Genomic DNA, 52,550 nt, shown 5'->3' on the forward strand with positions numbered 1-52,550 from the left:
GCCCTGTGTTAAATTTCATTAACATCGGTTGAGTACTTCGCGTGGAATCTTGACAGCCGACTTTGAAAACACAGTTTTGAGAAAAACGCGTTTAAAGTTTTATGTGACTAAAAAGCTAGCCTCTAACGCGCAACTTTTCAAGGCTGTATTTCCAAAATTATTACTTGAATCAATTTGAAAATTTAGTACAATATTCTAGAGATATTGTAGAATTAAATAAGATAATAAATTTGTAGTCGTTCCTTTTGTTGCCTTTAAAGAATTATGTAGCGCAAAATTAAGAGAGCCTACTCTTTGTGAAAGCTTGATGTCTAAAGATTTTACGATTTTTTTGTCTTTCGCAAATAGAACAATGTTGCCATCTTTAATATACGAGATCGAGGTAAGATCTTTGTTAAAAAGTTGCTTAGCTCTGTGGAGTCAAACACTGTCTACCATATAAAATCGTATATCAAAAACCTGACCGTATCTTTTACCTCCCGCTTGTATTTAATCTGATAATTATGAGTTTGATATACGCTAAGCGTCTAATTATCGTAAAATAATAACTTGTAATTTAATTTATCGCCTCATAAGAGTCGTAACTCATTTACATATATACATAAATATGTATGTATAAGTAAACAAATAATTGCTGCTTATCATCACTAGCGTGGAGAAAAAACAAGCTAACTAAGTAGAATACGCAATGACATAATTGTGCCAGTGTCACAGACTACTACTATATTTTATATGCATTTAAATAATAAAAAAAGTGTTGTATAAAATACAGCTTAGCAGCCGCCTATCAAATGTGTATGTATGTGCATATATTTGAATGTCATGACGTGAATAATTATACGAGTATGTGGGCAGTTTTATTCACATTTCTAGTTTTATTCTCGTTTCTGTTTCTTATCGAAAATTCTTCAACCGAAGTCTAGCCAGCGTAGTCACTGTGTTTGGATACAAATCGGAAGTTGCCATTGTGAAGTATTTACTCATTGAATTTTTATTTAAAGAGAAATATTTCATATTTTCCTAGTGCACTTCCTCACCCATACTGTTTACTTTTTTAACTAATTTAGAACTGATGGAAGGTTAAGTATTGCTAACCAAGCTTTTCTAAACATTACAGCAAGTACACAGAACCTCCTTTGGTATCAAAAGATCAACTTCAATACGGAAAAAGCTTCTAGCGTTACTTGAAGGTCTCTTAAGCCTCTTAAGTCTTATGGGGATAACAAATTTCGAATTGGAGACATTAAAGCAACTCAAAATGCAAACAGCTTGTGTTATAACATGCTCGTTAGAACTCCATTTGCTAGTAGATTCTGGTGAAACTAACGTTGATTGAATTTACCGCCTTCATCATGTATTTCGCTGTTGCCTCACTTCAGCTAGTAGTAGAAATGGTTTTTCCAGAAATTTCATATAAACTGGGCGTCAGTTATAAAATCTCCTTTCTCATTTTCAGAGGAACTTTAGGGTTTTCTGTAAATTACCGTAATTTTTAGAATAGTTTTTGGCGTTCCTTCAGTCTGTGTGTGTATCTCTTTAGACACAATTCGTCAATTAAAATATACTTCTTCTCATATTTAGAGTAACGCAGACCAGCATTAGGACTTTCTGTAAATTGTCGTACTTTATAGATGGGTTTATATATGGGTTGTTGAACTTTCTCTGTCTGTCGGTGTTCACTCTTAGTGTCTTTCTTTCGACAAGTTTGAAACTATTTTTTCAGCTCGGGTAGTATGTAGCACAACAGGTTTGTTTAGAGAGTGCTTAGATAGACGGCTAGTGAAATAAACTGGTTGTTCGTTTTGCATTAACAATTATGTAGGTCGGATTACTAGACGTACAAAACAGCGATTAGTTCAAATTTAATATTTGTATATCGTAACTGTAATAATGCTGTCTTCGATTCGCAATTTTTCTGTTCATTATCTCTTCGCGGTGAGCAACAACAAAGTTATTGAGTTTAATTTACACAGGAGAGCATGCGGATGTCTGATTATCCGCTATCTTCAATGCAGCCAAGTTTTGTTCTGCATTCGTTAGATCAGTTTTACTATTGTGAATGGTTCAAATGACATTTGAAAATCCAATTCGTTTCTTTAATTTTAAAAACTAAATACTTGAAATAAATTAAAATTGTTGTGTAAAAAGAAAGAATGAGAAGAAAAAATAATTTGTCCATCAGAAAAGAATTATAGCACGTTTGCGCATGCGTCAGAAAACATGTTAGCGCAGGATTGCACCAGAAGTGCTCTCCGTTTGTTTGAATATCTGCTGTGGTTTCTTCGATTCGCAACTCTCCTACACTTTTCGAATCAGATAGAGCTAATATTTGTACTTATAGAAAGGTTATTATTTATTTATGAAAGGTATACAGTTTCCACTCATCGAATTTTCCTCACTTTTATCATATTACTTTTAACTGCATCTGTTAAGCTCTTGTTACATATACTTGTAGTATGTAACTTTTGACTCTCCGCTCATATGATCTTATTATTGCGGGCAATGCTACTGTTTGTGTATCTTCCTTTCCGTGTTTTTTTTTTCGCTAAAGCGTCATTGAGTTTAATTCAATTTGTTATGCTAAGCATTCTCTGCTACAATTTGCATTTTCTTACAATATGATCGAACAACTTGCAAAAAGAAAACGGAAAATGTACGAAAACCGCCTGAGTATGAATGAAGATGTAAATGGATGGAGTGAACGCACTCAAATAACTGAAAGACTCTGTCATGACAATCATTGTTGTTGCCATAAAATTTAATTGTTATGAGAATTGTAAAAAATCGTATACAAATTTGTTTAGATTAATGTGCTTATAGGGTGTACTTTTTAGCAATTTTAAGAGGTACGAGTACAGTTTTCAAATCAGCTGCTAAAGCGGAGATATATATTTGGCCAGTGTATATGCATATGTACTTTACAATTTGTAAATTATCACGCAAATATGTTGTTAACTGGATAAAATTAACTAGTTGTTAAGCAACATTCGACATTGCTAAGATAAAGTATGCTTCAAACAATAGTGAAATATTGAACTGACTGGAGGATGATATTCATACGATGCAGTCACAGTGTCCATTTTCCCGAAATTCAATATCCATACAATTTGTCAGCGCATTATGTTCTTTGTGCTTTAGTTACATGCTATATACTTCTAAAAAATATCACCTTTTATTATTAACAGCAATAAACTGAGCTTCAGATAATACATGTATGTATATAGTGAGTGAGCTTAGATTCAAAACACTTATGTACCTTAACATAATAAGTATTATAAAAAATATCGATTTTTTTGCGATCAAATTCATTAATATTTCTATACTCGACTACTTACTGTATTTCCCAACCTTTTAGCTGGATATTCGATAACTTTTGTTTAATCACCTACTTAGCAAAATTGTCGGTTTTATAGTCGATGAGGTAAAATTGTGTGAAGTCAAAAAATTTCTCACACATTTTTGCACCACAAGTAGTTCACTGTAAATAATGAGCCGCATAAAGAACTTAATTTTCAGAAATTAACCAAAGTTCCCTAGACCAAAAAGTATTAATATTATAATAAACAAAATAATACAATATAATATAACAAAACAAAAAAATGTGTGCACTAACCCCAGTTCTGCGTAAAGTATATAATGATGATATATAAATCGTAGATAAGTAAGCGAGTCTTTTCTTCAAGTTTAAAGCCGTGAGTTTTGTGTTTCAAAGAACTTTTATTCATTTTTCATACGTAAATTTTATATCACGCTTCCACAAAATACCAATTAAAGAGAAAACTTCTTTCATATATAATTTTTGCTCTTTGTAGTCATATATAATGTCATACTTATTATTTTACAATGCACTCATACAGTTATATTACATTTGTGAATATACTTTAACGGACTTACTTTTTTATGATAAAACTGCTATATCATTTAAGTGGAACTTTTGTGATTCATGCTCCAGTTAAATAAACCATGTCACTGCACAAAAAGAAAAATCCTGATTCACTGATAATGTAAGCGCTAAATACATGTTTATTCCGCACACATACTCGTGCATGTTCGTAAAAAAATTTCAATAAATTTATCAACACATTAAATACGTAGTATGCACATAGCATCAATAGTTTCCGCAACAAAAATTTATTTTAAAAGACCTTCTGGAAATTCATGTTGGAGTGAACGACGAGTCCGTTTGAATTCACCATATCATAGATGAACACTAGTCCTTGGTGAAGCTAAAAATTGAATCAAGTTTATCGAGTCACTTTTTGACCGTGATGAAAGGCAACCTACATAGTCTTTGATACTTAATTAACGAGCAGTTCTTTAAAGTAAAAAATATGACACGAATTGAACGGATTATAATGAATTATTATTTATGATGATATTGTGTGGTCAGTATTGTGTGGTCAGTTGTATGTATTGCATGACAAATAAAACATACAAGCCGAGGTTTAAATTTAACTTGTGATTACCATACAATTAGTCATTTCATTAAACCCATTTAGTATAATTATTACTTATTTTTGATAGATTTCAATATTTATAATACTTTCTTGCTAATAAAATAAGTTGTAAAAACTGTGCTTTAGAAAATTGGGTTTGGTCAATTATCTTAACGCATATTGATCGCAAATTAAATTCAACACATGTAGCTCTATTTCAAATAATGGGCTGTTAATTTGAAATGTGTAAGTGTGCTTTGAATTTATTATTTTAATTACCTGAGCATATGATTCGCTATTGGTGACACATGAAATTTTTGAATGACTTATTCTTGAGAGACTCATAAATACAATAGAAACGGAGCAATGACATTATTAACTGCAATTATAATTACGATTTTTATTAATTTTTAATAGAAAGTAAAGTGAAAACTTAGTTTACCGGGTAGCATATAACATCCAGAAAATTCAGAATTGTGCGTAAGAAATTTGTTGATATATTATATAATTTCAAAAAGTCCAAACTAATAACACTTTTTATCTTCTAATTGTTTTCAAATTGCCTATAAATCAATCACCAAGCACTTGCCAAGTGAAACACAAAGAAAAAAGTAAAAAAAAAATTCTAATTTAAAATTGTGTCGCGCGAAATTTTACAGTAGATCAAGCGTAAATTTCTACAGCTTCAAACACGTTCGCACGTATATTTCTATAGCGATCGCCATTTAGGGTCGCTACTGCTAAACCAAATTCACCGTGTCCATATGTACATGTTTATAGTGTGAATTTATATATCCGGGTACAAATCCTCATACATACACACTTACGAACGAATGTAAATAGCTTTTAACGTAGTTCATGGGGCAAACAGCGTCAACGAACCGTTTTGAGCAAATCGTCGCACTCGTGTATCCATCAAAATTAAGGCAATAAAGTCGTCACTTAATAGTTAGAATTGTTTCGCAGCTGAGTTTTGCATGGCGGATTAGTTGTGGCACGTAGGGAGGGGTAGGTGATTTAGCTGCTGTCAAGTGAGCATGCTGGAGTACATACGAGGTGAGCTCGAAATGTAATGTTTATCAAATTGTGCGAACGGAAAAGAAAAGAAGAAAAAATTAGAAACATCGCTCTTAGTCTATCTAGCAGCTCACAGACGATATTGAATGCCTTTAAGAAAGGTCATTGCTTGCTAAAATGGATCATTGTTCAAATGTCTTTTATATCTTTCGTTTTATATTGATGCAATATTGGCATTAAGAAATAACTAAAAAAAAAATGTTGCTTAAAACAGAAAATCGCCATACTTTTTGAGCTCACCTCATATATGTATGTACACACTGAGTATGCCACCCATTGAAACGCTTCAATTAATATATTCTTATTTTTGTCTTTTTCACACTTTCCGTACTTTTTCTTAATGAATGTGCACTTGCTGCTGTAAATACATACATATATTTATATATGTGCACTGGTATATTTTAAGTAATATTTCACATAATCTATTTGGCTTAAGCTTATGTATGTTAGATATGCTACTATCATTCATAAGCTGAGCATTATCCCCTACTTTTAAAATTAGTTAAAGTACTTACATATTATATAAGAGCCGAAAACAAGCATCTGACATTGCTTACCAATGATTTTATAGTCCTTACATCGAAAGCATAGTTATTTTCTAATATGCGCCAATACCTAATATCTGATAAATAAAACAACAACATTTTTACAAATTTTAATACGAATCTTTACTTTCGTATGCTTTCAAATTGGGCGCACTTTGAGTAAATGCAAACATGCCAACGTTCGATCCAAATACAATGGACTCATGGCGCGTTTCCCGACACGGATTTTTCAGTTTTCGAAAGGAGAAATAAAAATCACGGGGAGCCAAATATGGTGACTATATTGGCTGAGCGATGACTCTCGTGGCTCGTTTGGAGCGTCATACGCTAGATTCTGGAATAATTTTGCCTTCATATTCACAAACCCATGTCCCGTTACCAGACGTCGTTCTTGCAAAAGATTCATGTCTTTTGGTACAAGTCTAGCATTGTAACGCTTCATACTCAGCACGTTAACCAAACTGTGTTTAGTTAATTCATAAGAGATGTTGAAATCCTCTGCTATCTCTCTGATGTCAACATGACGAGTTTCAAGCCCTGTTTCTTTAACTTTTTCGTCATTAATGGAGGTGGATGAACGACTCGCATGAGACAAGTTTTCGATGGCTTCACAACATTCACTCAATGCTTTGTGCCGCTGAAATATTCGTATTGGTAAAAAAGTATACTCCTCCAAACACTTCTGCAACATTTTCAACAACTGCGTAGCCATGACTCCATTGTATCCATTGGTAACTCAAAGTTTCTAGCAAAAGCGTTGCTTATTTTTTTCAACGGCAAAAATCACCAGACAAATCTTTCCCGTCGTAAACAAACAAGCTGACAAACACCCACTAATTGACATATGGAGATTAAACTTCAAGCTAACATAAAGAGGTTTTGTAAGAAAAATAAATAAAAAATTATCGATTCGGTTAACTCGCCCAGTTTAAATGCACTAATCTATCTCTCTCACGAAATTACTAAATAGATGCCTTCGTTTGATATCTGAATGAATTTAATTAGAGAGATGCCCAAACGTTTGCATTAACACAACACGCCAGAGGAATAAATCATTGAGATCTCGGGGAAAATATATATATATATATAAGGAATATCAACATACTTGTTAATTTTATGCTCGGAACTTATTTTTTGCCAAACATAAAATATCATTCAGCAGCCTTGGCTCCCCACATTTTTACCTGAGATGCCATATTATGCTTTTAAATAACTAAATATAATATTTTCATTGCAATTATACACGCAGCAAGAAAATGCCTCCAGACGACCACCAAATTTGAAATTTCTAAAACTGATATTTGCTAAAACTATAACTCTGCCGTTAATTACTGCTGTGGGAAATCTAAAACAGAAGCTTCTTTGTAGTATAAAAATTGTTTTTACATTTTATGCTTACATTTAAACTTTATCTATTTGTATTTCGAGACTTTTTCCAAAATTTATTTGGAGGTTCGCTGAAAACATTGTCTTATCTCCATTAATATATTTTGAGGTAGTAAATTCTTAAAAATTATACATATCTATATATTTTACATACATATCTTCTCATGGCAGGTTTCTGCTTCTTATTTATTTACTTTTTTTGTATTATATATTTTCTTTTTTTCAAAAAAAAAAGCATGCTTATGCGCATGCGCAACTTATCAGCGAGTGCCTACATACCCACTGAACACTTTTAGTAATTCAAAAGTAAAGTTAAAAGTCAAATAAGCAAACAAATATTGAAATTCATAAAGTTCAACAAACTTTATAGTATAATGAAAAATACGTATTGCCGAGTATTAGGGTGGTTTATTTATATACAAAAATATATATATCGTACTAGCCAGGCCACACCTTGCTGTGGCTAAGTAAGCTATTTAATTTAGTTTAAGTTTGTTATAAAAATTAATTTCTTCATTTTTTACTATCTATATAGCTCGACTCCCAAGCCAGTTATGATTTAAGTAATTATTTTGTGCATCTGGGAAAATACGACCAACTAAATAATCTTGTCCGTGTACAATAGTGCTGAAATTGTCTGGCAGTTTAAGGCATTTCGTATTAGGTTGCAGTTAGTAAATGCTCATAAACATAAAAAAAAAATTTATCTTTCGATCGCCACTAAAGCAGGACCACTCTCTGGATCATCTTGAAGATCGTCCGAAGATTTCATTGAAATCGGTCTAGCCGTTTCGGAGTTTATAATATATTTGAATATATCTGTATATTGTTAAATATTTTATTATATCATCATTACTGTACTTTGGAAGCGTTTCTCTTATGTTCATAAATCCACTAAGACCTTATAAGTCAAAATCAAGTTTCGAGTTACGTCAATGGTGATAGCGTAATCGTCATATCCACGAAAAAATACATATACGTACTAATTTTGATAATGATCGGTTAAACTAAACAGAAGTCGGTATATTGCAGCGCCACCTGGTGGCAAGTTACGTCAATGATGATAGCATAAAAGCCTTCTCCGTGAAAAAATACATGTACATACTAATTTTAATAATTATCGATCAAATAGTTTCTGAGTCTATCGATTTCATAGAATACACCTCCTTCTTTATATATAGATAATATAATTTAGTAATAGTCTGAAAAACTAGCTCCTATAGAGGACTAATTATTTATAATTTAATTAAATAGTTTTTTTTTTATATAAGGTAAGCAATACTTAAATTTAAAATGCTAAATTCGCTGCTAAATTTTTGTTAATGTTATATTTTCGCAGAGAAAAAATAGAAATATTATTTGCTCTACCCCCAGCAATGATAGGGTCAATAGCTCAGTGCATCTCTGATGGTGCTAACATCCAATCTCGACTCATTAGTTATTAATTTTCAATAAGAACATCCCTAAGAGCTCAAAACTTATTAAATGTTTACTTAAAAAATTTGTTTACATAACTAAAAAAAATTAAACAAATAAAAGCACACAAAAAAAATATACAAATAAAAAAACGCACAAATTATAAACTCTAAAAGATAAATAATACCAAAAAATAAAACGTTCCTTATTCGAATAATTTCTTATTGCAACACGTGTACACCTACAAATGTCATAAGCAGACTGTCTCCCAGCGCTGGACTTTACTTTATTGGACGGGATTATGAATTCTGATATGGATTACGTGCTGTCGCCAGGAAGATGAAACGTCACGTCAACATGACCGCAGGCGCAAATAAACAGATACAGATATACGAATATATGTAAGAACACACACACACACACATACAAAAAATATTATTTTCTACTGTACTTTAAATGAATATATAATCAGTTGCATTTAGTTATATTGTGTAAGTGTACACTTGAGAGTTGATACCAATATGCAATTCTTGCTCCTTCCTCTCCACTTGGTGTCCACAATTGTTTGGTCTCACGTAAAGATCAAATATCGCAATGTGATGCATTGCCGCACGTTGTGGCGAGATAAAATCGCATATATACATAACTTTGTTTGTATTTGTTGTATTTCTAGCGCTTTGCTCGCACCGCTTGCTACTTTTTTAATATTTATTATGAGTTTGTTTTTGTTTTTTTTGACAGTATGAGTGACGGCGCATGCTTGCCGCCGTGAATGTGATATTTGTTTTTGTTTTCTTTTGTCGGGTTTTTGTCTTTATTGGAGATAACGCTCCGAATGCATTAATTTGATGTAATGCGTGCTTGGGCACAAGCGATACAAAAGTAAACAAAATATTTCATTACACAAATCACAAGTCGATTTCAAATATAGCATAAGGGCACGAAATGATGGAAGTAATTTTTTGATTTTGTAAAAGCCTTTCTTATATTTATTAAAAATAAAATTCCGAAAAAACTTTCAACTGTCTGAAAACTCGATTTTTACTACGCTGTTGAATAGCTGACTTCTAAATTTTTATAGAAAAAATAAAGATAAATTGTAATTCTGAATTTCCACCCCGCCTTCCATACAAATTCCAAAAAAATCCTTATGGCTGATTAGTATACGTAGAATAGTTAAAGCATCTCTGAAAACCGAAATTTCGCCCCTAAGTATGTTACATTACCTGTTGCTAGAGCTGATGCTGCAAATCAGCTAAATTAATTGTTGCATGCAATTGTTTACATTCTACCAGGTACCCAGAAGCGAACTGCAATGTGTGACAAGATTATACACCCATATACCATCTAATCAAATTTGACTCGGACTGATCCACTTTAAAAAAACACTCTCTTGTGTGTATTCTCCTTGTTGCTTGTAATTACTAGTGGATTACACACCGTTGTGTGAAAAATCGATCTTCTACGCTGCTGAATAGCTGATGTGATGTAGATCATCCACTCGTTATAAATTCTTATTTTAATTAATCTACTCCACCACTCTTCTCTTAATAAGAAACTTGGGAAGCACCCTACACATTACTAATAGATGTATGCTACAATGGTTAAAAAATCTCTATAAAACCGATTTTTCGGGTCTTTTAACACTCCCTAAAGTATGTTACATTACCCGTTGCGAAGCGCATCCTTCAATCCAAATTGCAGAAAGAAACAGAAACTCTTTTTGTTACATATCGTGGGAATGCTTGTTATACGGAGTTTTTCCAATAGTTCATATTTTAGTCATAGCATTTGAATTCCGCTTTCAGCCACGTTGAAAAAATCGATTTATAGCCAGGCTTTTTCGTTTTTTCGATGCCACAGAAGTGCAAGGTGTCATAGAAATGTTTATGCCCTTAAAATGGGATATTAAGTTTGCCACAATGTTTAACCCCCAGAAGCAAACGTCGCAGATTTATAAAGCATGTTTATATAAATAATCAGCGTGACGAGCTAGTCCGTCCGTTGGCCTGTATGTATGCGATCTAGTCTTTCAGTTCTTGCGATATCGATCTGAAATTTTGTACGCTTTCTTTTGTTTCCAAGAAGCTGCTCATTGGTCAGAACTGCTGATAACGGACCACTATAGCATATAGCTGTCATACAAACTGAGCGATTTAAATAAAGTTCTTATATGCAAAACCTTTTTATTTGACAAAAAATATTTTCGCTCAACTTGGCATAGATTATTCTCCAATACATCGCTATAACCTCCGAACAAATTCTTCAGATCGGACCACTATAGCATATAGCTACCATTCAAACTGACCGATCAAAATCAAGATCTTTTTATAACCATTTAAGCTACAAATGCACCTGTGGAGTGTATTTTATATGCAAACTGCAACCGAAGTTAACATTGTTAGTTTATTTTTAATTCGGTCAAACATCGGCGTCGAAATTTTTTTGAAAATCTTATTTTGACATAAAAATTTTATCTAAACATCAAATAAATAAATAGCACATGCGTTTAGTATTGAAATTCAGTTGTTCTTCTTTATTCAAATGTTCGTCTTTCATAATAATTAACTTAATTATTATCTAAAAATATATGTATATGTGTATATTTAAAATGTATTTATCGTTCTATTAACAAAAAATAGCATATCTCCGAAATTCGCACTTCTCAGCTTGCGCTTGCTATAAAAACAAGGCCAGCTGGTTTGCATGCTACACACATTTTTTGTTATATCGTCGCCTTTATACATTCTTATACATATATATTTACCGTTATTGCTTCTGAGTCTTTATTTTTATATATATTAATTTATATGTATGTCAAATAATTAAAATTACAACTAAAAAAAGTAAAATTTTAAAGTAAATACAAATATATTATTTTTAAAGCGCTTACTGGCTAATTGCGAAAAAAATCATATTTTTCCGTGCTTATGTAATAGAGATTATAAGCTAAAATTCTACTCAAAAAAAAAAAATTAGTTGAATTCGCTTCACTTTCATCATGTTTCGTACATTTTTTATAAAACAAAAAATCAAAAAATTGCGCTAAAATTAAATATGAAACTATTATTTTCTTCTTTAATTAAATTATAAAAAAAAGGTATGCTAAATAAAATCGCTTACATTTACGAAAAAAAAATTACAAAATAAAAAAATTAAATTAATTTAATTTAAAAATATAATTTTCAATAAGCAGTTTTCTTGTTTGTATGTAGTAGAAGCAGTATGCGTTTCGCCGTCAAGTAGTTCGCTGTTATGTTATGTACTTTGCTTAGTAGTTTTAGAATTGTTGTTATGACGATGATTATTATCGTGTATGTGTTTGTGTTTGCAAATGTCTTTATAAGCATTAACTGTTTTTACCCTAACATTCGCGCCGCGTTCAGCAGCCGTTACGAGTAAAACGCTATCAGTATCAATAATATTAAATTTCTTAATCAATGATCACAACTCTTATTTTAATATGTATATAAAAAAAAAATTGAATGCTCATTAAATATTTTCAACTTTTTTTTCTTTTTCCTTTTTTATTTTTATTTTTATTTTCCTTTTTCATTTTCATTTTTGTTTCTTGCAAGTGTATATGAAAATGTATAGTTTCAATGTTTGCTTTTTGTTAAACTAATTTTTACTCTCATTAGCAAAAAAACTAATAGATATGAAAGTCATAAGCTCAACTCACTTTTATATTTTTTTTGATTTAATAATATTTTGTTTTCTGAATTTTAGAGTTAATTTTTTTGTTTTTGTTTTTGTTTTGTAGAATGTTAACTTTGCGCATTTTGATTTCTAGGCATTAATTTTAATGGAGTGTTGTTGTTGCATTTTATTTTTATTTCTTTTCTCGATATTTTGTAGACTTTGCGTTTTTTTGTTGTTTTTCCTCCCAATCTCAGTTATCTTTAGTTATGTATAATTATTTCTTAACCCTTAAAACATTTGTATACATACATACATACTATAGTAGAAATATGTAAAATTCGCGTCTTTTTTTATCGAAATTAATATGTAAAATATTTATTTATTTTATAAATTGTATTAATTTTATTTAGGCATGTCACAGTGCAGCTCTGCACCTACATAAGTTAGTGTGTAGAGCATGCTGTGACATACCGTTATGTGGCTGTTTTGCAAAGGAATCTCATCTCATGTCTGCCTGTGTGTGTATTTGTGTGTACAAATGACTGAGAATTATGTGTGTGTGTGTGTGTGTGGTATCGTGTTTATTGTGTAATCTACTTATTACTTTTATGTGCGTCTTGTATGTTTGTGTGTCGGTTGTTTGCAGCTGTTTGCAGATATGTATGTATGTGGCTTGCATGTATATGCTGCTGGAGGATGTTGAAGCATCTTACGTTTAGTATTCAGTGGCACTCACGTTGCTATTCGCACAAAAGAAGTGGCTGTAATGAGTGAGAAAATAAAAATGTATTAATTAAAATGCAAATCTACTACTAGAACAGTTTTATAATTTAAATAAAAAATATTTTTAAAATTTATGTTCAGTTTAGTATACTTGTAGTTTTAAAGATCTTTTAGTTATATTAATATATATTTTCCATTTAATTTTCTTGTATTAAATTTTTATCAGCAATTTTGTGCAGAATAAAATGCGTTCATTCTTAAATGACAAAGAGTATCTGCAATAATTCTACATGCATTACTTCATTTATTTAGCCAGTCTTTTGCAAGCCATTCATTAACGCCAATTATTTATTATAAATTACCAGTTATTTTTTTAACCAAACAAATATTTTTTTTAACGTTGAGTGACGTAATCGTTGGCATTTATTTTGCTTATATTTTTAACGACAATCAATAAATTGCTTCTATTTGCATATTTGATTATTTAAACTCAAATATTTTACAGTTTGTGGTCGTGCTTGACCTATTGAAAAAAGCCCGTTACGAAATTATCGAAAATTCTCAAAGCTCAATTAGCCAATAAGCGCACTCTCCGATAATAAAATATCTAAAATATACAGACAATTTTTTTGAATTTATTGCTGCGCTTGAAAGTTGTTGACAACAACCAATATTATGTGGCGCCACAAACTCAACTGCAAATTAGAACGTAAATAAAAATGTTTGAAAAAATATACGGGCATACGGGTTACTTATATGAGTTATATAAATTTATATGTACATACCATACATTATTTAATATTATACATATTTTAAATACTGTATATATAGATTATATATATGTACATACCATATATAATATATAAAATATATTTATATTTATTTTAAAAAATGTATGGTATATACATATAGGTATATTGAATATATATCTATACATATATATATAAGTAAATATTGCGGTTCACAATTTTAGAGATCCTTTTTAGTTGTAAAATAATAACATTTCGGCCAGTTATTTTTTTAATTAAATGAAAGTACACACCATTCAGCCAAAACCTAACCTTTCCCAGGCTGCAGAATAACTGAATTCCAAACTTCCACCCATAAAAATATCAGTCTTGAGAATTTAATACAAAAAAAAATCCAACCGCCATTCCTTCCTCCAAACAATGTTTAGGAAACAGCTTACATCTGATTGCCCGGTAGAATTGTTTATTTTGGCTGCAAAACTACATTTTCCGGATTGTCGATGCCTCCAAAGTATAAATTATCATCGGCATCGTGCAAAGTAGCAAATTGAATTTTGTACGCAAATTGCCGACAATCTAACAGGAGCTCAGAAGTAAGCAGCAAGGTAGCACAGTATCTTTTTTTTGCGAAGTTCCTGGATAGAATGACTGCTCCTTTTCATTATACAAGTATTAGCTAAGCGCATATGCAATTGAAATTTTGCCATCAAAGCAGTGAAATTCGAATAGAGACGGGTGAAACTGTAGTAAAATATTTCGTTTATAGTTTTTTATTAAGCCTCGATATAGTAATTCTAATTTTCAATGAAATCTTGTGCAGCCGTCAAAATGATGTGTAAATTCAAAAGTTTGCAATAATATGTTGCAGCTTTTTCGAATCAAATAAGCTAAAGGGTGCAGTGAATGAAAAGGGTCACATCTACAAGTATAGACATTATTAAAAATTGTAAAACAATAATATTTCTCTTGTCTTTTCGGCATTGTAAGCGAAAAATCAAATTTTCTACGCTGCTGCATAGCTGATTTCTAAATTTGTACCATAAATAAAAATACCATAGAGCTCCTCCTTAGGGCTAAACCCACAAAATTATACAAATATGTACTCGCCATTTCTTCCCCATAAAATTCGAGAAAAATCTGGAGAAAAACCATGCTTCTTAATGCTTTATGCTTGCCTGGTAGGATTGTTAAAATTTGGGTACTGAACTTGATTTTCTGGATTTTTCGATGCCCCTGTATTATGCTGAAACTCATCCTACAAATAAGCTTATCTGATTTTTGATTTTAAAGATTATTTACATCCTACCAGAGGTGAGCTGTGAGGTGCCCCAAAAACATCTTATGTTAAATTTCCGGATAAGAAAAAGGGAAGGGATTACATATTATATTTAAAATTTTCGGTAATCGCATGGGCTATTCACCAGATTTGAAATTCAGCCTTCAGTAGCCCAGTAAAAATAATATTTCGTTAAGAGAGAATTCGAATTTTGAAAAATGGGTAGATGGTAGACGACCAAATCTTGTGCAAAATTAGGAAGTTTTCAGTGCTCTATTGTGTTCGTTCTACGTGAAATTTTTTGTTTCTAGTTGAATTCAAAATTTTCACCCAAAGAGTATATGAGCCATCCTTGGCTATAAAACTGCAAATGAAACAAAATATTACTCTTATTATTTCCCTATAAAATCGAAGAAAATCGAACTGCCCAACCTCCGTTCTCTTAATTCAGATTACCTTTTAGGATTATAAAAATTTGGCTGCAAAACTGGATTTTTCTATGCCCTTTCGTCTTAAAAATAAATATATTTTTGTATGCTGATTAGACAAACTAAACACCCTAAAATTAGCAGGAATGTGCCACAAAAACGTTTTTTGTGAAATTTTGGGGTGTTGAACTCGACGAGCGTTCGGTATATCAAATTTTACCTAATCGCCTGGGTTGTAAATCCATATATTCAGATTTGAATTTTATTGATTTGCAGGATACGATTCGCACCGATAATGTAGCATACTTCGGGGGGCATCGAAAAAATGTTTGCAGCCAAATTTTAATAATCGTAACAGGTAATCTGAATTAGGGATTAGAGGTTTGCCAGGATGTTGTGTCTATTTTATAGTTGAGTAAAGTTTTATTTTTTTAATTTACAGCTTTAGCCCCAAGAGGGGGTCATATCTCTATTGGAAAAAATTTTAAATTCAGCAATTTAGGTTAAAATAACGTATCTTAATGTTTACCGCTTCTTTCAGTGCACCCGTTCGATTAAAATGTAGAATACAATAGAGTACTGAATACTTTCTAATTTTGTACAATATTTGACCGTCTGCTCAAGTTCCTAAAGTTAACAATTCGAATTACGCTATTGAGGGTTGACGTCAACCAAATTTATTGTAATGCTTCATCTATCTAATTCAATATTTATGATCATAATTACACCGTTGTTCCTTAACCCAATTTTTACTGGGCTACTGAATGGCTGGATTTCAAATCGGTAGGTCAACAAATGCCCATGCGAGTACGGAAATTTTAAAAATTGAATGTAACCCCTAGCATTTGCTTAATAGGGAGTTGAACAAAAGAAGGTCCTGGTGAAATGTGAATAATCTGCATGCATAACCAGAGTATGCTTACCTGTAGCAAGCGTTTCAGCATAATTCAAGGGCATCGAAAACCTGTAAAATCCAGTTCAGCTGCCAAATGAAGCAAACCTACCAGTCACGCAGAACTAAGGGGCAGGGGTAATCCTCAAATTTTATAAGAAAGGAATTAATAGGCATTTTTTGTCTAATTTTGTATTTTGGCTCTAAGCATGAGCTATTGACAATTTGGAATTCAGCTATTCAGCAGCAGTGATTAGTTTGCTGGCATTTACGAGCTAGGACGACAAACGACAAGCGAAATATTATTTATTCATTATTTTAAATAATGTCTAAGGGTGTGATCGATTTCATACAGTGCACCTTCTCGATTATTTGCTACTTAAAATCTGCAATTTAATACTCAAAACTTTTTCTTTTGACACATATATAATTTAGACGTCTGTACAAGACTTCATTGCTCAAAATTACAATTACGTTATTGAGAAATAATAATAAAAGAAACATTTTGTTACAATTATACCCATCAAATACAATCGTGTTAGTCAAAATTACACGTTGATCACTAAATGGAATTTCCCTGCGACGTGTAAACGCTCAATTTCATTTGAACTATCGAAAGAAGCCCGCCCTACTCATAAGGTCGAACTTTTACCCAAAAAAATCCTGGGACACTTTGTAGCTTGTTGTACTTATTGAGCCATCAAAAAGCCTGAAAATCTAGTTTTGCAGTCAATTTTAATCATTTCACCATGCAGTCAGTAGTAAGCTTTAGGGTGCTTCTTAAGAGTATTTGTTTCTCGACTTTTTTTGGAGAAAAAACTTCGTTTTATTTAGTACTTAAACATTAAGGATGAGTCTAGAAGTATAATTGGTGGAGAATTGGAATTCAGCTATACAGCAACGTAGAAATAGAATTTCTTATGCGAAGGCGTAAACTAACTGTTAAACTAGCCATTTTTGAAGTCTTTCTTTATTCACGTTAATATTTGTTATTTATGGTACATATGCCCTACTCTTCCGTCTAAACGCCGCTGCTGGCCGACATGTCGTATGATTGATTAAATTAAAAACGGAGACGATGACAACGATCATTGCGGCAGAGCGCTGCATGGTGTGACACATTTGTCACTTACGCTCTTACTAATTTTCCGCATGGTTTTGTTTTGGTTTTTGCTTTTGCGATTACAATGAGAGATAAGTGTATATATGCACATCTATATGTATAGCACTAATCAGCGCAAATGTGCGAGCTTTTCGGGGTTTCCATTCATAATTTTCACTTCATTTAATGTATTGCTCCTCTGTTGTTGCAGTTCATTCATTAAGCGGAAGTTACTGACAGATTATACGTACGTTTGTCGGGATCTGTTTTATGGCAAAGTAAACACGTAAACATAAATATATGAATATACATATATGTATAAAATATGTGTAAGCATGTTTGAAAAGTAAATTCAGCGCTTGTGCTTAATTTCTGCGCTGCTTCTAATTAAGCAATATTTAGCAAGAAAAATAAGCACACATGTGTACAACCTAATAAACACAACACGCAACAACGCAAACAGCAACAAAGTTGTAGAATTGTGCAATATATTTATGTCACCACGGCTATGACGCTCATTGAGCTAATTTTGCTGATAATGAATGAAAGGCACGCAAGCGCAGCATTTGGCACAACCATACACACACACACAGCTGCATTCACTTGTGATAAATTAATCTACACTTAGCGCGTGTGATTCATGCAAACAACAGCAAAATGAAAACAAGACATATAAGGGCATATGTACAAGTATATACAAAGTAGTTTATAAATATATGTGTATATAGCGCAGAGCACGGAAAATCTGCCAGAAACGTCCCACTGTTTCATTCAAATATTTCGTGTTTCAAACCCTCAACAAACGATTTGCCCACTGCTCTAAATAAGATTTTGAAACTGCAGCACCGCTATAAATAGCAAATGTTATCAAAATAAAAATTTATTTATTCTAAAACAAATGAGAGAATAGAACTAGAAAACACGTTAACCTCGGTTGCACTAAAACTATAACACCTTTCCCAAATAAAAAATTTTCCATATTAGAAATTAATTTTTATCGTTCAGTTTGTATGGCAGCTCTATGATATAAAGAACCGATACCGGTGGTTTCGACAAATGAGCAGTTTCCTGGGGAGAAATGAGCGTATACAAAATTTCAGATCGATATCTCAAAAACAGAGGGACCAGTTCTTATATATAGACAGACAGGCGGGCATGTCTAAATCAACTCGGGTGAAGCGAAAAAAAGTATTCTAAAAAAAAATTTTTTTTTTGGTTTAAACACTTCACATTTATATAAAAATTACCGAATTTGACTTTTTTGTAAAACTCCAATAATGACCACAAAAAATTTTTTTGAGTTAATAACTTTTAATTGGCCAGAAAGAGGACTCTCCACAGCTTCTGGAACACTTTTTAAAACAAATATTTCTTCGCTCCACCCTAATATATATATTTTTTTTAAAGTTTCCGACATTTCCTTCTGGGTGTTACAAACTTCGTGGCAAACTTAATATACTCTGTTCAGGGTATAAAAAGCACACATTCCCCCCATACTAAGCAGTCGCTCATCACTTTCCGATAATGAAATCGGCGCTTGTAATTAAAAGTGTACGCTTTTTAGCTGATAAACAGCACACAAGATGAGTTCTGGGCTTGAAAAATTACAACAATAAAAACAAAAACTAAATGTGTATTTCCTCATATAAAAATGTTAATAATTTCAGCATTGAATCAAAAGGCGGTTTCTCGCTCTTTATACCGCCAGTCTTTTTTTTTATGAGCATTATAATCAACATTTATTTTTCTGTTGAAAGCAGCCGCCAACGCGCTTAGTGACACACTACTACATGTTAATGAATAAATAAAATATATATACATACATGTATAGATACTAGTTGATTGCCACAGATGCGCAACCAAGCAACTGGCAGTTGAAACTAGTCGTTGACGCCGCCGATCTATAAGTCATTTGGACGGAATTTTGTCAAGTGTTTTGTAATTGAAATTGAAATTGAAATGGAAATGTCACAAAGCCGACGCCGACGCCGACGACGACGACGATGACAATAAAATGATCTCAGCAAATTACTTTTTTCTACATCAGTTAGATTCTTTTCTTCTACACATGTGCTTGGTGTTGTTGCTAGTAGTCTTTGAATATCTAAATATTATATAATGCGTGCAACAACAACATCAATAACGCGCTACAAGTAACCATTTAAGTGATGATAAGATAAAGTAAAGAAACAGTCAATTTTTTCATCACTAATATGCATATGTATCTATGTATGCATATGTATATATACTTTTTATATATATACCTACATACATATTCATTCATATTATTTATACATAAATATGCGAACAAATATAAGCAGACTAGTAGAAGATGTGAGCTTCACACAGAAGTTAATTGAAGTAGTTAGTTATGCTTAAAGCTCTTATCGAAACCGTAATTGTTTGAAGTCTCATGACAATGAATTCTGAAGGCTGGGTGCAAAGTGGCTTAAAGTGCAGTAATAGGAGCAGGAAAATTTACTGAAAATTTAAGTACTTATATACATATATTCACACGATTTTCTTACGAATTCAATTATCTCCTCATTTATCAACTGCATTGCTTATTTGAACCCTACTTCATTATGTGCTTACGCTAATTGTGTCTAACAAACCGCTCCCTGTAAAAAACCGAAAGATATAAAATCCCTCTCTAAAGCTAATATGTATATAAATTTTAAGTAACTTCCTAGACTTTTTTTGTCTTAATTTACGTGTCAAAAATCTGTAAAAATAGTTAAATCCGACGAAAATTCGAAACGCTTTATCGCCGATTTCGGAGCCTTTCTGATATACTTGTATAATTGCACACTAATATGCTAAAAATCGGTACAAAAGAAATAAAAAGTATAAATAATTAAAAAACTTGAAATATTGAATTAATATTGAAAAATTGTTTTTTTGATCGCTCAGTTTGAATGGCAGGTATATTATGCTATAGCGGTACGAACTTCGCGTATATGCAGAGAGACGAAGAGATGGCCATAGCCTCAGCTCGTCATGCTGATTATTTATATATATAATACTTTATAAAGTCTCCAACGTTTACTACTGCACGTTACAAACTTCTTGCCAAATTTAATGTACCGTATTATATATATAGCGGATATAAATATTAGCGTACCGTATTAATGTAGCGCTCTAACTTTCAATTGACTTAAAATCTGAAATTTTAGCGAATATTTCAGAGAAAAAAAACTTGTGTTTTTGTCGTGTCTTGTCGAAATATACCGCAATATATAATATAAGTTACTACCACCAAACGACGCTTAATCAGTACAGCCAGCTGCGGCTATCATCGCAAACAATAAAATGCTTTATAAATATTTAAATTAAAAAAAATATAGTCGGCAAAAAATTTGTAAAAATCAAATACTGATTAAAATCATTTTTTATTGTATTTGTACAGAATTTAGCTTATCGCGACACATTATTGGCTTTTGGTCTTTGGAGTATTAGTTAATATTTGCGAATACACATATACTCGTATGTTTGTATATATGCATACTTTAAATGTTTTAAAAGCATTTCAAAGTCATAAATGTATAGTAACTGATAGGAGAAAAACTAAAGAAATCGAACAAGTGGACGAACTCAACAATTAGCAAACATAGGTATTATACTCGATATTTACATATATAATATTATTTGTAAAAGTATGAATATAAAATAAAATATATGCTTTATAGCTTTATATCACGTTTCTATGAATATAACTATTTTATACCCTGAACAAGTTATGGTTTGCCACGATGTTTGCAATACCCACAAGGACACGTCGAAGACCCTATATAAAATATATACATAAATGATCAGCTGTCTGTATATATAGAAACTAGTCCCTTAGTTTTCAAGCTATCGATCTGAAATTTTACACCTGTCCGTTTCTCAACGAGAAGCTGCTCATTTGTCGAAACGGCCGATATCAGACCACTATAGCATTCAGCTACCATACAAACTGAACAGTCGGAATCAAGTACTTGGGAAACGCTTTTATTTGACAAAGAATCTTCACAAAATTTGTCATTTATTAATATATAAGACACTCATCCAATCTCCGAAGAAATTGTATAGATCGGATGTCTATAGCATATAGCTGCCATACAAATTGAACGTTCGGAATCAAGTTCTTTAAGGAAGCCTTTGTATTTGTGAAAGGCCCATAAATTATGTCATTTTTAACTTCTCTTCATAGCCAATGATATTTGTAAGTTGCTCTACGGAGAACACGTTTACCTCATATTTAAGTATAAGCGAGTTTTTGTTTAAATTCTGTTCACCTCAAAGAATTTCACTAAAAAAGTGGCACGTCATAAAGACGCTTAAAAAATAGATTTTCAGCCTTTCAGCAGCTAAAAATCATGAAATTCATTCAATAAAATAACTAATAACATTTTTAATTTATGTTAGATATTTATAAGAAATTCTAATTTCGAGTTTGAGCTGTAGGCGAGGCAATGAAACACGCGCCTTCGATACGCCTATACTTAAATAGTAACAAAAAGAATATACAAGTGCCACAAGTTTCAGATAATTTGAAAAGAGAAAAAGAATTATCAAATCACGTATACAAAATATTCCTTACAAGAACTTTAATCGGTCACTTAGATATATGCTATAGTAGTCAAATCTGAACAATTTCCATAGCAAATTTTGTGAAAAAATCTTGTCAAATAAAATATTTCCCTTACAACCAAACTTGATTAGTTTGTAAGGCAGCTTTATATATATTGGTCCGATCTAGAAAATTTCCTTGAACAATAACCCATGCCAAAATTCGTGAATATATCGCGTCAAATTAAAAAGTTTTCCATATAAGCACTTGATTCCGATCGTTCAGTTTGCAACTATATGCTATAGTGGTCCGATGTCGATGGTCCCGACAAGGGAGCAGCTTCTTTGAGAGAAAAAAAAGTGTGCAATATTTCAGATTACTATCTGAGACAGTTATATAGACAGACGGCCGGACAGAGATACAGACGAACATCGGCTAAATGAACTCAGCTCGTCACGCTGATCATATATCATATAAATGGTATATTATAGGGTCCTCGACATTTCCGTCTCTTTCTGGGTGTTGCGAACCTAGTATCAAACTTAATATACCCTGTTCGGGGTATAACAAGATATTCTGTCAAGCCTATAAATGAGCTAGTATCTCAAGTAATTTAATAGTACGCAGAAACAATTTTTCAACAAGATAGCAGAAGTATTAGTGACTTGTAGGGTGATAATCTTTGTTTTTTAAATAGCTCTTAACAGACACCTTAAGACTATATTTCAGATGCGGTATTCACCACTCTACACTAGCAACTCATCTAAAGACCGCTGCTCAAAAACTATCTCCAATATTCGAACATCAATATATAAATTCTACAACTCAGTTCATTGAACGGTTGGGGAAAGCAAATTTCAACATTTTATGATGCGAATTTATGGTGAAGAAAACCCAAACGCCTACACAAAACTAAGAATAAATTACCAAAAAACCACTTAAAGAACCTGTTGCCTAAGTCTCTAAAATATGAGCCATATATACTACATAACATATATGTTAGTTCGTAGTAAACAAAGTATTGTATAATAAAAAATGCAAAAACAAAGATTTTTTTTTTAATAAAAAAAAAAATAATAAATTTGGAAAAATTTAAAAAAAAAATAATAATAAAAATTGAAAGACAATAAAAATAAAATAAATATGACAAAAATATAATAAAGAAATTAAAATGAAAATAAATTTAAAAATCTCCAAAAATAAAATAAAATAGAAAAAACTAAAAGAACCTAAAAAACTCTAAAAATTAAATTGGAAAAATTAAAAGAGCCTAAAAATATCCAAAAATAAAATAAAATTATCTACAGTCTCACACCTTCGCATATAAATGACATTTTCACAACGAAGACGAAATATGTAAGCAAGAATTACAAAAAAACTAAAGACCATAAGGCGTCAATGGTGCTGAAGAATTTGGCGCTGCTACGCTGGCTACTTCAACAGACGAATTGGCAGGGCTGCGCAATACAGGTAGCCAAACACTTGATATCCAACGAATTTTGCTTACAAACACATGTAAGTAAGTATATTGCATAGCAAGAATGTCCAAAAAAAACCTGATATATAACTAGAGGAGCATACACGATACATGCATGCATACATACTCGTATAGACAAGACGAAGCTAAGAAGTTGGTTGCTAGTCCGACAGGTTTGCCTTAAAGTAGTTATCTGCATTTACATTTATCTATATGTATATATAACTAACGAGTTAAGACCTGTCTGCTGCGCGTCTTTTCCATTTTTTACGTGTCGAACCCTTTATACACAGTCTTAAGGTGTCTTCATACCCACATACATAAAAGCTGGTAAAATTTGCATAAGAAAATGTTCAAGTTTTTTATTGCCTGCCACTTGCATTATTTATTTATTTATTTATTTCAGTCTTCATATCTCTTTCTACCGTAATAATGTTATGGACTGGAACTTCTTAAAGCCATGAACTTGTTGCTACAAATTTTTCACTCATTTTTTTTTTAATTTTTTCTGGTTTGTGCCATGAGCAGCGAATATACTTGTAAAAAATTTAAACGAGCCTGTAAAACCAGTTTTACTGCGCACACTCACATACATACATGTTCTTATACATATATATGAGTATAGGTATGCATATCTAAAGGTGAAGAGCAGAGCGCACCTCGAATTTCACATGGAAACAGAATATTTCAGCAGTGTCGGGCAGTAGTATGAAGAAGAGGAATAAGAAGACGCCGGCAAAGCAACGAACCAGCAAACCATCGAATCAGTGAAGCACTTCACTTAACTGCTCAAACGAATGCATGGCGAAGACAAAAGACTGTAGCAAACTGTATAATGCATGCACACACATATATATATATATATATATATATTTATTCATACATACATATATATATGTACATGCATTGCAGTTCTGCATATTTAAGTGCCGCCAATAAAGCCAAATTGCTTGGTATAATTTGGACAGAGCGTGAGCAGTAGTTTGAAACTAAAAGTTGCAGTTGCAATAAACCATCACTACTGCCGCGTAGCAAGCTGCTGCTGGTATTTGCAACCGCACACACAAACAAACAGCCAACTATAATATACAAAAGAGCGTGTACTTGTAGCTTGTAGCCCAGCGCATGAGTAAGTCGGTAGGTAATTTTGGATAGGGTTCACTGCGCCAAAACAGCGGCAATACTCAGACCGCCACCATTTCTACGAAGTAACGTCAGCACTATTATGCGCATGCGCGGCAGCGATTATTGCAGCGCATTAGTGCTTGCAAGTTTTGCAATAAACACCAGTATAAGAGGGGTGTGCAACAACAGCAAAAGCAGCTGTCAGCTGAAGAGTTCGCTTTGTTGTCATGTCAAGTCGGTGGTGGCAACGCAGGAAACACGTATATACGTCACCGACGTGAGAGGCCAAAGTGCACAAGCGCTACCACGAAATTGCTGCCTCGTAATTGTTGGAAAATGGAATGAATGCAACGAAAAATGCAAGAAAAGAAAAGACGAAAAGCAAACAATTTCTTATCTGAAAACTCTTCACATACTATACACAAGTTTTTGGTTGAGTGGAGTGAATAAAAAACATTTATAAAAAAAGTTAGATAAAGAAAAATATTTAATAAAAAAAATATTTAATAAAAAAAAATATAAATAAAAAGATAAAAAAAAATGTATAAAAAATGTTAGATAGAAAATAATATTTAATAAAAAAAATGTAAATAAAAAAATATAGAAAAATTTAATAAAAGATAATATAAAAAATAATAGGTAAAGAAATATATAATAAAAACAAATATTCAACCAAATTAATAAAATAAAAAAAAAATTATATACAACAAAAGCACTCGGTTAGACCACTTAACAACAATGGGAGCACCAAAAAACACACTCAATGAAATTACCGATTGCCTTTTGGAGTTGCCCAGCTGTTGTCGACTGGAACGTAGCCGACGCTGCCGCCTTTTGCGTAACACCAGGGGTGACTCTTTTGTCTCTGCAATTATTAGCGTTGGTGTGCGTGAAGCATATCGTGTAGCGTTTGTATTAGTGTCACATAAAATAAATTGCGCTGGTATTATTTACTGCGCTCTCTTGTATATTGAAAATAATTGAGCACATATTTTTTGAGCATTTTCTTTTTTGGAGCTTCGTTGCGGAAATGTTTGCATGTTCGTTGTTTGACCGCGAAATAGATTAGTACTAAAAATACCCACTTGTGGATAAGTAGTATAGCACGGTAACCATATAAAGTAGTGGGTTTTTGGGTTTCCATGCTTATTTTCGAATTAATATTTGGAAATAAATTAGAAGTTATTATATAACGCTTTTAAAAGTTGAACTTGTCATAAAATAGTCAAAATCTATGTAAAAGATAGACATTTGGCTCTAATTTAAAAACTGAAAGTAGTTTTTGAATTTGTGGGTTTCGAAAACACTATAATGTTGGCACCTCAAGCCATATAAGCCTTTACCTTGATATTTTCTCAAGCCAATTGTAATATAGCGATACCTAAATATTTATTTTTAAGAGAGACTGTGTGTCAAAGATATGTATACATGTGTATAAAAATTGCTTATTTATTCAAAAGCCTTTGAATACTGAAATGAAAATCTCGCAAAATATTATTTTTACATAAGAAAATAACACTCTAAATTATATTTTTATAAATCTTATTATAAAACTTATTTTTACATAAGAAAATAACACTCTAAATTATATTTTTATAAATCTTCAAGTTTATATGTAAATACCAATATATGTGCTCACTTACTATTTTCACAAAAATTGCGGCTGGTAAAATTTTTTTCTACCTGGAAATGGTTGTAAAATTTTTAAGTAAAACATTTTCTTTCAGAAAAACAAATAGTTTGGCATAATTTGTAGGGGAAAACAGATATCAGAAACATGGAGATGGGATTTGAACTTACAACTCAACGAATTGCAGTCACTTGAACCATGCATAAAACTACGAACCATCGTGTTGGTTTCAGTAATTTGACGAACGCTAATCATATATGAAGTCAAGTCAGCATACCCGACTAAAAACTACACACTAACGAACTACTCTAAATAGCTGACAAGCCGTCGATTATCAAACCACAATAACAACCTCCAATATACATAAAAATATCCCAACAAATATATAAAAAGTAAAATTATAAAATAATAATAAGTTTGTGAAAATGGCAAATTCATCATAAAAAATAATACTGTTTTATATAAAAGTTTATGAAGTTAAAAAATGCAGAAATGTTGATATAAATATAACAAAATTGTGTTACGCCCCCCCCACAATTTAACCCCCAAATGAGTAGCAGTTCTGTTACATACCCATTTGCGGCCACTAAGCGGCGAATTGTTCTTTGCTGCTCGAATGCTCGCCAATTTCACGCGCCAAATCCGCTATCACCTCCTTATAGATCAATGGATCGATATTTTTGCCCAACTGATACAGCAGGAACCAATCACCGATATTGCATTTAGTTGCCACAGCTTGAACTTCATCGCTATCGGCCAAACGGGAACGGGCACGCAACAACAAATGACGTAGTTTAGGTCCCATAATAACAGCCATACGATAAACCAATGAAATGCCAGATAATATGCTCAAAATGATGAACCAGAACCATAAGAAGACATAGATTTTCTCATTGACAATATTCAGTGGCAACACACAAAGTCCGTCGAACTTTTGCACCGAACCGGATGGACCATATTTGTGGAATGTACATTTAGTGACTTTCGGAAAGACACGCGCCATCGGATCGACACGTTGATCCGGTTCCATTTCGGTGAATTTCAATACATCACTGCCGTATGTAGAGAATTCACCATCCAAAAAGAAGTCCACAAAGAATATTTGTCCAATAACATTGATGAAATTCAATGCCTCACAAACGAAGAAACGGAATGCATAGAAATTGTGACGACTCAAATTGTTAGAGAAATATTCGACCAATATCTTTTTACGATCATTTTTACACTCCTCATTCACAATGGGACTATTCAGATCCATCACCAGCATTTTTAGGCGACCACCTTCCCATGATTTCCACAAATAGCGTGGCACATAGAACATAATGGCCTGGAAGAAGAGCACGAAACATACCCACTGATAGTATTTGTGATATTTCACCTCATCCTCGCCATCAATATGCGAACCGACGCCCGGTTGCACAACATCGCGACCTGTAACGCCGGTCAAACGTTCCGGTACAGTGAATGTAGAGTAAATCCAACAATAGGTATCCATAACACCAAGTGGAATTTCATCGACAATACAATCGATCGGATCACCAATGTATTGACGCGAGGTGACGAGCAGCGAGAAGGCGATCAATATGATCACCGTCGCCTTGTAGTGCATGCGGAAGACATTGTTGTCGATGCAGACTTGATCGATCTTCAGCAGCCCCTTAACGGAGCCGAATACATCAAACATTTTGACGGTTTATTACTTATGTACAACGCAAAGTAAAAAAAAAACGGTGTACCGTTATTTCGGGAATGTTGTTATGTTACGATTAAAAGGCAGTAGTTTGGTAGTAGGCGCTTGCAATGGTAATACTTTCGTTGCAGATTTTTAGTACTCGCTTGTATTGTTTTTTTTTTTTACTTTTCTTTCCACGCAATTTTGCTTTCACGGCGCATTGACGTTACCGTGGCTCGTTGCTCTTTATTATGGCAGTGTCGATCAGCAGTTTGGTGATTTACGGAAATCAATTTCTACGCGCCTAACACACAGCTTTTTTCATTCAGAGTTTCATCATGCATTTGCCCTAAACAAATTGCAAAACATTTTCGCTTTTGCTCAAATTGTCACACAACACAAAATTGTTTACTTCGCGATAAATTGCATGGCTTTGTTTTATCTTGCTTTTTTCGTTTTTTTATTTTTACTTTTTTGATTCTCTTGATTTAACCTCGCTAATTTCCTGACGGCGGGGCAAAGTAGTGACACGCACAGCGTTTTGTTTAGATTATTATATGGAATATTCACTGAATATTATTGAAACTTTATGGCTGTTGTTGATTTACTATAAACATTCGCACACTAGCACTTCATTTGTCGACGTTGTCGGTGGGGGGCCTGTCTGTCTCTGCCTGCCCCTGTTGTTGCTGTTGTGTATTTGATTGGCTTGAGACACTTGGTCCAACCGTTTGGCTGTTCGTTTGAACACACTTTCTGTATGGTGTTTTGTAATTACGCCGTTGCACCGCGGCACAAAGCGTACACTTCGAATAGAAAATTAAAACTGTTTAGTAGATTGCGAGCACCAGCGGACGCTGATAGAAAGGCACGTTGAAAAAGATGTATGGAAAACGTACACATATGGGCGCGCAAGCGGCAGGCAGCATAACGCGTCGTTTCGTGGAGTTTTGAGTTGTTTGCCCGACAATTGAGTGGCTTGTTCGCGGTGCGCTTGTGTTAGTGCGCGCTGTGCTTGCCGGCGCGCTGGTGTGTGTAAAGCCGCCACAGCTGACGGAACTCACTAACACATACGAGCAGACGATTTTAATGCAATTGTGTGCGTGTTTTATGTGTATGTGTGTGTGTGTGTGCTTGTGGTTTGCTACCGTGCTCCGCTGTCGCTCTGCGTTAAGCCCGTTTCGGTGTCAAAGAGCAGGCTGAGCTTAAAGTGCTCAGCACATCAACGAGCTTATAAACATCCGAGTGGCTTACTTATTTGCTCTGCGTGCTCTATCTGATGCTTTATGTATGTATGTGTCAATACACAAATTAAGAATAATTCGACTTAAAAGTTGCTTGCTTCAAAATGTATCTCGCAGTTGCAAACTCGTTTTTATACCAGTTTTTGAGTTGAGTGCATATTAAGAAAGGATTTTTGTGAATGTTGAGCACGTTTTGCCATCCCTGCTTCACTGCTGCATGCTATCTCCCTATATGTATCGGAAGATGCATGCTATCATATTTATATGTATGAATGGATATATAGCAATATTTTAAGCAGTACCTGTGTGGCGAAGGTGTTGCAAGAACAGGATTTATTTGGCCTCACATAAAAATCCATGGTTTGAAAACGACTGTGCTGTCATATGTTTCGGAGAATTATAAAGTCTAATTTTAAGATAATGCTGCCGAATCATAGAAAAGCGAACTAAATTCACTAACGGACTGGTATATTTATTTTTTCACAGATATATCATATAAAAACAGCGAAAATCAAATAAAAATATAAATAAAATTAGTGAAATTACAATTTCGGGTTTTTCTGTTTATAGGATATGACAAAAATTAAATCAACTAAGCAGAAAAATCCCTTTCTGTTACCAAAAAAAAGCATTGATGAAAGGTATATGGTCTTAGATACTTCTTCCTGCTCTCAGATCACAAGATAAAAAAAATTGAGCTCTAGCTCAATAATTTGACTTAGAAAGAGACTTTGACTTGAGTTTAATTATCCCAAGGTTCTGTTAAGCAACAAACTTTTGATTCAGAAGTTGGGAAAATCTGTGAAAATATCCAAACTTCGCGTTATTTCAACAAATCGTTTCAAACCGCCTTTAATTTAAATATTTACATTTTTGATTTTTAATACTATTATACTAAGGACTTAAAAAACTAGTTTGGCGTAAGTAAATCAAATGAATAATAATTCAATAAAAGCGTTATATATTCACTCGCAATTCAGAAAAAACGCGTTTTTTGTGATTTTTTTTTAAGCAGCATTTTATTCAAAAAATAAATAACAAAGAATTTACATTTTCAGAATCTAATGTATTTTAATAATTGCTGATTTATTTCGAAAAACTTTGGCATATTTTGATCCTAAAGCCGATCTTCAGAAGGACCACCAAAAAAGATTTTTAACGATGAGGTAGATTTTTTTGCTCAAAATTATCGCAAATCAAAAAACAAAAAAATGATTAATGTATGTAAATTGATACAGGTAATGATCGGAGGACTAGTCAAAATTTTGATTTTTTATCAAATAGTGGTTTCCAAAAAAACAGTAGTTTTTGTAAAAAATGTGGCTTAAAAATTCAAAATAATTTTCAAAAATCTTATTAATATATATAAAATCGTGTTGTGAGGTTGTGTGAAAATTTCAAGTCGATCATAGCAGTGCTTTCGGTAAAATTTGCCTCAACTCCAATTTCAATCTCTTCTCTCATATCTCTGAATAAATTTCAAATTCTTCGAGAATATATACATACTATATGCATATGTATGCGATTTTTTCAAATTTCGATTTTGATCGATTTTTTTTAATTCAGAGGTGACACATTATATGAGCCAGTTAGAATTTTTTTTGGTTCAAAGCAAATCAAAGCTTAAACCGGTAGAGTCGAGCAAATTATTGAACCATAAATAATTTTTAATATTCAAATTTCTAAACTAGTTCAGTAAAGAATTTTATTTTTAATAATTTTTATGGTTAGAGTTATTATAAAAGAAAAAGTGTATCATTTAGTAAGAGCTAGCTCTTATCAATACTAACACCAGCACTTTCTCACGGTAAAAATTACATCCAAAACATTTAATATTCAATGAAAACAGTGGCAACGCTTGAGAGCCCAACTTGCTTATCTAATTTGTTATATTTATTGTTTCTTCCATCTCACTAGCTACCTTACTGCCATGTCTGATGAAAGAACTCATCTGCAAAGAGTTCCACTGGTTGTAGCTTATCTTTTTGTATACATACACAATTATATATACCACCTATAAGTATATGAGACTGTGTGTAAGCAGGTATTCAAGTGGAAATATCTGTGATGCATTGAGTTGAAAAAATTCCTGGAAGTATGTTGCATGGACAGCAACAACAATGACAACAATATGCTACAGGTATATTCGTACATAATTTGTTCTTCAACATGTGTGTGTGTGGAATTACTTTATCTGCACCACAGTATTGGAATTACAGTTTTGCACATCGATCACTTGGTTCAAATAAAATATAACATGACATACCGTGTTTGCGGTAGTTATTCCTTCGTAACTCAATTTGATATATTAAATGGTAAAAATTGCATTGTTTCCAAATTATAAAGTCTGATTTTTGTTCTTAAAGATTTGTGCTTGTTGTTCTTTTCTTCATTGAGATATTAGATATATATTTTGAATTAAAAAAGCTTTTAAAGTTTTGGAATGTCGATCACTGAAGTCCTATACGTATTGATAGTGGCCTCTCCACACCGCATTAATGTTTCTTAAAAAGTTTCTATATAACTACGTGTATTATGTTAAAAAAAAAAATTCGAACTATAATTAAATTAATAAATTTTTCAGAATTTTAAAAAGGCAGTATGTTTAGTTTTCTAGCATCTGCAACAGCATTTATAGAGCGAAATAAAAAATAAAAGCGCTCCAAATAGTGTAGATCTTCTAAATAGCCAAACACCAAGGTCGATAATTTTTGAAAGTAAAAAATTAAAGTATATAGAATGAAACCCATTGAAATAGGAAGATAAAATAACAAAAAGGAAAGAATAATTAATTTACGAGCGATCTGCGGTTGGAAAGAGGGAGACGAGGCAGGCAGCTTAAAAACGGTTAGTGGGTTTTTTTTTTGCATTTGTTGTATTTTTGAGAAATTTTACCATCGTGATGTATACATATGTATATATATATTTTTTATACCATCAGATAGTACCGATTTGAACGAAGAATCGTCTACTGACATTTTTAAACAAGCTGATATTTAAAATACAAATTTTCGATTGAAAATTAGGATCCTTTTCCGCTATTAAATCAGGCTGAAAAACTAAAGTTATTAAATTTAAAAAAAAATACAGTTTGCTGGGGACAATAAACCATTTTCCACACTACTCGTAGTTTCCTCGAAATTCGGCATTAAGTATATTTAATCTTTCAAAATTAAACCATCTCCTCCTCGTCCTCTTCACAACCTCAGATCGTTTGTAAATTATTTTCACTTTCATTTTGTTCTGAATTTTTCAATGAGTTTCAACCTACTATATATTTTTACTTTTGCAAAATATTACTATTTTTAACAGCCTAAGCACTGGATAAATAATTTTTGGTCGAAAAAAAAACGATAGTAACGTTTATGGATACACCGAAATATAAGAAAACATGCATGTTGTGCTTAGAGTAAACTTTAGAATATAAGTCCCATAAATAAGCATAATATATAGTTAACTAAGGATATATTATAATTATATATTTTAGTTACTTGCAAAGACGCATAAATAATAAAAAATTAGGCTTTCATAAAAATTGTGAACTCGTAAATAATACTCGTCATACTATCTCTACTATCTACTTTCAAGCCCAGCTATGCGAAGGCATAAAAAACAAATGGGTCTATTAAAGAAAATATATTTGGGGAAACATCAAGGTATTCATGCAATAGATATACTCATATTTGCTACCCAACAACGCTTTCACCGCTGTAACACCAATGACAACATAACAGTGATATCAGTAGACGCATTATACGTAGACATTCGCTATTGTCTATTTATTTCTGGCCACTTCTACTTGCTGTAGTTGTTGCCAATAGCCGATATACCATAACCGAGAGTCAAATGATAAAATTCACGTTTTACCACGAAAGAAAGAAATATTTATAATTTTCTTCTTTCGTTACAAAGTAGATGTATCTATGTATGGATGTGTGTGTGTAAAAATACCTGTAGGGGTACAAGTAAGAACAGACCCATTTACTTGCATGCAATGTACATTTAAATGCCTAAATACATGCCCACTAAGAAATATTAGGAGTTTGATGTGGAGAAACATTTGGAAAGCAGTGCAGTATAGCGCACCAAAAAACAAAAGGGCTGCGGTGAACAAGATGTAAGAGCTTTGGTGCTTAATATATATGGTATAGATTTGGAAAAAATTGCAAAAAAAAAAAATTTATAAAAAATATAAAATCTCATCGCAACGTTATATTTAACCCATAAATTTGAGAGTTATTTTATAACATATTCAGGAGTTCCGAATGTGACACATTTTTGTACAAATTTTCAAAATAACCAGAGCTTCCATGGATTGTCCACGCTTGAAGGCTTCTTGTAATAAGACTATATTTACACTGCGAACCAATTCCACAGAAATAGGAGTTTTGATGTGTTATATCTCTAATCACAACAACGACAGATTTTATTAAACGGAAGAGGATTTTTAGCTGTTTGGAGGATAAATTCAAGAAAAATTCGAAGTCAGATTAACTCTCTATTTTAATTTTTGAAACAACTTTCTTTCCAGACTAATTGATTACTTTAGGTTTGGTTACATGGCTTATCACCCAAGATAGCGGGGGATCATTCACAGACTCCTTAGTGAAACGAGAAAAAACTCCTATATCATAGTTGAATATCAGCTATCGACAAATCGCTTCGAACTTGTCATAAATCTGCTTAGGTGCTTTATTTCTATTCCCACTATTTCACCTGAATGTCTAGTATGTGATTCGAAGGGGTTTAGCCTTGATCTGATTCTTCCAAACAGCTGATAAAACTGGCATTCAACTAAAAAACCCATTGGAAGGTGGACTTTGCTGAGGTGGACATTTTCCATTCCTTAGAATACTATTTTAATAGTTTATTCTCACGCGGTATGATATTTGATAAGTAAAATCTAAATTTTTACGAAATATTGAAACAGGTGACGAATGATACCTAGTCGATTGGTTGGTTGAAAAGGAGAATTTAAAGAATAATTGTCTGCTTGCGGATGCAACTAAGTTATCAATCATGGATCCTAACATGAAAGCGTAATTAAACAAGATTCGAATAATTGGATATCCTAAGATGAGCCAAATCTTTTAAACGTCGTTCGTTAAGCTGATTACAGGATTTTTGCGCTAACAGAGTATCAATTGTTAGCGACTATCGACTTAAGAAGCAGGAGCATTCCACAATTTTACTACGGCTAGACAAATTGCTTTGAAAACTGGTTCAAAAGCATGTACCATATAATTGAATTAGTCAACATAAAAAATGTTCTAATAATATAGTTAACTTTTTTTCGTTTATATAATATTTTTACTTTAATCAGAAATGAACATGATCGTAAATTTTAGTTTTCCAAGTCGGCTATAAACTGATTAATTATAAACAGCAAATTCACTTAAGTTCCTCATAATTCTTCCTACAGGGCTTTTGCTCGTATGTATGTATATGAGTAAGTGTTTGTATTAGCTATAGCATGAACGTGCAACTTTTGCATTTGAAGCCACGTTTAGGCATTACAAAAGCGTATTTCAATATTTACTATGCCCGAGTAAATATGTTTCTACGCACGTATGTAAGTGGCGATTTATCTGTACCTTTAACTGCGTGACTATCTTTAGAATATAATATTTTACAAACATTCAATGGCAACCTACTATCAGGCGATGGCTGCATTACATACGTACATACATACATACAAATATTTATAAAAACTCAAAAGGGACTGTCACTAAGCATGACACCTTCAATTTTGCCTTACTTCCCCACTAACGCATAGATACAAAGGTTAATTCATATGTGTATGCATGTATGTATGTGTGTTAGTATTATGTACACACATAAACATAGAAAGATTTATATGTATAAGTAGTATATATAGCATTTCAAAATATGCATTATGGTTTCGTCATTGAGCGACGTCAATACTGCAACAATTGTCATGCAACTGTGTGACTGATCAGTTTACGATATAAAATAAGTAAGCAATAAGAATGCAACGACCCTATTCGTTATTGTAATTGTTTTTTACACTACACTCGGCCAAACACTCATACAGGTATGCACACATGTGCGTACTCGTAGATATCGGAGTACCTTTGTCGCATTAAAAGCAATAAGTGTGTGATTTTGTAATGTAAGGAGGTCAGCAGCATTCCTCATATTACATATATATAAATACATACTTATACTTGTATATTATGTGTTGCTGACTTTTTGATTTTTATGTGGTGCTGAAAGGCATGTAAACCCTACACCAACTCATTTAACAACAACAACTGCGCTTAGAAATTTTATCTGATACCGGGTAATGTTGTAAACCTTTAGAAAAATGCATTCGATTGACTTACAATACAACAAGTATTGTCATTTGTAATAATTGTATAATGTATGTTTGTATGTATGTAAGTATGCACACGTGCATACAAATATTTAATAATATCTCTATTGATAAGTTTATGGTGCGCTGTAAGGCATTGCTTGACAATAGGTCTCAATCAAATATTTATACCCTGAACAGCGTATATTAAGTTTACCACGAACTTTGTAACACCAAAAGGAAACGTCGGAGACCCTACAAAGTATATATGTATATATATTGTATAAAAGATCAGCGTGAGGACCTGAATCGATTTAGCCAATTCCGCCTGTCTGTGTATCCGTCTATGTGGTTCCACGCCAACTAGTCCCTCAATTTTTGAGATATCGATCTAAAATTTTGGACATTTTTTTGGTTATTTTCTCTCTAAACAGCTGGTAATTTGTCGGAACCGCTGTACAAACTGATCGATCAAAATCAAGTTCTTGTATGCAAAACTTTTTTATTTGGCAAGAATTCACGAAATTCGTTCAAAATAATGTTCAGAAGGTTATTATAGCTTCGGTGCAGCCGAGCTTAACGTTTTGGATTATTTTTAATGACTTATGCTTATGGGCCAAAGTTGCAAGCAATAATAATAATACTATGTAGCAGTACTAAAATCAGCTTATTTACAATATTCTCTTTTAGATTAATTTGGCGTTTAAGGCTTTATATAAACTAAGTTTTACCCTGAATACTTTTGAAATAAATTTTTTTAATTGAAGTTCTGTAAACTTACTAAGCAATATCTGGACAAAGTTTTCGTAAAGCTACTTGTACTTTGAAGATATATTGTGACTTTCTACCAAAACTATTGATTGCAAATAGCTTTAACAAATGATTTTATATCCGATCTTCACATACTACATCTGTCGTTTATTGTACAATATAGAAGCTTCTTCATCATCGGTGTCGAAAAAATTTAGCTCAGATACATTTTGAGAGACAAGAATCTTATTGGTCTTCTTCATGATGAAGGTTTCATAGCTGTTAATCTAGCGTGCGCTGAGGAGCTGCTGAGGATCTGAAACAGGCGGACATCTTCGAAAATATTGCTCACTAGCTATTAATGCGACCACAGCTACCTGAATATGTATATCAATAGGCACTGCTTTAATTTGTTTTCCGAAATGGAATACCAGTTATGTGTCGGAGACGACGAAATATCAAATTATATAACATTATGTGGCTCTAACTTCATAGATATTACACACTATAATTAATATAATTTCTAGTTACAAAAAAATATACGTTTAGATGGAAAAATGCCTCATTAACATATAATCTATCTATCATTGAAAATTTTAAATAATAACAACGAAGAGCAGACCAACTTCTACAAACACATAGCCTAAATACCTGTCCATTATTCAGAATCAAAATTTGACAACAAAATAATATACAACAATAAGATAGAAGATAATAAAACGCTTAAATCGATTAACACTTCACTCAAAAAAATTAACAGAATAATAATGTCGAAAATTATTTCACGTGTTTAAGCCAATCAATGAAGAAGCCACAAGGAGATATTTATTAAAATGTTAAAAATTTTGACACATTACGCCATTGTGACAGGTAAATACATATTAATGCAAAAAGGTTGGCCAATCCACTTCATTTGACATGACATTCGATGATAAGAGATTCTATAAGTAATTGATGGGTATTAGCGGAAAGATAGAACAGTCAAATGACAGTGGGCACCTTAGAAATTAAAAACGTCGAATTTATGGTAATGAAATATAAATTTTAATGAACAGACATAAATATAACAAGAAAAGAAGCGTTAAATTCGGGTGTACCTGAAAATGTTATACTTTTGCAATGTTCAAGAATCAAATCACAAAATACTTTCAGGTGTTGGCAAAACTTTATTCGACGAAATTATGAATGGATTACAATTCTATTTGGTATCTTATATTTAACTTATACCATGGGTCATAACTCACTTAGTTTCATATACGAAATACTATTATAAAAATTAATATAACTAACACAAACATATTCATTCTGAATTTTATTAAGATAACTCACAGAGTAACCAATAAAACTCAACCATATATACTGAGGTCCACATATTCGGTAACAGGGTGCTTGAAAATTCATAATCCCAGCAAAGATTATCTTACCGCAATCGTACGAGTTCTTACAGGACACTATCCAATAGGCATTCATGCGGTACGACTTAAAATCTTGTTGGACGCAAGTTGTCAATCCATGTCATCCAGGCACTTTCTCATCTATTATCCAGCCTTTGCAAGTCTGAGGCTGAAATATCTAGGTAATCTTACCTTCGGCGAACCAGAAGACAGCCGAAACTGATATTAGCCGTCTCAATAAATTTTTGACAAGCTCAAAGCCGATCTGTAAGGCTCTTATGATCCAGTTTTTAAGAGCTTTAGGTACCATAATGGACCGGAGTTCTAAGCTGTTTAAATGAGATCCCTCTTGGGATCGACCACTTTACCTAACTTAACCTAATATCACTTTGATCGAAAAACTCTATACCTCTCTCGATTAGTTTTAGGTGTTACAAACCACGATAAGGTGGACAAAACTATTAGACCTGTGGCAACATGTTTCGAGAGTATAAAAAGGGGTAATCGCTTCGCTAGACAATATCGAGGTTCTTTTTCTATATATATGTGAACATCATAGGATTTTTCTAGAAGCTCAGCCTTAGGAAATAAATTTTAAGTTTTAGTCTTCAAAAAAGCGAGTATAAATTCTACAGAGGTCGTATAATTGATTCTTAATATATACATTATATATCGAAAAGCTGGATGTATGTTAGAGGAATTTCTTGAGTTAACACAACAGTGATATTTAATAAAAACAGTACAAATGAATGCCTTACGACCTGAATTATGAAGTTGATAATTGTAAAATGAAGTATATTATAAGATATCTAACACTCACATAGACAAAGCATTTATAAATATTTGAATATGAGAACACTTTTGTCCAAGTGGGAGTCATCATGTAGGCTTTCTAATTTTCATAAGAATCATGCGACAGTAAAATATTATCACTTTCTTGCAGTAACATTATGGCTCACTCGCTAAATTTACGCACTGAGAAACCACAAATTTCATGGAAATCACCAGCCAAGCCATAACAAGAGGTATATTTACCAACATACGAGTACTTACACACTTTTACGAACATGTGCATATGTATATATTAGTGGAGTGGCAGTAAAGCTTACATTCACACAATGTCAGTCAATCTTATCAACTAATGTTATTGTAGCCTTATATTCGTATGTCTTCTTTCTATTTTTTATGCTGTTTATCATTATTTGGCACATTTTGCATTTAAGCTGCTCGCCTCTTTTACTGAGTCATGCAGCATTCGTGCGAAAACAGTTAAGTTTACCTTGATTAGAATCCGTCACATGTCCGAAATTTCTAGTAAATAATGAAACAATAGAGCAGATAACGACTTTTCGTCACAAATCTTGAGTGTAAGTATGTGTATGTGTGTGTGTGTGTGTGTAGTAAAAAATAATAATTAAGTAAAAACAGTAACTAAGTGCGATTATCTACAGATTAGCTCAGGAACGTGGATACTTGTAGTGAAACATGTTCTGTTAAAATGATCTTTGAACATAAACTAATAAATTCATATTTCTATGTGAAAAACACGTGCGTTTTCGTTGTAAGATATTTTTGCTATATTGTCAGGTATTGGTTTTCTGCAATCATGCGCAATACGAGCTCTAACTAACGTAGCGTTTTTGAAAGCTAAAAACGACGAAATTTGTGCAACAGAAGAGTTTGAAATGCTTACTGATGGGAAGAGCCTAGAGAAATGGCACTTAATATTAATGAACTGCAGAAAATCGCTATAGTGATAAAAAGGAACACATAAGTTCGGTATAAAGAAACAAGGTAAAAAATTATTTCCGTTTGCCACTATCCTGTTCCCAATCAAATGTAAGATCAATGGACTCGCCCCTTAACTCAGCCGTCAAGGTTCGCAAGTTTAACTTCGAAGATGTACTCACCTCTCCTCTCTAGCATCAAAACTTATGTTAGCTTTGAAGTCGACTGAGAAATCACTCTCACCAGAAGAATGTTGTTTTACACTGACTAGCCAGTTTTGAAACGAATTTCACCCTCGACAAAAAAAAAATTAAATATCTAACGATCTTATTATGGCCATCTCAGCTTTTTGAGTTATTTGAGGGAATCACTCTGCATAGTATTTATTATTACAAGAAGGAAAAATTAGTTACAGAAGACTACGTCAAATTGCGTCACTAAACAAACTTTACTTATCATAACTACTCAAAAGAAAATGTAAACTGGCTCTGCAATCATGGACACTGCTCGAAAAGGTCAAAGTTAAACTGCATCTTAGAAAGACAGATTTTAAGAAAGCAGCGGAGCAGTCAAAAATAATGAAGATTGCCGTATAAGGTGTAACAGTAAGCTACACCAAATTGGGAACGGCGAAAACATTACAAATTTTGTCAAAACGCAGCGATTATGATGGCTAGGCCATGTAACGAGAATGGGCGCAGAAGAAGAAGAAATGAAGAACCATATCAAGATCGATCGTTGAATGAAAAAGCTTGATATGAAAGTGGAAAAAATTGCATGGGGCCGTGATGTCTGGAGATCAGACGTGCATCAGGTTAAAGCTCTCAAAGAGCTGTAGAATTAAACGATGATGATAGTTATGAGGCTATTGAGTCCTGTACTGGAGTAAAATAAAAAATCATAGTATAAAAAATAAATCATTTCTACAGACCATTGATTTGATTAGGAAAATATTTGTCAATCTGTGGGATATATTAATGAAGTAGGAACACCTAGAAATATGCTCCCGAAGATGAATTTTGAAAATGCGAGAGCATAAAATGTTCGGCTATACTCGAACTAACAGCTTTCTTATTTGTTAAGATATTAATCCAAACAGCAATCAGTATTATACAAATTACAAATATGAACTTTATTTTGTTTAAAAATGCTTCCACCGCAATTCGCTGCAGTTAATTTACGATATACTGGTTAGCATACAAGCACATTTCTTTATCAACAGGTGTCGTATTTTTCAAGTTTTGCTTATCAGCAAAATTGTTTCCCCACTTATCACAATCGAATCAGTATTCTTTTTAAGTTTGTTTGCAAGTATTTTACTAAAGTATGATTGTCTTTTTACAATCATAATAAGTAGGTATACCGTATACAAACAAACAAGCATGCATACGAACATATTAAGCAATATATACAAGACTTCTTGTGTAATAACTTTAAAAACTTTCATTTTCGTAAGATATGAGCCTTATATCAGCATATACATATAATATTTCCACGGGTATGCGTATACCAACAAATATTTATTTTGCTAATTTTTAAGATAGTGACTGTTTTTGTATTACCCTCAGCATCCCTGACATACTTTTTGAACAAGCTACTTTTGATTTACAGCACCAACATCATAATATTACGGTAAAAAACGAGAAAATTCAGTTGACTAAACACTGTAATACTCATTTTTGCTTTTAAGCAAATTACTGTCACATCCTGCCGACTCCACCAAAATACTACATAAAATGCCTATGTTCATCACACAATTCTTATCTTTATGAATTCAGAGATAATTTCAAAGTGACGGAATTCTGTTGGAGCTAAGTATTCTAAGTTTTTATGATATTTACATTTCGCAATTAAAAATTACTCATTACTACAGAAAATATGAAAAAAAATAATTTCCAGTTAAAGTAATCAGCATAATGGTATAGAGCATATGATATATTAGATAATAGATATGCATAGAAAATAAGAAAAAGTTTGTTTAGTGTGTAATTTTCATCACTAGCTGTCTGCCCGAGCCACATTTTCCCGACAAAATACCTATTCTGATTTCAGTCAGCTTATTTGACTTTATACTATACAATCTCAACAAATCTTAGGCATACTATTTTCCTCTGATTTGTATCCACTTTTTGTGAAAAATCAACTAAGTAGTTAATTTCATCCTTAAGTTCCTATATATCGAAGGTTCTGCACTCCGTTAGACTTTATATGGTATATGAAATAATTTACTTACAAATACCTCGGACATTAAAATATGATTTCAAAACTGTCCAGATCGACAATCAGTGGATGTATAATATTTATAATGGAAAAATGTAATTTCCTTACCGGACCCAATCCCCAATTTCGTGCTAAATTTATTGAAAATATCTCGTCACATGAAAAAGTTTTCACGCAACCACTTCATTTCGATCCTTCAGTTTGTTTGGCCCTATATGCTATAGTGATCCGATTTCAACAATTTATTCGGAGATTGGGGAGAAAAGGACGTTTGGATAATTTTAGATCGATATCTCAAAAACTGAGGTTAGTCGCGTATATACAGACACACGGATAGACGTAGTTAAGGACATAACTGATATTACGAGCGAAGTGTATAATTATCAATTATTGTTTCAAAAATTACAGATCGATTTTTGATAGTGCTGAGAAGTTATGTTTTCTTACAAAAGTTAGCTTTGAAATAAACTCAAGTACTTGTGTATATATTTTCGTAGATAATACTGCGGAAAATGGGCTGAACAAGTTCTCAAATGATATTATGTTGTTTAGAAATATCTAATCAATAATATAGTCGTATGACTGTGCTAAATACGAATATAGTAGTTATTATAGTTCTTTAAAATTATTATTGCTAAATTAAAGTTGAAATCAATAGCCACTTAAGAGCTCAATGATATCAGTTAAATTAAACAATACATTCATATTAATATAAATGAAGAAAATAATTCAAGAATAAGGCCATCAAATGCCCTTGTAAAATTGGTAGGTGGAAATGAATATTATTTTATAAGATGTTTTCGAGATATTGTCTAAAATGCAGATCATAAAAATTTCAAAATGTTAAAAAAATCGGCAAACCAAATAAAAAAGTTTAACTATATGAAATATACGTTTGTTATTCAAACATATGTAAACCTATATTAAAATGAATAAATTCTTATCCACCGTGATAACTGCAAACGTGTTCAAAAGAAAACCACTGCTTTGTGATTTTATACAGTTCACGTTCAATTAACTTCTGTGGCTTTGTTGAAGATTTCTATTATGAATAAAGTTCTCGGAATAAATCGTTAATATACGATGCAATGCGGTTAAGTGCTCTTGTAAATGGAGCGAAATTAATATCGAATTTATGCAAATGGAACTTGAAAATGCATTGCGGTTAGGTTATAAAATATTGATGACGCACTATACTGTGATTTACTTGTAGGCGACTTTTAAAGAAAATTATATTGATGATGATATGAGTACGTGATTTTTGGAGCATATTAAAGTAACTTAAGGTACAAGTTCGAACAAAACCGGGGATTAAGGGAAGAGCATCAAATTCATTAATTTTTGTTTCCAAACTTTATGTTAAGTTCAGAATTTTCTCTTAACTTTATTGAGATGTCACACTTAATCCCTAATTACAGTACTTCGAAGCTTACTAACAACAAAAATGGTCAATTCTTATAAAATGATGTATGTCTGCATTCAGTTTAGATATGCAGAAATTAACGGCACTCGCTCAAATTAGAAAATATGATTAACATTTCATACTAACGTGCTAACTAATCACCACAATAGTGGTAATTATTTTATTTAGCATATCTTTAAGCACGTTATATATACCTATATACATATATAAATAAAGAGTGGATTAATGGCATTAGGGTGGCGAAGAATCAAGCATTGATTAAATTAATTGTGGAATAGTTGATAAAAGGTATTCAAACAATTTGCGATTCTTATTTTACTTTCGATGATTATTTTTAAATCCAGAGTAGAGGCATAATCTCTTTCCAAGTGTACTGATTTACAGTGGGTGTGTGTCCTATACGGCAAAACCGACTTTTTTTCTGGGTATGAGACCAAACCAATTCTTTTCTAGAAATTTAATCATAAGAAAAAAGTAATTTCTACGTTTTTCGAAGTTAACCTGGAAAATCGAAATATTTTTGTTTCGCCTTTCGAAATTAAACTACAATAATTACAAACGTCACGAAAAGTAAAAATATGGCCATTAACCATGTTTTTCTCTTATTTTAATGACGTATAATATTTTTCTGTCAAGCTTATATGACAGATAGTATAAGTGACCAAAGTCAGATCTTCGAAAAAAAAATTAAAAATTTTATATTTCAAAACACTAACTTCGAAAAACACTAACTTCTATGTGTTTAATAATACACAATTTTTAGGACTTGATATATTATATGAACTAAAACGACTAAAAATTTAGCGAAAATTTCGGAATAAAATAAGTATTTAAAAATCAACTAAAATTTTAAAGTATTTTTTATGAGTTGAAAGATAGTTCTGCTGTTTGTATAGTCGATGTTTTCGGAAAATACAAAAGAACTGTTAGGTTTATAATTTTTATTTAAAAGAAAAAAACAAGTTTCCAGTTTCACAAGAAATTCACCAGCGATGAGAATTTATTTGTAAATTGATATGCACATGCAACTTATGAAATTATCTATGCCTTAAAACTGTCAATAAATGATCTTATATACTTCATTTCAATCAATCGAAATGGAAAACTTCTTACAAAAATCATTATTAGCCATTAATCATTCGGAACGACATAAAATTCTCCAATCATGGAAAATATTGAGAGGTATAGAAAAACTGTCACTTTCAGTAGGAGTCTGGGACAAATATTCATCCGTTTTAGAAGCGTTTTTTTTTTTAGATCGGACAAAGAGACCAGGCACAACCTTTATATTATTTATGCCTTTATAGCTGATGGAAATCGCTCTTAAAAATTGGTTTGAATAAAAAACGTACTTGTAAGCAAAGAATATTTTATAAAAGTAATTAAGAAACGATAAGATAAGACAAAATAATATATTTAGAATTGAAATAATTTATTTTCTAGCCTGAAAAAAGACGAAAACTGAAAACTAACATGTGTCGTCAATGTGTTTGCACAAAACCAAAACTATTTGGGTTTTACTCCGCCGAGTGTACTGGTCAATTGCTAAATGCAAAATTCATTAATGTATTTACATATATATTGTATTTAACATATGTATCCTCTTTAAACACCACAAGCTATTGGAATTAAAAAAGGGATCATAAATCATTAGTTGTCGTCGTTGCGCCGGCAGGAGGCATTTCCTAAATAAATTTCATGAATGCTGCTAGATTGACACTCCTTGATCGAATAACATATCGGGCGTTTCAGGTTACGGAAACCCACTTGTAGTTTGAAGAAACAATATTAAAAAAAAAAAAAACATTTGTCTCATCAATCAGATTTTGCTAGTTAACTTAGACATAAGTTACCCACGCAAAGAATTTAATGTATTTCAAGTCTTAAGAGGTTGGTATTTTCATTTGTCATTTTAGCATTGTAGAACTGGTCCACATTGTGTGAAACAAAACCTGGTAGCAATGAAGATAGTGGTTATCGCACTTTAATGAGGTAGCCTCATACTCTCTTGTGCGAATTTAACTCGATAACTTTCTTGCTTTTATGTAAATGCATAATTTTTGAAAAATAAACAGCGCTCAAAACTAGCGAGCAGATAAATAACAAATCGAATGCAGTTAATATATATTAAATATATCAATCAAATTTACTCGTAAAATTTTTAACAAATGTTTTTTTTTTTGCATTGACTTCCTACTTTTTTATTGATGTAGAGTGTTACTTAAAGTTTCGAAAAGATAATCGATAAAAACTTGGATATTCTTATACAAAAAAACTCTGCGCAATATTCGTTTCTTATCATATATAAAAAAAAAAGAAAAAACAGTAAAATGGAGTAACTTTTCGGTTTCTTTTATCCTCATTGCGGTAGCGCACTGATATTTCGTTAGTCACGAAACGATTGAACTGTATCTACAAGTATTGCAGCACTTTGATGTCAGCACTGGGCCGACTAGTTAACAGATTTTTATCGACAAAAGATTAGGCAACGACTGTGTTGGCATTTTAAATTAAAATTTAGCGACTTTATGAAATAATGCAAGCTTTTCACCAAAATTCGATTATATTTGCAGAGGCTTGTGTGTAAACTAATCATAGTAATGCGCTATAAGGCTATAAGCCGTTATACTTAAATGCGAGTTTTGTGGCTATTTAGGTTTCAAATATATATAATAAATATACCATATATGTATACATGTATATCCCAATATAGATATCTACATAGTGTATATGTACATATGGTCCAAAAGTCATAGCATATTTGGGCATATATGTACTATATACGTACATATTTACAGGTGTGTCGTATATTTGTTTATGCATATCTTGATTAAGCTTTTCGCTCAAATGCTTATAGCAAATAACCGAAAATGTTTGCATTTCTATTAATGTCGAATTTCATTAGAAATAAATATTAGTCAAGCTTTTATTCTTCACGCACCCACACACATGTGCCCATATACCTATATTATCTAATATACACATTTAACATTAAATATAGTTGTGTTCTTCGGCGTGACTAAACCTTAAATTTAATTTTAATTTTATCATGAACCATGTGTAAACTACAAATATGTTAAATACCTGGCTTAATAGAATGACTGATGAAGAGGAGCCAACCATGCTGTCTGGTCACCATATATACTACATATGTATGTACATGTGTGTGTAGTAGCATGCTAATTTCTATTTAAATAATTTTTACTTAAGTTTCTTTGCCTTTTAGTTGACATTGATGACGTAAAAATTTATTGATATGAATGTAAATGTGTATGTAAATACAAAATTTCTGAGTCTTACTTTTGTGTAAACTATTTTATATTTTGGTAATAATGACGCATAGATATTTATAGGCAAAACGACCTCAGTATTACGATTATTACATCATGTTTATTTGGATACACAAAAAGTATTTAAGAAGATTTTATAAGTACAATGCATGTGATTATAAACTTATGAATTCTATATATTTCATAAATGACTAATTTAATGGCTAATGGCTTAGTAGCCTTCGCTATGGATAATGCACAAATATATTACAAAAAACCAAAAATTTCTTAAGAGAATTGTGACTAGATGTTTAACATTGTCTAATTATTAAGTCTTTGTGTTTCGATTCATAGTTAGCTTGATTTAAATAAAGAAGATCGAAGTTAAGTCTTTCAGGCTGCAAATTGTTTAAGAAATGTTTAGGAAATATTATTATATTAATAGTAATGCAATTTCAAAGCTTAGTAATGGCACATTTAAGAAAAGCCTTACATAGCGATATGTTAAGTCCAAATGAATATGAATTTTATCGACCAAAAAATAAATTTAAAACTGTCGAATCTTTACACATCTTTTATTTGTTAAAGGGTTATATGAGCTTGTGTTTTCGAAAAATCGGTGTTTTGCATATATATTGAATGTATATATATTTGAGATCATTCTACAAAAATTTGAAGTTGATCTCGCAAATAAATAGTTTCGATTTTTTCGATAGATTATTTGTTGACACCATTTGTTTAAAAGAAAAAGGCAGATTGAAAATTCGAAATGATTAAGTAACTTGAAAATAATAATAGAAAGGATATAAATAAATAGAAGAACGAAACAAAACACGGTCTTCTCAGAAAATACCCATTTCTGGCTTAATGGCTTCGTCAACAAACAAAATTGTCGCTATTGGGGTGAATCAAATTTTCGTTTGGTTCAGGAAACGCAATTGCATTCCCAAAAAATTACCATTTGGTGCGGATTGTGGTATGGCGGCATCATCGGGCCTTATTTCTTTGGAAAAGACGAAGGAAAGGCCGTCACCATCAATTATTTTTTTTTCCTGTAATTTGATAAAAACGACGCGAACGATCTCTATTTCCCAGAAGACTTTGCGACGCGTCATGTTTCACGTCTAAACATGGGCACATTGCGTGCAAAGTTTGGCTACTCATTAATTTCGATGAATGGCCCAGTCAAATGGACGTCAAGATTTTCTCTGAGGGTATGTTAAATCAAATATTTAAACCAAGCAACCAACAACGCTCGAGGAGCTCGAATACATCATTCAGCGCTCTATAGCTAATGTACTACACCAAAAAAAAAAAGAACCCATTTTGACAAAACTTGAGTGTTTTATTTTATTCTAACATCACGCTGTTCTTGTTGGTATACCCTTTATATGGTATAAGCAAAGTATTGGTATAAGTATATCGAGCATTGACACAAAGTGTTGTAACTCACTTTCCTTCCATAATTTCTACACCTCTTATCAATTTAACTACAAGAAACCATTACCTATATATATGTTTATTGGAAAAAGCTGAGTGAGTGTAATGACAATATTTGTATGTTAGTTTTTATTCGCTATAATAAATTCAAGTTTTTCTAGTGAATTTCAAATACCACTTGAATTTTAACAAAGACACGAGGACTTTAGATAATGCAAAAGTCAACAATTGTTTACAACGTTTTATGATATTATATATTCTAAGACCATATATATGTCAATACAAACATACAGTATTTGTATAAAAATACATTAAGGTGTGTAAGTGCACACGAGAATCATTTGTAAAGATATGTGACAAATTAAAGGTCACCTACGGAGGACCGATTGATGCTATGAGAAAGTCTTTTTGATAAACAGTTGACAGGCTATTAGAAAACTGATTTTAGTAGTACCACATTTTTTTATTCGGCCTTTGCTATTTTTATTATTTGCAGAAGGTTGACAAACTATTTCATTGTAGATCCCCATAACTACAAAGATAAGGTTAATCATATATGTCTTTTTCAATTACAGAAATGTTAATTTTTTTTTTTTGGAATAAGCAGAACAGAGCCAAAAATCTCCAAGCTTTTCGTTAAACTAAATCCCTCTAATTTTTTTTTTGGACAAAAAATATATGTTTTTACTTTAATATATATATTGTACATAAAAACGATATATCATAATAATTATTATTATTAGACACGTATACCTTTTTAATATCTTCGATTATTCTTCATAGAACACAGTGAAAGTATTTTAGCATACAAAATTGTAAATTGTTCTTTCTATACCCTAAATAAGGTATATGAAGTTTGCAACACCCAGAAGGACCCAGGTTGGCGACCCCATAAAGTATATACATATGTATGCAAATGATCAGCGTGACGAACTGAGCAGATTTAGCAATGTCAGTATGTCAATATATACACGAACAAGTCCCTAAGTTTTTACGCTATCGATCAGAAATTTTGCACCAGTCTTTTTCTCCATAATAAGCTACTCATTTTTCGGAAACGCCGATATCGGAAAACTATAGCATAAATCTGTCATACAAGTACAAACCAATCGATCAAAATCAAGAGCTTGTATGAAATTTTTTTTATTTGACAAGACATCTTCAGGAAATCTGGCATAGAATATTATCCAAGGCAACGGTAATATCTCCAAACATTTTCTTCAGATCTATAAACTGATCGATCATAATTAAGATTCAAATATTTTTTTAATTAAGAATATTATAGCTTCAGCGCAGCCTAAATTAAGGATTTTTCAACTTTTCATTTTTATTACTCGACTTATGCACTAACTCCCAATACTCAGTGTTTATCCTGTAGCCCATCATTTCAAGCAATTTGTAATTCAAAATAACCGAAAATCGGTATTCTAAATCAAATCTTCAAGTTCTGCTAAAGATGCTAATTACATAACTAACCATATATACATAAAAATGTTGTGTGTATTTCGCAAAAAACTGCAGCATGCGTAATTCTTCGAATATATTTTCATTTATTTATAACTTTGGCATCAATTGCCAAAAACGCTCTAACACTATTGGCAAATAAATCAAAATATAATATATCAATTTTCTTAAATTAGCACCTTTGTGCTACTTCCAGCTCAAACACTCATCAACTGTAGCTAGCGGTTAATTGGACTGATTTATCACTCAATTTTATCTTATCGCTGTGCATGGTATGAATGATATGTGTAGCAGAAAGAAAACAGCATTGATAACACGTACACAATTCCACTCAGCCGAAGCAAATTTGATGATAAGGTGTGATTTCTTGGTAGCTAATGAAAATATGGCTAGAATAGCTGAGCGATCAAAAAATTCCACCTTAAGTCTTCAGTACAACATTGGCAATAATATAATGTGGATTGCGCGCATATTGCTTTGAAAAAAACAAAGAAACGGAAAATAAATACGACGCGAGTGTGTTGCAATATCGACGAGTGACAAAAAAATATTGTTTTCCAACGAGCATTCACACGAAATATAACGGTAAAAAAATGCAAGTGAATTGATGTCTACGTCGGCAGTACGGAAATTTCGAAACTTTATATGCGCTATTTGATGCTTTTATTATCGAAATTGGAAAACGAAAACAAAAAAAAAATAGATCTTGAAAATGTTGAGCGCCTTCAGTACGGTTGTACCATACTTGAAATTCAATCCCACATATGTGATCGTCGACAATTTTGTTTTTAAATTGCATTATCGATGGACATTCATAATTTTGTTGGTGGCCACCATTTTGGTGTGCATGCGTCAATATTTTGGTGAACATATAAAATGTATAACGGACACCATACCGTCGCATGTCATAAACACATATTGCTTCTTTACGCCTACCTTCACGCTGGTGAGTGACATTTATCTCTACCGCTAACGGTAGTTTATTAGTGTGTGCTTATGTCAACTGTGTTATTATTATCAGGTGCGTCATCTAAATAATAGCGCTTTGGAGAAGGGCATCATATTTCAGCCTGGCATTGGACCTGAAGAGTCGCAACATGAAGAAGTCAAACGGCACGGTTACTATCAGTGGGTACCCTTTGTACTCTTCGGACAGGCATTACTCTTCTACATACCGCATTCTTTGTGGAAAAGTATTGAAGGTAAGTAATTTGTTGAAATATTATATTATCGATTGTACGTAGGTCAATTTCCTACTCACGTTATGTGTAACCGTTAGTCGCTTATCGCGTTGAATTGTTAGACAAGACTTTAGTATGTATGACAACTCAAATGATTATCAGATGTTATAAGAAAGCTTATAGCTTAGGTATCTATTGATAGTTTGATAAAATTTGAAAATGAATTGCCAATTTGTTATTGGAAATATGTAGTTGATTTTTTAATTTTCTCAACAGTCACTACAAGATTAAGTTCCCAGAAGCTAAGGTTTTGGTTTAAACCCCTTATTCATAGTAGTTTCCCTATTCTAGCACTTAAAAACCACTCAGAAAAAGGATCGAGAATTTTTGTTTATAATAATGTAGAAATGAAGAAAGGAACGTTCCATGGTCCGCTTCCAGTTAACTCACGACAGATTCCTTAAAGGACTTATCAGAATAAGTACTGTATACTTTTTCCTTAGGCTGTACGCCTGAATTTCCCTGCCGAGTTGTAAACTATTCCTTAAAATCTTGGGTTATTGAGTTTTTAAGAAGAACTATTTAACTACCTCTATAGCTATTGTAGCTTGTAGAGACTATTCTAACATAGTTCAGTCAACAACAACTATTCGGTATCATGTTATCAAATTTAAACCGGACTGACGAAAAAAATCAATACTTTGATGTGTTGTACTTTAAAACAATTTTTATTATCGCCTATTTTTAAAATAGGCTAAAGGAAACAATTTTGAACACAGAAAAAAGTCACAGGGCGACAAATCGACGAATACGGCGCTGAGCGATGACTCGGGTTTCGTGTTTGGCCAAAAAGTCAGTCACAATCATGGTATAATAATGCGCCGCCATTATACCTTTACTTTTTTGGTTTGGGCTTATTTTTGGAGCGTCATTCGGTAAATTTTTGGTCAGTTTCGAGATGATGAACCGAAATCTCATCACCAGTTATGATGGGTATCTTGGTACGAGTCTAGGATTGACGTGCTTCATACCTAAAACATTAACCAAAATGAGTTGAGTCGATCCATAACAGCCGTTGAGACCCAAGGCAAGTTTTTGATGACTCATGACCTTCGATAAATGTTTTCCACATTAATAACCACATCAATGCTCACGAAAGTTAGTTGGTCTCGTATTATGATTTAAACAAAAATATGAAAGAGGAAATCACTTCCCATTTCTGGTAAAAAAAAATATTTGCCAAATTTAGTATGAAATGGCTTGGAGAGGAATTATCATATTCTGTCGGAGCCTCTAAATACCTCAATAGTATGATATTAGTAAATTTTCCTACCAACGATAAAGAAATTTCTCCCGAGATGTCTAGAAACCAATCAAAAATTATATTAATTATATTATTATCGAAATTTAATATACAGGTGCATTTTGCTGTTATATTGATCTTTTGTCGGAATCGGCCAGATCGGAAAACTATTATCTACATATAATTCCCATACAAACGATTATTATTATAACAAGTTGAATACCAAGTATTAATTTTTAAATTCCCCAATATTTTCTTAGGTGGCCGCATTAAGGCACTCGTCTTCGGTTTGCGTATGGTCGGTCTCTCGCAGTATTTAAAAAATGAAAGTCTTAAAATCGGAAAAATTAATATGCCTTCTATGGAAGAGACGGAGTCACGTGTGAAGAATATACGTCGTGCCATGATCGATCGTATGCGCATTAATCAATCGTGGGGTGCACATCTAGCTTTTACGGAATTCCTGAATTTGCTAAATATTTTATTGCAAATTTATTTGACAAATCGGTTTCTCGGCGGCGCCTTCTACAGCTTGGGAGTCAAAGTAATACAAGAGCGTTGGACCGATCAAATGGATGCTCTCGATGTGGTATTTCCGAAAATCACGAAATGTCATTTTCGTAAATTCGGTCCGAGTGGTTCACTACAAATACATGATACACTCTGTGTTATGGCATTAAATATCAT

At 32.4% G+C, this 52,550-nt stretch overlaps 2 protein-coding genes across 2 annotated transcripts in view; one reads left to right on the forward strand and one right to left on the reverse strand.

Annotated features, from left to right (window-relative positions):
• Positions 1-11,368: 11,368 nt before the first annotated feature.
• Positions 11,369-28,974, reverse strand: Inx2 (innexin 2). Its single transcript, XM_014239450.3, has 2 exons — positions 27,033-28,974; positions 11,369-13,263 (listed from the first exon to the last, which is right to left on the reverse strand). The coding sequence occupies exon 1, from the start codon at positions 28,141-28,143 to the stop codon at positions 27,046-27,048; it is 1,098 nt and encodes a 365-aa protein (XP_014094925.1). The 5' UTR covers positions 28,144-28,974; the 3' UTR covers positions 11,369-13,263; positions 27,033-27,045.
• A 20,824-nt stretch (positions 28,975-49,798) lies between these two features.
• The window catches only part of Inx7 (innexin 7), a 3,661-nt gene continuing 909 nt past the window's right edge, over positions 49,799-52,550 (forward strand). The window contains exons 1-3 of the mRNA XM_036365778.2: positions 49,799-50,325; positions 50,401-50,581; positions 52,124-52,550. The exon at positions 52,124-52,550 is cut by the window's right edge and continues 105 nt beyond it. Coding sequence (XP_036221671.2) covers positions 50,092-50,325; positions 50,401-50,581; positions 52,124-52,550 — 842 coding nt within the window. The 5' untranslated portion in view covers positions 49,799-50,091. The remainder of the gene's footprint in view (positions 50,326-50,400; positions 50,582-52,123) is intronic.

Source organism: Bactrocera oleae, chromosome 5 (genome assembly GCF_042242935.1).
Source record: "Bactrocera oleae isolate idBacOlea1 chromosome 5, idBacOlea1, whole genome shotgun sequence".
NCBI classification, from domain to species: Eukaryota; Metazoa; Arthropoda; class Insecta; order Diptera; family Tephritidae; genus Bactrocera; species Bactrocera oleae.

Excerpts from the sequence above, each read along its gene's own strand:
- Inx2 (XM_014239450.3), bottom strand. The coding sequence starts at position 28,143 with ATGTTTGATGTATTCGGCTCCGTTAAGGGGCTGCTGAAGATCGATCAA.